Source organism: Ictidomys tridecemlineatus, chromosome 13 (assembly GCF_052094955.1).
Source record: "Ictidomys tridecemlineatus isolate mIctTri1 chromosome 13, mIctTri1.hap1, whole genome shotgun sequence".
NCBI classification, from domain to species: domain Eukaryota; kingdom Metazoa; phylum Chordata; class Mammalia; order Rodentia; family Sciuridae; genus Ictidomys; species Ictidomys tridecemlineatus.
The window spans coordinates 979,639-1,049,765 of record NC_135489.1 but is presented as its reverse complement, the minus strand read 5'-3'; the positions used below and the strand labels follow the sequence as shown (position 1 = coordinate 1,049,765).

The following is a 70,127-nucleotide window of genomic DNA, read 5'->3' as shown; positions in this document are numbered from 1 at the left end:
ACTTCAGGAGCTATCCCAAGCCTCCCAGGGCCCTGCTGTGGCTGGGAACTGAACATAGGTCAGCCTCCTTCTTGATGGCTATTTGTAGTGGCAATGATGGATATTTGATCAGAACTTATTTAAAAGTCAATACAACTATGTTTCCAGAGCAACCCCAGAATTTTAAACGATAACCAAAAAACAAAGAATATGCTGGCCATAAAAAGTGTCTTCCTGTGCATCCAGTGGTGTCCATCACGGGTGTCTGGGGTCTTCACCAGTGATGGACAGCCACGCTGCCCTCTTTGAATCCCTCCTACCCACACACTTGCCGGGAGCTCAGGGGTTGGGGATGCTCTCCTGTGCCATGGGGACCTTAGACACTGTCTGCCACCCTGCCTCCTGCGACAGTGGAATGTCACTGAAACGTTTGTACAAGATATTTCCCTGAGCACTGGACCGTGGGAAGCCGTGGTGGAGAACTCGACCCCAGCTTGAAGAGAGGAGAGAGGACAAGAAGGCCACCTCTCCTGGGCAGTTCTGACACGCCTTGCCCTTCCTCTCCCTCCCTGCAGGGCACACAGTGGGGACCTTGCCGGCCAGGCTCCCCCGTGTGGGTCTCTGGAGGCCCAGGTGGCCACAGACAAGATGCTGCCTGAGCACCAGGTCCTCTCTGCCTGCCCCCTGGGGTCGTTCCTGGCTCTTTCCATCTTCCCTGTGGCTGTCCCCTCCAAGGACCCTGGCTCCTCAGGACACAGCTGACTGGACAGGGCCCATTTCCTGCTTGCCTGCAGCTGGGGACAGGGAAGGTGCATGAAAGTGCCCCTTGAGCAAAGGGGTCTGGGGCCTGGACTCTCAGCCCCGCCACAGGGCGAGAGGATCCCCCAAGAGCTGCAACCCAGCAGACTGCACCAGTAGCCAGGGCCTGGCAAGCCCCAGGCAGGAGCCACCACCCCTGGCGGCCTGCCCCCACCCCCCGCCACCTGAGGCTGTGCGTCTGGCTTCAGGAAGCGCTCTGCTTGGGCCTTGCTGTTGCATTGGCCTGGCTGGGGACAGGGTGCTGGGGCCCCTTGGCTGCTACAGTGGAGGGTCCAGGTTTCGCCCTAGACCCTCCTGGCTCTGCCCTGCCCCCAAGCACTTCCTGTGGAGTTAGGCTGCAGACCCAAGGGCTGGGGCCACCAAAGGCCAGCTCACAGATGTTTAGATGGCCGCTGAGTCGTGTCTGGCAGGCAATGCTGCCTGGACCAGGGTTGGGAGCTCCTGTCCCTCTGTGCCTGAGGGGTCCTGCCCAGATGCGCTGACAATGCTCACTCCTGCCTCACAGCATCCGGGGAAGAGGCCATCTAGTGCATGAAGCACCCCAGGGTGCTCCCTGGGAAGGACTCGGGAGGGTCACCTAGGCACTTGCGGGCATCTGCCGTGCAGCCGGCCCTCCCTCCCCCTGGCCCCGCCGTGGGCCTAGCAGGATGGAGCCTGTGGCTTGCTTCCCTCTCCCGCCCTTGTCCGCCCTGCTCAGCGCTGTGGCCTTGGTTCAGCTCTGACCTCCAGACCCTGAGACGCTTTCCCGGTGGGCTCCCATGGCTGCCCTGCACCCTCATACATCTTCCCACTCTTGGCCAGACCCACGGACCTGGCGTTGGAGACATTTGGAGGCACCCCTTCCCCAGGGTGCTGGCCTGACAAGGCCATGCGCAGCCCCCAGCTCAGTGGCCCTAGCACCCCGAGGCAGAAAGCCCACCCCCCTGTCCAGCACACAGTCCCTGTGCAGACCCAGGCGCTGCTACAGAGCTACTCCCCCAGGCAGAGCCTGGGACACCTGCCTTGCATCTGGGACTCTTCTGAGCAGGGTACGCCTGCCTCTGTGGCCCCAGGACCCAGAGGGACACCCGAGAGACACAGGCAGACAGCCTGGAACTGACTCCTGGGTGCCCAAGAACATCCCCAAACCACACACAAACACTCACCATCATGACACTGGACACATTGTTAGGTCAACATCTGCTTCCTTCATCTTAAGTTCAAATAGCTGTGGAGACATGACCTCCATGTGTTGGTTTGCACATTGATCTTTCCATTTAAACTCCTACATACCTCTAGTGTGTCATATGGACTCTAAATACCACAGCAACTTGACGTGTACTACAGTGAGGTTTCATATCGTGTCTTTTTCCCATGAACTTATATTTCTGTCTCTGCCCCACAGGAATTCACCCCAAGGTCATGTGAATGTTACACTGAAGTTTTTATCCATTATTTTATCATAGTTCTCTGTAATAAAAACATGATATACTCATCACCTTAGGTACACATATGAGGACACTGAATTGGTGTGTCTATTTTGTGTAGAAGCAGAGAAATGAAAAATCATGCTTCATTTGTGTGCTATGGATGGAAATGAGTAACCAATTAGAACAAATAAATAAATTATTTTTAAAATAACATTTATGAATGAGATGGACAGTTTTCTGCCCTTAGTTATATATTTGTGTATAACCCTTACTCATTGCTAGAATGTGTTAGTTCCCAAATCTCAAGTCTCATCCTGTTTTCTGTTTTTATTAATGTAAATACAGAGAAACTTAACGTAAGTGAGCAGACATGGAGGAACCTTGTTGTATTGACGGCATTCGATAATTCACACTCCTGAGTTGTGTGCCCGTAATCTCAGGGTAAGCTATCACCAAACGCCGCTATCATAAGCGTGAGCGCCTGTTAACCATAAGAGTTGGAGGGTCTCACCTGACCCTCCTGTGCCTAATGAGGTCAGGCCCACCAGGGCCCTCCCCTACCTCCTGCCCACTCCTTCCTTTGTGACAGCTGCTCTTCTACTTTCAGGTCATCTTCTCTTCTGGTTGGTTTCCAGATACGAGAGAAAACGTGATACTTGCCTTTCTGTGTCCTGCTTATTTCTCTTCCCATGACGTCCAGTTCCGCCCATTTCCCTGAAAACGGCAGGACCTGGTTCCTCTTGGTGACTGAGCAAAGCCCCCTGGGGCCCAGAGGCCTGTTCTCCTGTCCTAGGTCAGAACGCCCAGGCCAGAGTCCCAGTGGTGTGTCCCCTGCCACCTCAGCCCTAAATGGAAAAAACAGGCAGGCGGGAGGCCCTGAAGACCCTCCCCTGTCACGAAGGAAAGGCTGAAGGTGCAGTTCCACCAAGACACCCCTTCCTGCCCTCCCTTCCTCCTCCGTTCTTTACTCCAAAACAATCCATCCCGGGACCGTGCGTCTGCAGAGCCTGGGGCTCAATGACAGCCCACAGCTCCGTCCTCCAGCTTCCACACCCAGTGACAGAGACGAGTGCAGACCCTGCCACAGTGGTCAGGATGGGTGATGACCGTGGCCGGCAGCACCCCAGCCCTGCAGAGGGAGGCCCCACACTTCCTGGAAGGGGCGCTCTGGGGGGAGCTGTGGAGGACCCAGTGGGGAGGCTGGAGATGGGAGGGAGTGCCGTGGCCCACAGGCAAGCAGCAGTACCGAGGGGTGGGTGCAAGGCCAAGGCCAAGGCAGGCAGGGGCCTAGATAGGACCGGAGGGTGGACACCAGGCCTGTGCTGGGCTAAGCGGCCTGAGCTCACCCTGAAATCACGGAGAGCCCTGGAGGATGTGGAGAAGTGACAAGAGGACATGTCTGACCAGCTGAGGCAGGGGCAGATGAGACCACTGTGGTGGGAGCCTTTGGTCAGGAGGCAGAGGCTGAGGCCACCAAGGGAGACAGAGGTGAGATCTGGGAGTCAGCATCAGCAGGGCATCCCCTACAAATCCTGGTGATGTCAGGAATCCAGAGTGGTCAAGAGCGACTCTGGCACTGAAGTGGGTGACCCCTTCAAGAGATTATGGGACAGGATGGCACCCTGAGGGGGGTCTACGTTTTCCCACCATCCGGCAGCAGGCAGGCGTCTGTCAAGAGGCCCATGTAGATTTGAGAAGTGCCAGTTACTGGGCAGCAGTGGGAGCCCAGGAGGCTGAGGTCAGAGGCGAGAGCATTACACAGGGGGTTCCCCCCAGTGTTGATCCAAGAGCGGAGGTCGGGTCGGAAGGGGGCCACACAGAGGGAGGGCACCAAGAGGCAGTGGGTGCAGAGCTGGCAGGACAAGTAGCTCTGGCGGGAGCAGAGTCCAGAGAGCAAGGGCAGGAAGTGGGACCCTGAAGGTGACGCCTGTCGGGTCACCGGACAGGGCCTGAGAGTCAGGAGGAGGGGGCTCAGGACCCCCACCGCAGAGAGGGGGCTTAGACGTGTGAACGAGGGGAGGAGACAGAGAGGAAAGTGGCGTCCAGACGCGAGGCCGGTGGGCAGGGCCAGACAGCCTGCGGTGGGATTCTGGGGCAGGCAGGGGGTGGGCTGGGAGGGCAGAGAGCCTGGGGCTGCTGGAGGCAGGGCAAGTGCACACTGGGTCCGGCGGGTGTGGTGAGGATGGTGGCGCTCGTGAGTGGAAATGCAGCAGTTTAAATGGTCACAAAAATGAACTAAGAAGCCCATTTGCCCTCACCAGGGCCCTTCCCCGGCTTGTCCCCGAGGGCGCGTGCGTGGAGGGCGCGTGCGTGGAGGGCGCGTGCGTGGAGGGCGCGTGCGTGGAGGGCGCGTGCGTGGAGGGCGCGTGCGTGGAGGGCGCGTGCGTGGAGGGCGCGTGCGTGGAGGGCGCGTGCGTGGAGGGCGCGTGCGTGGAGGGCGCGTGCGTGGAGGGCGCGTGCGTGGAGGGCGCGTGCGTGGAGGGCGCGTGCGTGGAGGGCGCGTGCGTGGAGGGCGCGTGCGTGGAGGGCGCGTGCGTGGAGGGCGCGTGCGTGGAGGGCGCGTGCGTGGGACCTTTGCATGAATTCAGCTTAAATGTGTTCTCCTGAAACTTGCAGGGCGAGGCGGGGGCCTGCTTGCCTTCCACTGTGGGCTTCGGCATGACCTCTGAAGAGCACAGGTGTCCTTCAGGGCAGAGCACCGTGAAGGTGGCCGGGACACACAGGCGGGTGCTCTCTGCCGACGGAGGCTGCACTCCAACAGAACTCAACAGATCTGCGTTCAGAAATAACACTAGAGACGTCCCCGGAGGGTGCCCTAGTCATTGTCTCCTCCCTACTTTCCTTTTCCCTCCACCATTTGGAGTGGGGGCTTCGGCCTCACTCCCTTCCAGTGCAGCCTCGGGCTCCCATCTGGGCCTGGTGGGCCGCGCTGGGCCCTTCTTCCCCAGCTGCGGCTGACTGCCCTCCAGGACCGCCCTGCAGCACCAGCTCACTTCCTGGAGACAGCCTCCAGCCTGGCAGGGTTCTGACGAGAACCTATGACTCATGTTGCATGAAAGGAACTCTGATCAAATCAAACCCTTCTCTGGGATTTGGAAATGGTTTCATTTATAAATAATATAATAACAACATATTTGCACACAGTCTCGGGAGATGTTTGAGAGGTCAGATTTTAAGGTCAGATTTTGGTTTCATTCCCAGGGTGTGTGTTTTCAGCCACGCGGGGTTGCAGTAGATGAAGAATTGGGTTTGACGTGAACAAACTGAACACTCCTCAACTCATCTGTGGGGCAGTCGTCCAACCTTCCTGCATTCCCCAGGCGCCAACCTACAGTTCCCCATCCCGCGGGCTCAGCAAGAGGCAGGGCAGTCCTGCCCAAGGACCGATAGCCACTGAGGGGCATCCTCCAGGGAGTCCAGGCCCCCTTCTTCAGAAACAAACTTTGCATTTTATTTAATTATTCAAGAAGTATTGTGTTGTGCACTTCTGATGGAAAATTTCCTATGGTAGATTTTAAATTTCCCTGCCTTTTAAAATGATAATTATGAGGCTAGCTGGCACTTTTATGAGACTTTTGGCTTCCTTCAGGGTGTGTGCTGGCCAGTAGCAGGTGACCAGCGGCTGTCCACAGCCTGTTGAGCTAGACCATTCTGCTCTTGTGGAGCTCATGTGTGGGGCCTGCAACTGCCAGCCCTCTGCTGGCTCTCTTCTGCAGTGGACTGGAGATGCACCAGCCTGCACTGCAAGTGTTCAGGGGAGTCGGGAGCCAAGAGGACGCATTCAGTTCTGAGCCATTGCAACTTCCACTTTATAGAAGCCAAAAATGAAAACAGCAGGGATGTACTTAGACTCAAGGTGGCATTAAATGACACAGAAGTCTTATCAGAAGGCTAATGAGCAATGTATGTAAATGTTTAGGATGAGAACAAACCAGATTAGAATGAGAGTGGTGCCCCTCTGTCGCTTACCTATCAACAGGTTATCTATCATGTATCAATCTGTATCATTTTTCCATTCATCTGTCCAATTATCATCTATCATCTCTCAATCAAACATCTTTCATTTATCCATCCATCTATCCGTCTACACCTATCATCTATCCATCTATCATTTATCAATCATCTATCATGTATCTATCATCTATCCATCTATCGTCTATCAATCATCTATCAATCATCTATCATCTACCCATCATCTATCAATCATCTATCAATCATCTATCATCTACCCATCATCTATCAATCATCTATCAATCATCTATCATCTATCACCTACCCATCATCTATCAATCATCTATCATCTACCCATCATCTATCTATCATCTATCCATCTATCATCTATCAATCATCTATCATCTACCCATCATCTATCAATCATCTATCATCTATCTATCATCTATCCATCTATCATCTATCAATCATCTATCATCTATCAATCATCTATCATCTATCCATCATCTATCAATCATCTATCATCTATTCATCATCAATCATCTACCTATCATCTATCCATCCATCCATCCATGACCCATCATCCACCCCATCCATCATCTGTCTACAGTGACCTGTGTCTTAACCGACATGTTCTGCTAACCTACCAGCTCCACCATAATTTCCAGCTTTGACTTGATTTCAACAGGCTGAGTTTGCACAGAAATAGCAAATGGAAAATATAAAGAGCATTGAATTCAAGCATACCTGGGTTCGAATGTGGACCTTCTCACTGATCTAATGCAGTTACACCTGTGTTTCCTCATCTAGAAATCAGAGATTCCTAGGTCAGGTGCACAGGCCTATGATCCCAGTGACTCAGGAGGCTGAGGCAGAAAGATCACAAGTCTGAGGCCATCCTCAGCAATTTAGTGAGACCCTGGTTGGGGGAGCTAGGTGTGTGGCTCAGTGGGTAAGCACTCCTGGGTTCAATCCTTAGTACCAACAAAAAAGAAAAAAGTCCTGTTTTGCTGTGTTTTTTTTAATTTGTATAAATGTCCACTCACACATGCTAAATAAACCACAAAATGGCATTATGATGATTGGAGTCACTGTCCTCTGATTCAGGTGGTCTGTCACCACGGTGGCATCTGGAAGCTTGGGAAAGAAGTGAGGATGTCACCATGGAGAACCTGCTGAAGAGTGCAGGGAGCAGACAGAGGTGCCCCAGGGCACTTACACATGGCTTCAGGGGCAGCAGGAGGTCCCAGCACTCCATGGCTTCATGTGAGCTCCTTGACCTGGAATTTGCAGCTCAGGCTCAGCACTCAAACCTCCCAGACACACAGCCTTTGTGACAGCCATGGACTCCGGTCTCCCCGGGCTGCCTGCTGCTGGGACTGGTGTGCATTGGCCCTGAGGGCCTGCACCGCCAGCTCTGGGTGTGTCCAGGTGGAGGGGAATCCTTTGTCCTGAAGCTCATTTGCTTGTAGGCTGGCACCGGGAGATGCTTGGGTGTTCCGGGGGATGGTGTGTAGGGTGTCTGTACAGCAGCCCTCAGCTCAAGGAGCATTCCACCCCCAGCCCCAGTCCAACCTCTCATGCAAAATGCATGCGTTTCTTGCTTATCTTTCTCCCCTGTGTCTGTGAAATACACATTCTGACTTCTCTTACCACATTTTGAAATGGAGCATGTACAGGAAGAAGCAGAAGCTGCCAGTGGGGAGGAGGCAGGTGAGTCAGCCTGGTGACCCCAAGGACAGGTAGAGCCGGCCGCACAGAGAGGCCACGGGGAGCCAGCACACCCTTCAAGACTCGTCGGCACAATGCCTTTATTTTACTTTTAGATAAAAATTTACTCTCAGTAAAAGAATAAAATTGACACCCACATTTCTAGTTTATTCCTTTAGCCATAAGCTAAAAGCTTAAAACTGCTAACCTGGTTCATTACCTCTAACTTTGTTTCAACTTATTCCTGATAATTCTCTGGGTAGAATAATGGTTCGCCGACTCCCTTCTCAAAAGAGCAGGTGTGACCACTTAGACTATGCTGGAAAGTCGTCCCCTGTAGTGACAGTGTCCAGGAAAGCAGCAACTGGGAGGAAGAACACTCCGTCCCCACAGAAGGTAGACGTGGCCTGACACTCGGAAGGAAGGTGTGGGGACGCAGAGTCCAGAGAGGCCCCCGGGAGCAGAGCTCAGAGAGCCATCCTGGTGGAAGTGCATCTTCCCTGTTGCACAGAGAGGTCAGGGATAGGTGTGCGAGCTGGTGGACAGGGGCACAGGTACAGACACAGACGAGGCGCGGGCGTGACAGCCTGCCAAGCCTCAGTCCTGCTAGTGTTCGAATGTTAGCGCGTTCCTTCCTTCTTCCTTGATTCTTGAGTGTGTTCACTCAGGAACTGCCCCCCACGCTCACCAAAAGTCTCAAAAATTACCCAATGCAATTAAGAGGAACAAGTAAAGATGGCGGAGCGTCACACCTGCCGCCACCGGTGAGTTATGGGCTCTCAGGCGTCTATCACCCACCCCGCCAGCGATGTCCTTTATTTACCCTTAAGGCACTTGGCAGCTGCTAAACGGCTGTCTATGGCAGTTTGGTGGAAACAATAATAATACATTATAAATCAATGGAAATGAAGTTTTTGCTGTGATAATCTGATATGGATTTGCCAGCGTTTGTATGAAATTCAATTCTGTCTGATTGCAACAACATATGCTCCTCAGAACACTTCCCGCGCTATTGATCGTGAAGGTTCTCATCCATATGTCTAAATTATTTCTATTACATCTTTGCATTACTGTTTAGAAATAACCTGGGCAAACTGAAGCCATTTATTCCGTTTTCAGTGGCATTTTCTTCTGGTTAAATGCTCAGGTTGTACTTGAATGGAAAGAAATGCCTTTCGTAAAAGTCTCCCTCCTTTAACAACAGCTAATGCCAAGCTATAATCGTGATGTGCCTATTTCCATTTTTAACATTTATTGTTGTCATCATTGTTATTATTTTCATTGTTATCATTTTCTGAGCACATCTGACTTACGTGGGGTCAGATTTCCAAACAGCACTTTAAATGATTCCAGAATCTACAACTACATATTAATCTTCTCCTTTAAAATAGCGTTGATGGTACATCTTACGGAGGCCCAATTAGTACGTGAAGATGCTGAATTTCCATCAGAGGGTCAAAAAAGAAAGAAAGCCCAGGGGAAACCCTGGCCTCTCTGTGGAGTGCCTCACGGTCCTCAAGCTCTGCAGCAGGCCTGCGCTGGCCGGCCGGGGAGCTCTGTGAAAACCCCGCTGCCCCTGGGTGACGTGGCCACTCAGCCAGCACACCGGCTTCCCTGCCTTGGGAGAGTCTTCTTCACATCACCTCATGTGGTGGGAACATGTGTGGAAAGGGAAAGCTAATACATTCACTTAATGAGGCTTTTCTGCTTTAAAATGGAATTGATTTCTAAATAAGTGCACCAAGGAGTTAGCCTACCATATGGCCCTAAAATACTTCTGAGTCTTCCATTTTTTCAGGTTGCATGATGATTACTTGCCCAAATAGTGACACTTTTTGCTCCAATTCAACCTGCCACCCTGTACCGTGTAGGTAAAGCAATCATTCCTCTGTGACAACAGTCCTTCCTGACAGCAAATCAGCACCCTGCATAGCCCAGCCACCTGCCACCCTCGGGGACCAGCAGCCCTCCGCCGCCGGATCACGCCTGCAATCCCGGTCACATCTTAAATGTGTTTCTACACAAGACCAAAGCACTGACGCACTCCACAGACCAACTCACAACGCATTTTTTCCCTCTGAGATACACAGCCTGCGAGGAGAGAGCACCCGTGGCCATTTAAACCAGTCACAGAACAAAACGTCCACTGGATCTCCTCTGACTGCACCCTCACTCTTCTCACTGTGGCCTTCAGCTTTAAATAAGGACTCTTACAGGGAAAACCACAATCGCTGTTGCTAGAAGTGGACCTGTGTCCTCCTGAGTGTGCCGTGTGAGACACACTCCGAGCCCCAGCCCTCCCGGGAACCCTGGATGAAAACAGAGAAGGAACAATGAGGCACCCTGGAGAGGCCAGTCCAGCTCGGCCTCCCAGTAACTGGGCCAGGACAGTGCCGGACAGACGGCTCTCTTCTGCTCCTAGTCTCCAGGACAGGCCTCCAAGGAGCTCCCCTGGGAGTGCTCCTGATGGGAGGGCCTTCCCACGGGTCTCCCCAGCTCCAGAGGCAGGGGTGTCCCCGGACGGAGGTCCCTCTGGACCCCTCAGGAGAGCTTCCAGGAGAGCTGAGGTGGGGCTTCCTTTCACCTCACTGGACAGTAAATAAATAGAAATGGCAAACCTCACCGTAAGTCATGCGTCTTCTCCATCCACTGGAACACCCCCGTGGCTTCAGGCGCGATGCTCATCCATGTGCCTTTGGGGTCTTCTCACCAGGAACTGCCTGCCCATACAGATCCCCGAGTCGACCTTGATACAAGATTGTGTTTGAAGACTGAAGACGCATTATTTTTTTAACAGTCAGAGCATCAATCAAATAATTAAAATTTTAAATGTTTGTTGATAACATCATGAACAACTATATTGACTTGGTATTTAAATGTCAGCCTGAGATTTTGACCTAAATCCTAATTTAAAGTCTAATTTATGACACTTTCTGATTCACATTCAAACTTTACCAAGCTCTTTTCTAAGGAATCTCACATTACAATTTCACACACAACTGTGCTCAATTCATTCGTGCAAAGACGGTGTGCCAAGAAGCAGCCCCGGGACTCTCCAGACGTGTGACCTGGCACTGCGCAGCCCAGCTCCGCGTGGCACAGCCACCTCCTCTCTGTGACGGACAGGCTGAGGCACAACCTGGGCCTCTCAGGAGGACGTCCACGTGATCTAAGGCCAGAGCTTCAGAGCCAGAAAGTAAACAAGTGGCAAAGGTCAGGCTCCCAGGGACCCTCTGTTGTCCTGCACACACGACCGAGGGCCCCTGCTCCCCGGTGACGGGCACAAACTTACGCCCTGAAATCAAACCTGGCCCTGGGTCACGCACGGATGAGGGCATCTTTGGTGGCATTCACATGCAGAGGGGCTGGGGTTTCCTGAAGAAAGACGCACACACGTCAGCAGCCCCGGCTTTCAACAGGGATTGGGATCCACAGGAATTGGGATCACTCTCAAAAAACATGTAGGTGTGCGAGCCGTGGGGGGGGGAGTCATCACACCCACAGGAGTGAGAGTCGTGTGTGAGTGTGTAAAGGCCATCACACCCACAGGAGTGAGAGTCGTGTGTAAGTGTGTAAAGGCCATCACACCCACAGGAGTGAGAGTCGTGTGTGAGTGTGTAAAGGCCATCATACCCACAGGAGTGAGAGTCGTGTGTGAGTGTATAAAGGCCATCACACCCACAGGAGTGAGAGTCGTGTGTGAGTGTGTAAAGGCCATCACACCCACAGGAGTGAGAGTCGTGTGTAAGTGTGTAAAGGCCATCACACCCACAGGAGTGAGAGTCGTGTGTGTGAGTGTGTAAAGGCCATCACACCCACAGGAGTGAGAGTCGTGTGTAAGTGTGTAAAGGCCATCATACCCACAGGAGTGAGAGTCGTGTGTAAGTGTGTAAAGGCCATCACACCCACAGGAGTGACAGTCGTGTGTGAGTGTGTAAAGGCCATCACACCCACAGGAGTGAGAGTCTGTGTGTGAGTGTGTGTGTGTGTGTGTGTGTGTAAAGGCCATCACACCCACAGGAGTGAGAGTCTGTGTGTGTGCGGGTGTGAGTGTGGAAGGCCATCACACCCACAGGAGTGAGAGTCTGTGTGTGTGTGCGTGTGAGTGTGGAAGGCCATCACACCCACAGGAGTGAGAGTCTGTGTGTGTGCGGGTGTGAGTGTGGAAGGCCATCACACCCATTCTGGAAGCCTCGGCCTGCCCCTGGGCCTGCCCCTCAGCAGCAGCCGGGGAGCCCTGGATGGTCACTGCCCCCTGTTCTGCACCCTCCCGGCCCAGGGCCTTTGTCTGCGTGCTGTGCTGTGCTTGTCCCCTCTGGCAAGGTGTCCTGAAGCCTCTTCTGAGGCGGTGAGTCCAGGAGTAGCCCAGACACTGGGTCCTCTTGGTCTACTCTTGACGGGTTAGCAAGCAGCCCCTCTGCTCCCCAGGCCCCCTGGGGGGCTCGGAGGGCCTTTCCCTGGGTGTCTACATGGAGGGGGGACAGCACGTCCAGCCTCGGTGCACCTCTGGGTGCCCAGCAGCCCACGTGGGCACACTGGACAGGGAGGGCAACAGTGCAGAGCTGGCAGTCCTGCCTCAGCATGCTTCTGGACGCCTGCAGCAGAGGGTCCCCTGGCAAAGCTCCCCACAGGGCCAGGACCAGTGTGTCCCTGTCTGAGGCCCACAGAGTGGTCGCGGGATCCACCTGAGACGTCCACCAAGCAGATCAACGAGGCAGGTACAGAGCAGCAAGGGCAGAGGCCAGCCGACACCCAGTCTGCTTCCCACAAACGGGAGACCCGAACGAGCACCCACAGGCCGCTGGTGCCCATCCAGCTCCGTCACACTCAGGGAAGCCTGCGGTCAAAGGGTTTCCAGAACCGGGGAGCGCCAGGACCCTGCACCCCCCAGCCCAGCCGGGAAGGGCCCATCCTTGCTCCCCAGGAGGCTGGGCCGGCCCACCGCAGACAGGAAGCTCCGCGGCGCAGTGTGGTCTGTGGTAAGGGTGGGCTCTGGGTGGGCTCCGGCCGGCCTCAGGGCAGGAGGATAACACAAAGGCTCTGGCGCTCTGCTGGGCAGCTGCCTGGGCCGGGAGGTGCGGGGTCGCCCCCCCAGCACCCCCAACCACAGCTTTTCCCTTTCTCACGTGCACTTTCCTGCCCCGTGCTCCTCCTCCTCCTTTTCAATCTTTCTCATCTCGCCCTTCCATTGTTACTTGCCCTGTTTATTGCTTCAAGCAACCCTGACATACTGGACATCATCTGAAACCACAAACGACAGGATGCAATAAGGCAGAGAATAGCCGCAATCCGAGGAAAGTTCTTCATTCACTCTTGCTCCTAACTCTCTGTCTTCTTATCCTACATAGAAAATAAAAAAATCAATACCGCCTCACAGGCTTGATAAAAGCGCCAGCCGAGTACAGCGGGCATGCTGGATATAGTAAATTAAAGTGATCAAAATTTTCCAGTCGACTCTGCCTGTAGCCTACATAAACTAACAGCCTGTCTGCCCGGTGTCCATCAACTGGAAGCTCTGTTTCACCTGGGCCTCTGATTGTCTGGGAATGAACACACACCTGCCCGGCCGGGAGCCGCGGTCCACGGGTGAATTAGTGTGGCCGTGCAGGGGTCGAATGGGGAGTGGGGAAGGGGAGCCGCCGCTTTTGTGGAGGAGGGTGAGGCGTTCTAGGAAACTGTGGCAGGGACACCTGCAGGGCTGAGCTCCCAGTGTGGGCCAGAACGGCCACAGGATGTGTGTGGGCAGCGGGTGGGCTCGCCAGGCAGCCCCCAGCTCCACCCCTTCTTCTCCATGAAGCCCTCACCCACAGAACAGCAGTAATGGCTAGTCACAGAAGGAGGGATGCTGCTGGACACAGAGGTGGGAAGCTCAGAGGAGCATCTACAGTGCACTCTTGGACATTCGCACACATCTGCCTTTCCCCTCGTGAGCAGGCAGACCACACAGACTCCCCACAGGAGACTGAAACACTGCCAGCCTCTCATCTCAGCAGGAGACCACGTCCATCTAGGTAAACAGACTCTCAGGGCACACGCCCGCCAACAGACCAAGATGTGAGGAAGTGTCAATAGCAGCACCCTGCCTGGTTCACTAACAGAACAAGCACTTTGCTTAGTCACAGCACAATTCACAAGGGCTGCCCTCAGGAGAAGGCAGAATCTCTGCTGTCCACAAAGACTGAGAAATCAGTGGCACGCTGCCACTGGCCAGGTTCCACGTCACCCCTGACGGGTGCCAGGGGACTAACACTGGTCTAGCACTACACATGAACTGGCACCTCCTCCGGCCACCAGAGAGACAAAGGAGCCCAGAGCACACCAGGCCAGCCGCAGAGAAGTCACGGGGTGCAGCAGATGGTGAGGGACACAGGCACAGGCCACGGGCAAACCCACCCCTGAAACACAGCCCACTTCAGCCCAGACCACCTGGGACACAAGAGCTAAGCTCCATGCACATCAGCAGCCCGGCCCCGACGGACTCCATTCCACTGAGTCTTGAGCACAGCTGTGGCCAGGGTCAGTGGACTGCAGCATGTGTGCAGGGAGCAGTGGGGGCCACCACGCCTGAGGAAGGGGCAGCAAGGTCAGGGCAGCCCCCAGAAGGCTGTGCTGCACTTGTAAGGATGCCCTCTGGGCCTCATGTGGTTCTTCATAAAATCAGGGTGACAAAACTGACCTCAGAGCTGTCCAGGAGACGGAGTGAGGGTGTGCAGAGCCCTGGTGGCACTGGACTCCCGGAGGCCGGCTCAGCACAGTCTGACGTGGCCCACTTGGGGCCCACACAGCCCTTCTGCCCAGCCAGTCTGCTGAAGAGGCTGCAGATGAGGAGGGCAAGATAGAGAGGCTGAGAGGGTGAACCTCCCCAACGCACCTTCTCGGGCAGCACGGATGCACCCACGGCAACCCGCAGAGCCACAGGGACAGGGTGACCTGGAGCAGATGCCCAGGCTTGAGCCAGTGTCTCTGTGGAAAATAGCCAACCTTCCAGAAAATCAACATCTTGAGAATATTTTTCAAACATGCATAAAGCTGGGCCAATCAGCTCCGGCACCACGAACCAGCACCACCCGCCTTGAGCTGGCAGCGCCACACACCTAGGCTGGCAGCACCTGTTCCTCTCTGGTCCCCGTTCCCACCCCATTGTACTGTTCTAAAGCAGATCTCTGATGACCTATTTCATCTGCAAAAACCTCTCCTTTTTTAACACAACCATATCATGATTATACTGCAAATACTTAATAATTTTTCATGTTATCAAATATCCCTGATTGTCTAATAAATATCCTCCTATAGTTGGCTTATCTGAACTGTTGCTGCCCTGTTCAAAAGACAAAACCTGGGACATACACCAGCACCGAGCCTGATTTCCAAGTGGAAGAGGTGGCAGTTCATGCGTGGCCTGGGCTGTGCTCCAAGGGCTCATCCATCACCAGAACGTGTCTTCCTGCAGCCTGCGGGGAGACCGCTCTCCTCCCTGAGCTTTCCTCCAAGCCGGCCCCCCATTCCCAGGACGCCCCGACCTTGTCCCGGCTACTGCAGCCTGGGCTTCAGAACTGAAGTCGCCAGGCGGGGTGGGGGCCTTCCCTGCCTATGATGTTCCTTCAAATTCATTTTCCTGTGAAGAGTTTGCTTTCCCAGTGGAAGGTAAGTCCGAGGAGGCTCCCCTAGCAGCCCACACCCCCAGAACACCTGGACAGAGACCACCGTGCGAGGGGGCTCTCCTCCCTTTGCCCCCGGAGGAGCTGGCCCAGTGCAGTTCTGCCCCATTCAAGGCTGTCCTGCCGGGGTCTCCCTCCTGAGGCTGGGAAATATCCCCCTTTCCTTCACCACCTGCAGCCCTGGGCTCCTGTCCTTCCTTCAATCTTCCCCAAATCTGGCCATCCACAGCGTGTCCCTGTCAGTCACATCCTAGAAGGTGAGGACAGAAACCAGTCTCTGCCACTGTCCATCTTCATGGCCCTCGAACGCCAGAGGGCCCAGGCCCACCTAGTTCCTGCCCAGAACATCTGGAGAGTCCAGACCTGGGGCCGTGTGGTCCCTGCCTGCTCGGGGCCACTCCTGTGCCATCCAGGGCAGAGGCTCTTCCTCAGAAAGACTCTGAAAGTCAGGGTGTGAGGAATTTGCTAATACTTCAGGCAAGTCTCCTCTTTTTGTCTAACATCCAGTTTCAGGAAGAATTCTACATTTCACCAGGAACCTGAGTCCAAAGGTGGCATGAAGCGTGTATTTGGCCGTGTGGCTTCGTGGCGGCTCGAGTCCCGTTGGCAGAGACGCCTGCCCAGGTGCCGGCGACCTTGGCCCTGCCACAGGACAGCTGCTGGGCCCCCACCTCGTGGAGCAGCCGACAGACTCCGGTCAGCCCAGGGAAACGTCCCTGGGTGACACGTGCCGGGAAGGCCTTCTCCCAGCCTCTGTGGTCACAGGGCAGCGGAGAGGGAACAAAGAAAAGGTTGGAAACATTTCCCCAGGCGGCCCCCGAGGGAAGGCCCAGCCACCTGTTCCCCAGATTCATGTGGATTTGCCTCACAACTGGAGCAGGGAGGAGCGGTCTGTGTGGACCTTGTCTTCTCTCCCTCCCAGGTGACTCTCGGTCACCAACGCAGCTTTGCCACAGAGGCACTGTGACCCAAGCAGCTGAATTCACCAAGGGCCTCCGTGTCACGTGCTGGGCCACTGGGAATCCCCATCGCGGGACGTTGGGAATCTTGTCGGAACCTAAGACCCCAGAGGCCAGCAGCCTCATTTCCCGTTCTCGAGTGCCCACTGCCAGGAGCCCGTTTCACCCCCTCCTCCGCAAAGCCCCGCACAGGGACAGAGTGGCAGGACCAAGGTTGAGGAGAAGGGGCTCCCGTTCCGCAGAATCCAGGTCTCGGCATGGGTGGACATCACAGCCCTGTCCTCCATGGGGACCGCTGGCTTGGGCCTTTTCCAGACATCTTTGTTGCTCTGCCCTGGAAAGGTGAGATCTCATTCTCTCTACATGAGCATGATTTTAACCTGATGATTGCAAAATAATAAAGTGAACTCTCCTCTGGAGCAAGAAGTGTCCCTTCCTTCCATGCCAGCACTCCAGGTGCCCCGGAACTCTGCTTCACCACGTCTGCAGCCCTTAGAAAGCCCATTCAAGACAGTATCTACCTCTACTTCATGGTCTGACCAAAGGCGAGTCTCACCACCTTTAATCCTCTAAAGGAGAAACGTATCAAACTCCCCCTGGAAACCCTTTGGGTTCATGGGACTGTTGGGCAAAATGCATAACTCTAGAAATTTCTGTCTAATGATGTGTAGGACTAAAGGAAACCCTACAGATCTCAGGGAGGAAGGCATTACATGGTGACCATGTGACACCAATAAGAGCACGTGTAGGACTCAAGTGGCCCGAGAGGCTGTCGCACACCCTGCACAAGTGGAGCGAGACCAACCCAGGCTCTGCTCTCTGGGCCTCGCCTGACTCCCAGCCTGATCCCAACCACGGGAAAGCACGGAATTCCACTGTGGGGCTCAGAGACAGCAGGGAACCCACCCCCACCCGCAGGAAGCACTTTCCTTCCTACTTTAAAACATCGGAACAAATCCAAAGAGCACGTGGGTGAAGGGTCTCCATGTTTCAGGTGTTCTCGCGCCTTCACCTGTGTGGGAGCTGAGGGAAGCTTTGCCGGTGTAGCTCTCCAAGCAGGATCACCCTCCACAGCTGCAGGCCCCCTGCAGGCCAAGGCCTCCCTCCACTGCCCCGTGAGCTGCCCTAGGGCCAGGAGGGCTTCTGCTGCTGCCTTACTGCCAGGAAAGTCTCTGTGCATAAAACTTGTGCTCGGCTGATTTGTTCCTTAGCACGGAGCCCTGGAGGAGGGAACACAGGCCAACTCTGGGAAGCCTTCGGCCTCAGATGCCGTGAGACCTAACACGAGGCCCAGCCAGCGCCCTGGTGCCTCAGGGCCCTGGCATGGCTCGGCTCCCCAGCACCCATGTTCCACTGGAAACCGCCCAGGTGAGGAAGCCTGAGGGTCTGGAGCCGTGGGCCACCCTGATGCACGTCACACCTCCTCCAAAAAGTGTGATTCACTGTCACCTTTCACAGCTGTGGACCACAACCCAGGGCCTCTCTGGAATTCCCAAGGGGAGGCCAATGGTCAGGAGAGACTTGAAACCAGGCAGAGATCCGGTTCCCCCAGAGCCGCAAGATCCCTATGCTCTCTGCTACATCTGCTTTCCAATGTGCACCCCAACACTGGCACCTGCTCCAGAGAAACTGCCCTACACCCAGGAGAACAAGTCACACAGCTGACGAGCGCCCATCCTGCGTGCAGTCACCTGCATCCTGTGACCAGAACCCATCAATGGTCCCTGTCCTCCTGTATCCCCTTCAAGGCCACATTCTGGAGCACATCTTCTGCTCTTGGTCAGTGCAGCCGTACGTCAGGACGAGGGGCTGTGCCCAGTGTTCCTCTCAGGTGGCCCCCAGGCACTGAGGACTGAAAGAGGACCCAACCCAGCAACCAGCAGGCATTCGCAGACACCCAGGGACATGAGGCAGCATGCTGTTCCCCCAAGGGCCACGAGCCCTGGCTCCAGAGACCCCAAAACAAGAGAGCTCCCAGCCAGGGCCACACGTGGCTCCGTGAGCAAGGGAGGAGGCCCTGGTGGGAAGCACCCAGGGGAGGCAGGAGGAGGAGGTGAGGGCTGAGGAAGGGAGAAGCCGCGGGACGCAAGTTATCTTCCTCTGTTCTGCCCAGATGTCCCTCTTCCCTGCTGCCCTTGACTGCCTCAGGTGGACTCAACATTCTCCGCATGATGAGGCGCCTAGCAGATGTCACAGGTCACCCAGAGAGCAGTCGTTTCTTTGCAGTTTGTTTCTGTGGCCTGGTGGCCCACGTGGCAGCTGTGGGAGGTCCGGGGGCTGCTATCACCCCTCACTGAGGACCCAGACGCAAGGAGGATGCAAGCAGCAGACCTCTCCTGTGCAGGGGCTTGGAGCGAAAGCTCCATCCACCGTTCAGAATTTCGGTTTTAACAGCCCATGTCACTCGTGGATGCTGATCCAGCCACCAAGAGCTCCCTCCACAGTCCCCAGGCCTGACGTCCATGTCCACACCTGGACCCAAGGCCAGCAGGCTGCAGCTCCGTTCTCGCTCCTAGGCAGGCAGCCCCCACATCCTCTCCCAGGTGCCATCTGTCTCCCCCTCTTGTCTGATGTCTTCAAGGGCTTTAATCACAACTCCACGGACTGATCAATGACAGATATGAGCAACAACTTTTGCATGCTAACGGTGCCGGATTTTTTATCTGAGAAAATATTTCTCTCCTAAAAAGCCTCTGCATGGCTATGTATTAATTAAAATCTAAATACTAAATATTGATTGATGCGTTATCAGGCCATAGCAGTTGGGCCCTGCCACATTGATTTTTTGCTGTGATTTATTATCATATTTAAGAAAAATCATTTTGTGTGATTATACGAGGAAATGGACTTTAGTGAGGGTGTAATTCTTTTGTATCACTTTTGTTGTGTGGAGGACGGGCCAATTCCTCAATTGTGGCTGAGATTGCTGATATCCTTCATCGCCTCCTCTCTGTGGCCTCGGCCAGCTAATGCGTTAAGCCTGCTTGGTCTTGTCATTAGGAATAATGGGCATTAGGATTACCTCCTTAATCACAACTAAGATTAACAGATGGATGAACCCCAGTGCTTAACATTATCTAGTTATTAACAAGTATTTCTTTTTATCACATTAATAACATTGTTGCAGAGGATTTTTTCCTTTAACCACTGGAATTGAAGCAAAAACCTTGGAACAATGTCCAGGCGGGCCTGATGTATGACCATTAGTCAATTACTCTTTTTCCTTCATGCGGAAGTCACTGTTGTGGTGGCAAAAACCTGGTCATGAGGATAAACAGAGAAATCCATGTGCATTCAAGAACACACCTGACCTTGTGCAACTAGTTTGTACATGAACGACACGTCCTCCTCTGGGAAAAGACTGGCTTAAGATGTAGATCATGGTCAGCACCCCCCAAAAACAGGGGGCGACCCTGAAAATATCTGCACCGACAAATTCCAGCTTGGAGTACTAGCAGGAACGCAGTCACTCTGAGTCATTTGAATCATTGAGTCTAACTACTCCTTACACTTTATTTTCTTCCCATTTATTTACATATTCATCTTGAGGTATTAAATGCATTTTATTTTGTGTTTTACTGACTGCTAAATGTCTTTTCCCCACTTACTATTTCTTACCAAAAATATATAAGGCACATTTCTGTCCTGCAAACAAATAAATGTAAAATAATTTACTGTCTTTCAAGCCACACTGTGTTTCACAGGCCCCAGTCCCTGAGGAGGTAGCCTGGCTTCCTGCAGGGAAATCGCCTTCTTGCTCCACCAGCAGCTCAGCAGCGCTCCAAGGACCCGAGTCCACGTCTCACTCTGTGCCCGTCACCGTGGCTGCTCTGTCACAGAAGCCAGCCAGCCAGGAAGTCCACAGGCCAGGTCCTTCCTGGCTGCCAAAGAGATCATGGTAAGAAACACTGAGGAACTTCAGAATCCAAACAGGGTTAAGAAGAGAAACACTTCTTAAAGAAAATAAATAAATTGAAGTGTTTAAAAAGCCTGTACTTTTTAATCTAACTGACTGAGAGCTTAGCTTTAAATGATAGATATACTTTAAGAAACAGACAGCAAGGTGGGGAACACACATCCAGCCTGCTCTCGTGCAGCGTGCTACCGCCCCTCTTACCGCCCCTCAGTCCACGGAGGCGTCCAGAGGGGCAGGGGAGGGACTGCTGCTCCCACACCCTTTTCCGCAGACAGGATGGTACTCGTGGCATGCCCAGCACAGGGACCGTCACCACCTCCTGCAGAGCACAGAGACCCAGGAATGAGCAGAGTCCCCCTCCTGAGGATGCCCGGAGCCCGGGAAGAGGTCGCACCCAGCACCCAGGGCCTGCAGTGGGGACAGCCCAGGCACCAGGCACCTGCCAGGAAAGAGCCCGAGATGGCGGGCATCACAGCTGTGCAGCAGGCAGGAGAGGCACCAAGAGAGGTGCCCGGAGGAGGGCAGCAGGCCTGCAGTCCCAGCAGCTCCCTTGACGGGAATAACACCAAGAGTTTCCTGGGGGTCATAGGAGTGTGCATTTTATGGATGTCCAAAAAAATTGAATTCCGAGTCAGGTCTCCTATATCAGACAGAGAGGGAGAGCCCGAAGCTAAATTTGTGGAAATTATTTTATAGGAAAAACACTAAACTCAGTCCTACCTATAAAAACCCTGTTTCTGTCTCTTGCTGCACAAGGTTGAATTATGAAAGGAAAGAGTCACACGAATGGTTCTTCCCTGTCCTTCACCCACAGGGCCCTGGTGACAGAGGTGCCAGGCAAGAGCACAGGACAGCCTGCTCCTTCAAACAGGTGCTGGACCACAGCACCCCAAAGTGAAGCAGGCCTCACTACTGCCCGACTCCCCCGGAGAGCACCCTCCAGAACGGAGCCGCTCCCAGTGCCGCAGTGGGCGCACACCGCTGCCCGCTCGCCTGTCCAGGAAAGACTCACGGTCGGGTCTCCTCAAGTTAAGTGTTTATCCCGACTTCCCACCTGGCACACAGTGAGGACAAGCAGCCTTCAGACTCCTGCGTAAGTTCAACCTATTCCCTGGCTGGAGACCCGAGAGTGAGGGATACAATGCCAGAATGGATTTGGGAGCTAGAGGAGAGCCGGGAGCAGCGGTGGGCCTGGCAGAGGGGCAAAGGCTGGACTGGCTCAGGACAGCACCAGGAGCAAGGCAGCCATGTCAGCAGGCCCGCCCCGTGGCTCTCCAGCTGCCAGGTCTCCTCTGGGCTCTCTTGGCTACGGGCACCTGTCGGTTTGGGTACAGACCTGCCCCAAGCAACAGCGGAACCCAGAGAGTCACAGCCATGTAATGGTCATACCGAAATTCCCTCTGATCTCACAATGAACTTCACAGGATGTGAGACCTTCCAAAAGACCTACCAGCACACAAGGGTTTCTTCTCCACACTCACGAAAGTATCCAACACGTTCACTTTAAATCCATACACCTAACCAGCCCCCTTGTTTTAAATCAGCTATGGAAAAATCAGCTCTGCAAAACCCTGAGTTTGTATCAATGTAACCTTGCCAAGGCGGGCGCCTCAGGCATCCGGAACACTCCCACTGTCACCCAATTCCTGCTTCACTGCTGGGTGCGCCACCCGGAATCCTTCACTGCACTAAAAGGGTAAGCAGCAGCCTCCACACCTCCTGGGCCACAGGACCCCAGCCTCCTGGGCCACAGCACCCCACATCTCAGGGCCCACAGCACTCCAGCCTCCTGGGCTACAGTACCTGGGCCTTCAGCAGATCTGCAGAACGCTCTTTGGCAATATGTTCTCCCCTTCCTGGGCCTATTTCCCACCTTCCTGACCAAGACTTCCCTGTTCTTTCTGTCTTGGGGAGTAACTGACCACCCTGTTCGTAGTCTGGCCTCCTGCTTTGTGCCAGAGCAGGCCAGAGTGGGTAGATGGCTGTTGCTTCCCAGATGAGAGGCGCTAATGTGTGTCCCCCGACATGCACGGGCTGATTCCTGCCCCCAAGGTGGTGGCATCCAGAGAGGAGAAGATACACAGGGAAAGGCCTTGGGAAGAGGTGGGCAAGTGTCAGGGGCCGCATCTTCAGGCCAGGAGGTACCACGGACTGCCGGCCAGCGCGCTACCTAGGCAAAGTGCCTACCCTACTGAGGGGGGCTCCCCAACCCCACAGGGACCTTCTGGGAAGGAATTTCTGGAGCAATAGCTGTCAAAGGCCACTCCGTGACCTCGAGCAAGCAATCTCTCCAAATGGCCTGTGGAGTGATAGATCCCGGGCCAGCCGCTGGCAGGTCCCTCGAGGTCTCCTGGTCCTTCGCAGTCCAGGGCACTGCAGGGTGGCAGCCCCGCAAAGGCTCCTGTGGAGCTTGGTCCCTGGGGCAGCAGTGCCCAGGTGGGAAGTGACTGGATCCCGGGCTCTGACCTCAAGGTGGATCAATTCACTGACGGCTGAAGGGACTCCGGGAGGTGAAGGGCGTGGCTAGAGGAAGCAGGCCCCTGGGGAGGGGCCTCAGGCCCAAAGCAACAGAGACGTGCACCCATGGACCCAGTCTCTGGGGTCATGGCCCCAAATCAGCTTTTCCTCATTCGTGTTCTCGTCTGGTGTTTGTCAGCCTCTGGAAGCTGACGGCACCGGCCCTGTGAGGCCCCTGAACGTGCCTGAGAGTCACATTCGTCCTTCCCTCCCTGCCCAGTCCCCATCCCGTGGTGGCAGCATGTGGCCTGGAAAGAGCACAGGGAGGAAGGAATGACCTCGTCAGCGGATTCCCCAGGACGCCCGCGCGTGCGAGGTTCCACCCGCTGCTGTCTTCAGGAGACACACGTCTGCGTGAGCCTCCCGCGTGGGCTGGAGCTGCAAGGGGACTTGCCTTTGCAGAGGTTCCCCATGTTTGCTAGATTTTTAAAAATCAGATGCAAAACGAAGATGAGACCCCATAATCACCGACCACGTTCCGATTCTGACACCTGCGTGGTAAGTGCTCCTTCCCCGATCCCTCCCCCAGCGCACTCAGGGTGGGACTCCCAGTCTCTGGCCACTGTCCATCCGGGGTGCAGGAAGCCCTCAGTCAGCAGAGGTGTGGGACGTTAGCGAGCCTGTGCTCATCAGCAAGGCTTCCGTCCCCTCCTTTGTTCCTCTGAGTCAAGACCTGACACAACTCATCTGACCTTCCTCTACGTTGATGTCCCGAGGCTCTGTCTACCGTCACACACTGAGGGCCTTAGGCCCACGTCACAGAACAGTCCCTTCTCCTGAGAGGTATCCTTCGCTGAACTGTCACGGCCTGAGCTAACACGGGGTTCTAGTTCTTTCTGTGCGTGCATGGCTTCCATGTGCCCATCTCCAGCTGTGGGCGTCCCCATGTGTCTGCCTGGTGATACCACACACATCCCAGCAGGCAGGAGGAAAGCACGTGGGTGACAGTCAGCGGGACCGTGGGGGACAAACAAAAGCCCCCCGCTCACGAGCCACTGCTGCTTCAGATGCTGCCTTCGCCAGCAGCCCTAAGCACTCGAGGCTCTCGGCATTCAAGAGACATGTCACCAAATTGTCCCGTCACATGCACATGTCCACAGCCACAGGGCAGAGACGCCTCTGCCCACTCGGTGGCCCTCCCCATGACTGCACAGCATGGCTGCAGAATTCTTTAGGACATCTAGTGGTCAAAGGTCACTGACCTTCCATGAAACCGGTCTTCATCTTAAGAACCTTCCTCCAAAATGCTAGTCCACTCCACACGTGAATAAAGGAAGCTGCTTCCATTGGTTTACTGAGATGCTGCCCAGGCCTGCCCCTGCCGGAAGCCCTGCTCAGAGGGAGATGGAAAGCCCCTCCAGGCAGACAGGCTCTGCAGGGGTCGCTCCTCCCACGGGCAGGCCCGGGCACACTGGCCTCAGCATCTGGCCCTGCGTCTACCGGGGGCTCACAATGACCCTACAGAGTTGGCCAGGTCCAGAGAAAGGAAAACTTGGGGCAGAGAAGGGCGTTTGGAGAGTCCTATGAGACGAGGGTCCACAGAGGGTCTTCCAGAAGCAGCTTCCTCGTGAGCAGGGAACAGGCTGATAGAAAGGCAGGAAAACTGCACCAGCATGAAAAGACTTAGAGCTACCGTCCCTTCAAACATCTCAACCCAGAGTCCACACTAGGCCCCGGAATGGGACGGGACGGTCTTTCCTTGCTGGTGACTGGCCCTCTCTCCTGCCCAGCTAAGTAGCCAGGATTCTTTCTCCTTGAGTCAGATTTTGTCAAATGCAGAGATGTGTCTGCTAACTTCTTCTGATGACAACAAAAGTAGTATGTTTGCTCTTCGAATCATCTCACAATGATCAAGAATAAGTGTGCTTGGATCTCCAAATAAAGGCATAGGAGAGAGGACAGAGAAGGTCTGTCCTGCTGTCCACACACAGATCATAATGTGCACCCAAAGCCACTTGGCTGCCATCTTCTTTGTGTGTGAGAGGACATTGGTCTCTGCCACTTGGCTCCAGCAGCCTCAACCACCTCAGGACACGCCCGACTTCCACATCTCAGGCCAGGACAGAGCCAGCGCCACAGCCAGCCTCCGTCGTCATGGATGGAAGTCAGGATGGAGAGTCAGGATGGAGAGCCAGTCTCCAGGACACCCCTAACGGCAGGCAAGCACCCCCAGGCGTGAACAGCACCTTCCTTTCATAGTGTAAACAGCTTCTCCCCCAAGAAAGGATACTGCGAGGTACAGGAGGAAGGAAAATGAGCCCGGGGCCCTTCAGCTCTGGGAGATTCCGCAGGCCAGAGGACCACGGGAAGAGCCCTCTGCCAATGACCCCTCAGCCGAGGTCCTCACAGTACAACCGGCAGGTCCCGGCTCTCAGGGCAAAGCGGGCGCGGCTAACGCGTCCGTGCTGGGACCCCACACCAGCGGGCTTGGGGGGACCAAGGAGCTGTCTCCAGAGCCCCCAGGGAGGCCAGGGCCCTGGTGATCCCCCTCACTCTACATATAGCAACGTGCACCAAAGCCACTGGCATCTGACCTTAAAATCACATAAAGACAGTTGATTAACATGCTAAAAATGGTACTGGAGACTGAGACGCCGGTGAGAAGAGAGAAAAACCAGGGGAAAGCTGTGTCAGCCATCCAGAACCAGGAGCAAAAGCCAAGGCTGCAGGATCTGGGAGCTGATTCTAAGAGCAAACACACTCAGAGTTCGGTGGGATTAAAACACACACACGTACACACACACCATGTGATATTATTTTAATTCTCTTTGAAATTGGTGCATTGTGACAAAATAATAGCAACTAAATTATCTCTCCACATTGAGGTACCTAAGATGTGTGTCTGACGCAGAATACGGGTAGTTAATATGTTTGTGTTTATAACGTCCTGGTAGAATCAAGTACCATGTGACTGGGAAGGAAACAATTCCAACTGATTCCAGTATGAATTATAATGACAGTCCTCAGCGAGGGGCGCACTGGGACGGCCCACGTGGCACGGAGAGTGCTCCTGGCAGGTGACGACGAAACGGCGATGTCTCCGAGGCCCAGCACAGGCCCCGCCATCCGTGATCCCCCAGTCATCTTTACGGTAATCGCCCACAGTGCCCGGTTTCTGTGGCAGCTCAGCTCTCAGGCTGCTGCTTCGTGAAGTGGACGTCACCTGGACCTCCAGGATCACTCTGCAACCAGATCTTTCATTCAAAGGCTGATTTTTAAAAAGCAAAACCACAGGATAAGCAAAAGGAAAGGATGAATCAGGCAATAAAGTGAGACTCTAGAAAAACGAACCTGCTCTTCTACCTTGCCAGCCGTGCCAGTGTCCAGCTGGCCTTCCCACGCGGGGGCACGGGTTAAGTGTTCGGAAGTCCATCTGTGACGTCACTCACGAAGCAAGGACTGGAGTGCAGGTCCACTGGGTGCAGGCCATCTAACAACCTCCATCTATCGGCCTCCTCTCCGTCTTCCTTGGGTAAAAGGTGACTACGTGCCTTGAAGTGAGTAACAGGGGTCTGTATCCTACAGAACATTTTCGTTAATGAAATCCACTCTTAAAACATCCCAAATTGGCCCTTTTACAGATTTCACTGCTGTAAAGAGCGGCTGGACCCGACCAACCCACTGTGAGCCAGTCAGACTTGTGGGCCTACTCGCGGTTACCTGTCTTCTGCTGACACACCAACACCCCACCAGGAGGTGAAGGCACTGCTTCTGCCCTGTGGCTGCTGGGACCACGCTGCAGCTCTGGCTCACGTCGACTGCTGCCGTGCTTTCAAAGGCCAATGACCACAGAACTGAGGTCAGGCTAAGTGAAAACCCTGTGCTTAGCCAGGAACCTTACTTTCCAAACAGAAACAAATGGGAAGACAGCTTAGCCTGACAAACAGGGCGTGGCTTCCCGTGTCAAGCCTTAATGTTTAAAATCCCAGGACGGGAAGGCCTCCTGCCAGTGCGGGGCCACAGCCAGGACTGCTGCGGCAGCAGCCCCCCCACACTCGCACGCTGCCTATCGAACGGTCGAAACGGCTGCTTTTCCAAATGCCAGTTGTCCACACGGCAGCCTGCAGCCTGTCTTGACTCTGGGCCGCCATTTCTTCCACACTCACAGGAAACACATGGTCGCCCACAGTGGCCGCAACTCAGAGCTCAGAGCACTTCAGCTCAGGCCTCCAAGGTGCCGTCAGCTGCCAGGTTCCGGCCACGCTCACGGGAGAGAAGTGGTTGTGCGGGGACAAGCAGCGGTCAGCAGAGGAAGACCGGCAGCCCCTGGTCTTCATGCAGGTGCGGGCAACAGACTCGGCGAGCAGACCCGAGGCACCCATCTAGTCCCCTCCCTCACAAGGGAAGGGCAAGAACCACAGGGGGCAGACTCCCCTCAGTGCAGCCCGCTCCCTCGTCGGCCACGGAAGCTCCACGGCAATAAAACAACTAAAGCCTTCAATTTTACCACATTCACCCAAAACTGAAGTTCCAGAGAAAATCTCTGCCAACATGGAGCAGGCTCGGTGTCACTGGAAGTCACCTCTAAGGAAGTGACGTTAGGGATGTGCGTCTGTGGACCCAGCTAAAGCCGTGTCAGCCCAGTTCAGTTCCCAGAACAGCTGCTTCTGAACACGTGCGCTCACTCAGGCTCTTCCCTGAGCCGCTTCTAACTGAGGGTTCACCCAGTGGACTCTGTCTTCAAGTCTTCAAGTCTTCACATTGGCCAGCACACACAGGGCCCGTGTGCTCACACAGGCGCACACACGTGCGCACACTCACACGCCTCTGCATCCCTGAGGCAAGGCCTTGCCGACTGGCTAGTTGAATCAGGTCGTCAGGCAGTTGCCTTCTGAAACAGAATCACTCACCTAATGGTCTCCTAGGAGTCTGAGCTAACCCTCCATCACCCCACAGCCGGAAAGGCGTCCAGAGAGGCGGAAAGCACGACTCGCGGCCATGCCGGCTGGTCTGCCCAGCGCCTGCTGCCTTAGTCTTCCCGAGACGGAGCCTGAAGCTGCATGGTTAAATGACAGCAGGCTTTCTTCATAAGCCATCCTCAGTCACTTTGAAGACCCTCACACATCATAACAAAAGTCTCAGGAAGCGGCGCCAGCCACCTGAGGCCCTACCCCCACCGCGTCCTCCCACTCTAGGGCCCTGCACCTGTCACCGGAGCACCCTCCTCCACTCACAGGAGGCAGCCACCTTGCACACAGCTCCTGGAACCACACAGACAGCGGTCCCCAGGGCCCGCTCCTGCCACCCTAAAGGGTGCTTGGTGCTCGGCTGCAATGGACTGGGTCCTTACGGGAGTCTCCCCCCCACCCCGTCTGGCTCCGCAGCACCACCTTCCACTCCTCCAAGGACAATGTGTCCCCTGTGGCAGGGGGAGGGGCAGAGGCCAGGCTGCCCCCAGGCCCGCCTCGGGCACCCCCAGGAGCAGCCCCCCAGCGCCCTCTGGGCGAAGGTCACACCCCCTGCCCAGGACAGGCTGTCCCCCACCCCTCCCCCAGAAAAGCCCCTCCCTCACTCCCTGACTCCTCCTGGTGCCGGCCAGCGGGTGCCCTTGGCCTGCCATCCCACGGGCAAGCTGCTGCTTCTCTTCCTCATGTCCAGCCACCCCTCACACCAAAGTGGCCCCCAGGGCAAGGACACCACCCCGCCCCAGCTCCAGGGTGCCCTCAGTGGCAGAGACAGACGCCCTGCACAGACACCACCCTGAGCAGCCATTGCCCCCAGAGTCCGCAGCTCCCAGAAATCTGCTCGCAGGCTCTGTTGGACCTGCCTGGGGATGGCTCCCAGCAGGAGTCTGCAGGGAGGTAGGGTTTCTGCAGACCAGTGCCAGGGTGCTTCCCACTGTCCCAGAGGAGAAGACTCCACACCAGGTCCCCCGCCACGGTCAAGCAGCTGAGCTCTTCTGGTACAATTGTGGGTCACCTGTGAGTTTTCCTTACAGCCAACATCTTTGGAAAATGCTACATAAAGGAACCATCGGAGTCTTCACCCTGGGAGACTTGGGCTTCTGATGTTTGACAGACAGGTGCCAGTCAAGGAGCGCCCTGTGTTCCTGAACCTGCAGCAGATCCCCATGGTGACGTGACCACCGCATCCTGCTCTCAGGACACTCATCCTGTTTGAAGTTTCACTGTGAAGGGTTTGTCTCAGCAATTTCCTCAAAAATACGACCATAGAGATAAAGACCACCTGAACAGTCAGGCCCTACATTACAGGTGGCCAAAATCTGGAGGATTTCCCTCCAGAATCAGAGTCTACACACGAGGAAACGTGGGGACATGCTAATAACCCTGGATCACAACCCTTCCCGTGTGGACAGAGGCTCCCCTGGGCCCACTGACACCAAGGCTGACAGCAGGGTCACGCTGGCCCAGAGGCAACCCCCGATCGCTTCCCGTGGCCCTGGACTGAGTCCGTCCTTCAGGGACGTCACCAAGGGTGTATCTAGCTAAGCCACACCAAGGAGCCAGTTCCACCCCAAGTCGGCCAAGCTGGTTACTCGAGACCTTCCTGTAAAAGTCACTGCTTGGGCCTGTGGGTGACCCTGCAGTGCCAACTCTTCAAGAGCCGGAGCAGGAGGGGTGCTGAGCCATCAGCGAAACCCAACCTCAAAACAAGAACGGTCATAGAGATTCTAGAAAGCCGGGTTGAGACAGGCAGAATGTTTTGGAACTGGATTGAGAGGGTAGTCACCTAAGAAGTTAGATGTAGGGAACGCCAGCGTATTCTCGATGGTGAGGCTGAGTCTTGTTTTCTGAATTTCACCTCAGGAAAGAAGAGAAGGAAAGGTGGCGTTTTCCACGTCCGCGACTATTCCTCTACAATGATGCTGAAACAGGAGGCTGCCTCCAGCTCCCTGGGACTGAACAGAGACTGACACAGCAAAGGCAGGGACCTGTGTTTTTTATGTTTGGTAGCAGGGATGAACCCAGGGGTGGTTTACCACTGAACTACAACCCCAGCCCCTTTTATGTATGTACGTATGGATGGATGGATGATTTTAAATTTTGAGACAGGGTCTCACTATGTTGCTGAGAGCCTCACTAAGTTCTTGAGGCTGATTTTGAACTTTCGATCCTCCTGTCTCAGCCTCCCAAATTGCAGGGATTATAGGCATGCGCCACTGCACCTGGCAAAGAGTGTGACCTTTGACCAAGTGTCTCAAATGTTCTCTCAGCATTCTCCCAGTACAACATTATTTTCCTAATGCTGCTACATCTGCCATGACGTGTTTCTTCTTGGATGAAGAAATTCCACTATTTCAGAAAATGTGGTCAAGAGATACTAGTACTCCTGCTTCCTGCAACCTGCAAGTGCATTAATGAAACTATACTCTGCAGCCACACAAATCCACAACTGGATGACTACCTCAGAGCATTAGTAAGCGGCTCCCATGTATATAACAATGCTTAAACATACAGAAGATGCCCTTTCCAAAAAGGAGTACACGGAAGGTAGTTCATAAAACTCCATGTGGTTCTGCACACACCAGTGTGGACAGTGTGGAGAAGACCCTACAGACCAAAGTGGCCGAGAGGTCCTTTTCCTGCAAGTCTACCCTCTTCCCACAGACGCAGAGGGGCTGACGAATTCACCGACTGTGGTCATCGCCGTGGCAGAGGCGCTGTTAGAACAGCAAACACACAACCCGGGACGCTGAAGCACATGTTGACAACCAGAAGCTGTGTGTACCCCCGTGTCTGCAGAGAGACACTCTGTCTTCCCTTCCCTGCCACAAAGCAGAAGGTCGATATGAGGGCTGCCGTGGTGTTCTACTCTGAGTGAAAGGGCTGTCGGGAGCCATTGGGGAAAAGCCAGCACGCGCACTCCAGGTCCCCCATGTCCACAGCACAGCGCGGGAAATGTCTAGCAGCGCACACTGCCTGTGTCCTGCCGCACGAGCGTCTGAAAACACAGGTGCATGAGGGGCCTGGGTGCCCACCTTCGCAGGAGCCCGCCAGAAAGGGAAGGTCCTTGCAAGCTCAGAGCGAGGCACAGGTCCTGTTGTGGGGAGCTCCCCAGGACGGTGCTGGCGGTGGCCTGTGCCCCTCACAGGCCGCCATGTTCCGGGTGGAGCTAATCAGCAGGCAGCCTGGCCATGGGATGGCTCACCTGCATCTGTGCCAGTCACTCACATCTTTGCTGAACACCTGGTCTCCCACCCATCTCCCCCTGTGGTTCTTCTGTAACTGAACGCTGTCCCAACATGGGACTGGGCCCAGGGTGTGGGTCAGAGTTTCCACGTGGCTCTGCCACATTCCAAAGCTCCACACACCATCCGCACCATCCTCTTCCCTCATTAGCCCAGAGAAGTAGAAGGGCTAGGGGTGTGATTTCGTGGTGAAGCTTGTGCTCGGTATGTGCAAGCCCTAGGTTCAATTCCAGCATGGAAGAAAAAAAAAAAAAAAGAAGAAGGAAAAGAAAGTGGAAAGAAAGTTGTAGACTGAATCAAAAATCAGCCAGGAAGTGAAAGCAGAGATTATCTCAGGTAGACCAGATGTTCAGAGAGAAGAGGTGTGAGGTGACCAGGGAGGGGGGCTCAGAGGGCACAGAGGGGCCAAAGCAACAAAGGCATGAAATGCAGCCATTCACAGATCTGTTTGTAGGGGAAACATCCTGTGCCCCAGGAATCCCGCCAAACAACAGCAACTGCATCAGGAAGGGCGAGGTCACCCTTCTCCTGCTTAGAGCTTCTAAAGAGAGCAATCAGATGCTGCAAGAAAAGCCAAAGGGAGCACTGGCCTGGGCACAGCTCACCCTCAGAGTGAGAGTCCTGACTCCACCAGCAAGTGGGCAAAGAGTCCAACCTCACTCTCCAGAAAAGACAAAGAGGGTCTGGCCAACAACTCTGATCACACTGAGTTTTGCAACTGAGAGACAGATGGGTAAGCCAAGCCCCTGCAGAAGTTGGAGACAGGAAGAACACAGGTAAAGGGCCTGATTTGATGCCACCTATGATAGGTGCTCAGTACACAGACCTGAGCATCCAGGGAACGAGAGGCCAAAGGTCCAGGAGCACCGTAGCAGTTGAGCGCACTGCCCTTGGCGTAGTCCAGGAACCTGAAGGGGCCAGCAGCCAGAATCTAACCTCAGGCACGTGTACCATGTGTATCTTTACAGGAATAGCTCAGGCCCCATGCCCAGCATCTGCTCAGCCCTGCACACAGTCGGTGCCTAAGGAAGTGTTTCTGAAACACCCTCCCAATGCTGAAGTCTGCAGAAGAGGTGCACATGTGTAAAGCCAGGTGTGTAAGGCCTGGCCTTGGGATGACTGATCCGAATCAGCAGCACCTCACAAGCAAAGGCCGCTGCAGAACTCTGGGAGCTACAGAGGTGTGTCGAGGAAGCCAGGGAGTGGACATGCTTGGACCACCTGAGCAAGGATATCACCTTGTCTCCAACTCGCCACAAGAGAAAAACCACTCCCACAGAATCAGTCACCAAATGCTACCCCTCAGCCTTTAACATGGTTCTGTTAGCCTGGGGTTTAACAGTGATGCTTAAGCTCAGCCGTCAGAGGTGACCTGAAGTTGGAACTGAGATGGAGAGAGCCAGCCATGGGAAGATGGGTGCAGAGAGTGGCCAATGGTAGAGTAGAGCCAGAGCCACTGCTGGAGGGGTGCTGGCCTCACACCAGGTAGACAGTGCAGACAGCAGAGACGCCCTGTCCTGTGTGTGGCTCACAGTAATGTGCTGCCTTCAAGTCCCCGCTTTCCCCAGTGGCCTGTGACTGCTGAGTCCCTAGGTTGGCCGCCTCCCCCTCTCCTCTCTTGGCATTCCTGACCCCCTTTCCCCAGCTCTCTCCAGGCTGTTACCCCTCTGCCAGGCTATTTCCCATCATGATGACTCCAATCAGGAAGCATTTCCTCTTTGGCCCTGACTGTCATCGACACTGTTGCAATCACTTGTATCCTCACATCTCAGCCTCTGAGGATGCCTTTCCTTACCTGTGCTGTCATGAGGCCTCACTGCTTGCCCAGGTCACTCAGCCAGCAGCGCAGAGTGGAACTGTCCCTGGCAAGATGACTGTAACAAAATCATAGCCTTTCAGTGGCTCACTGAGGACACGGAAGACCTTGGCACTTCTCAAGAACCATGCACAAGTATCCATCAGAAATGTGGGTGAGCCTGGTTTTATGAAATTGCTAGCCCACTTTACAATGCTGGCTTTACCACACACTGCAGAACTGGCCACTTAAATTTTCATCTTCGTGACAGCAGGTGCAAGCTCTTGAGTTCTGAAATTGTCCTTCTTGTTGAACCTGGTTCCTCTAGGTCGAGAGAAATGCCTCATTGCTTGCAGTCCCCTCTGCATAGACAAGCACAATCATTAGCAAGTCCTCACATGGGGACATACTGCTCATTCATTTAGCAAATCAAATCATATTGCCGAGTTCCAGATGTTTCTTCTGCCATCTTGATGTCCTGGGAATTGTAAACAGATTCTCATGTATCTGACTTTGGTCCTCCTCTCCTATTGCCTGGCCTTCCAGGATGGTGAACAGGGTCTGTCCCCTCAGAACCCAGCCCATTATGTCACAGTGAAAAAACTCACCCTTGAGTGAGCGCAGGACCCCCAACCCACTTGACCTCACCATCCCCCTTCTGGCACTCAGTGACCTGAGAGCAAGTTCCTCTTCACCAACCCAGCTCTCTGCAGAATTTCATCTCTACGCTCAGGCAAGGCTTGGAGCCAAAGCAATGGCATTTGTGACAAGGAGAAAGCCCAAATGCTGCACACAAAGTCACATCAGAGTTTTGCCTGCTTTCTAAAACTTGTTTGGACACTCTGTGAAGAGTGGTAGTTCTTGGTCCTGGGCCACAGTGCAGTGGGCAGAACTCCCCAGGGTCTGTGCCAGGGACACAGACTTGGGGAGCCAAGGCCTAGGTGCAAGGAGCTTCCTGCCTTCACCCCACTGGCACACCTCCCACTGAGCCAGGCAGGCCCTAGGGCCTCCACTTGACCTTGGTGTCCCCAAGGTCCTTGGATCACCCCCATGCCATTGCTGGGCTCTGGAAGAGCCTGGGCAGGGCCCAAGATATGAAATCCGCCCTGGGATTCCATTCCAGGCTTCCCCTGCTGCCGTAGCCAAGTGACCCCCACATAGTCGATGACCGTGGCACTAGATGGCCTCTGATGAACTGGAGCCCAGCCCAAGGGAGCCAGTCCATGACCAAATGAGATGGGGGAGGAGGGAGATGCCACACGTGGCCTCCAACCGGAAGCCCAAGGTCCCCACCCTCCCCCTGGTGCCGCCCACACAGGGGTGCCAGAGACAATGCCCCACGTCCCCGGGGACCTGCTCTGAAGACGCTCCAGGAGTGAAAATGACACGGAAGCGGGGTAGAAGGTCCTCCCTGTTCAAGCAGAATCCAGGCGAAAGAGGGGAGCCCTAGGGTAGTCCCCAATCCGCTAACAGCAAATGCGGGAGGGGGCAGGGTATGCAAGGTTTGGCCCTTGCGGCCTCCCACCACGTTTTTTGTATGTTGGTATCCACCCTCCATTTGCTGAGTGACCTCTGAGGACTGCGGGAGAGAAGGCCCTAGGGCCAGGACAGTGTTCCGTGGAGGGGCCTCTAAAGACAGCTGCCGGCGGAGCACCGAACCCAGGAGCCTCAAGGAGGGAGGAGTCGGGATCCTTCTGGTGACCCCCAGCCCCATTCCCCCCCCCCCCGCGAACCGCACCCGCAATTCTGCCTCTGCCGGCCCTCGCGGTCTCCGCGGGGCAACCCCCCGCGCCCGGGCCCCGGCAGGCGCCCACGCGCGGACACACGCGCACTCAAGCACGCTCCGGAGCAAACGGCCTCCCTGCGCGGAGCCCCAGCTGGCGCGGGGGGCGGGGCGGGCGGAGAGGCCGAGGGGGCAGGAAACGCCGCTAATTGAGGGAAATGCACGCGGATTGCGCGGGCGGCCTTTGAAGTGCGCCTGGGGCGGCCAGCCCCTCCGCGCCGGAGCCCACCCGGCGAGCGCCCCGCTCCGGCCGGAGCACCGAGGACGCCCCGCACAGATTCCCACCGCGGAGGCGGTGGGCTCCTTCGGACTGCCGCGCGAGACCGCCGCAGGGGCCCTTTTTGTCTCCCCGTCCCTGGACCCCCGGCCGGACCCAGAGGCCGGACGCTGCGCGCCTGACCCCGCGGGCTGCGTTTTCTCCCCGAGAGGCCGTCGCGTCTCGACCTGATATATGTACACGTATAAATACAATGTTCGTCCAAGTGACATTCCACCCCCTCCCTTTTTCTTTTCATCATCAGCAAATAAAGATTAGCTGGGAAGATTATAGAAAGCATTTTCGGGCTGCAGCTGATCTTTATTCCAGAGGCTTTGTGATGATATTGATGATGATGATGGTCAAGTGGACAGTTTGATTTTTGTGTTTGGAGCTAGTTATAAAGAATCAATATTATATCAAGGGGTAACTTTCGTGATAAAGGACTTTAACCACTCTGGCTATTCATCATAAGTCTGTAGCAAGCAGATAGGTCAAAAGAAATTATATTGCACTAAAGAGTGAGTCTTCTTATCTCTCCCATACCAGGGGAATAAGGGACAAGCCGATCGATACAGTAGCTGCTGTATACTTCTTGCAATTATCAATAGCTGATTTCGCCTTTTGAGGCCTGCATCTATTAATGCAAGCTAATAATAATCGTTTGAGTCTCCCTGTAGGCAAGGGAGTCAAAGTTGTAACTCCCCAGCATTATTTTATATGATTATACTTGCTGAAGCGCCCCTCCCTGGCCACATGCAGCTGCGATAAAAAGTCCAATCATTAGGCGAGAAGTACTTCAACAACGTTTGCACCCCTCGGTGTGAAGAGGATAGCCATGTGTGGTTTCCCGTGTATGCCATAAAAAGCTGTGGGATGCTTGCCTGCCCGTGCCTCCAGTGAACTGGCCCAGTGTCCTGTGAAGAACACACAGGAAGCTTCAGAGCACTCGGACCAAGGTGGATTTATATGCTCTGCACACAGCTCCCACCTATTAAAGACACGTGGACACATTTATCTCAATGGATTTGCACACAGAGAAGGCAGGGTCTTCCTAGCAGTGTGAGCAGGGCAGTTATCTTGTACCGGATTATTTAGTTAGATCCTTTTATTTTTCTGGGGAAAGTTAACTTCAACTTGGTGAACAGAAGCTTGTATAAAACATTTTCAAAAAAACACAAATCTATTTTTTTGCTACATTTTCTAGCGCCCCCCCCCATGTAATGGAAAAGCAACATCTTTATAATTGGCACTTGACATGCTGTTTGCGTTGGGCTGTGGTACACCAAGCACAGATTTCCTGTTGATGGAAACATTTATCATCGTGATTGCCCCAGAGTGGCAGGTGGTGTTATCAATTACCTCTTCTTACCAATAATAATATTAGTATGGTAATATCTTTGCTCAAGTGAGAACCAATTAGCGGTCACTTGTCACAGCATTAAAGACACAAAATCATGCTGAATTTAACCCTGAGGACCTAGAACAAAAGTTGGGGGTGGGGAAGGAACTGAAGCGAAGGAGATGCCCAGTGAGTAGAAAAAAAGGAACTTTGGAAGGAAAAGAGAATACAAAGCGACCCCCACCCCCTAAAATGAAACCCCTAACATGTGAATGCCCAGTTTGTATTAAGTTTGGGGAAATAAACATATTAAACAAAATGTCAAATGCACCTCATGAAAACCTGTCTTTTGTGCATTTGGGGCCAGGTAGCTTCCATGAACTGTGACTGTAACGTTAAATTAGGACTATTCAACCTCCCCTTGTCAAATCAACCTTAGATAGGCTTTCTGTTTTATCTCAATAAATGATACAAATTAAATCAAACACCTAATTATATGTTTCACTAATGTAAAATATACAGTATTAATTTGTAAATAATATTATTAAGCAGACAAAATAATAACATGTCACCTCTTAAGATGAAAACAACATGGCAAGAGGAACAAGACAATTAACAAATTAGATTTAATTATAGGAAAGAAAAGCAACTTTTGTTTTTGCAATAGTGTTTAGGTATTGCAATATTTTAATAGACAGTGGTCATGTGATGATAAGCATGCATGTGCCTGGTGCTAACTGAGTCAGTGTCTGCACCTCTGCTCTACATTTCTGTATATCAATCTGTACACAACCAGAGCAAGCATGCTGCCTCTAATCTGTGAAAATACCTCATTGACACTTTGCAATAAATATATTATTGCCACTAAGGCTTAAAATACAAATGCTTTCATTAAAACTTGCCACACTGAATGAGAACTGAATAAAGGTTTCTGATCTGAGTGTGGGGAGGCGAGAAACAGAAAGGAACAGGTAAGTCAGGAAGTTGTGTGCCTTTTCGGCTTTCTATCCTCGACCATCATCAGAAGGGTGTCCCTTTGGTCCACTCCAGCGCAGTACTTGGGCTAGTGCGGTATTTAGAGGGGATTTGTGCGGTTACCGTTGCACACAGCTTTCTGGCCCTTTCTTCCAAGTCTCTGCTCCATCTTCTCAACGAAATTCCAGGGCAGCCTGTGCAGAGTGCGATGTGGAGCCTACCTTCATCCAGGCTGCGGGCGGGCCCTGTGCTGCCCTGACCCTGGACAGCAGCCCACCCCAGGCCGGTCCAAAGTGAGAACTCCACACCCTGCCCCGAAACCAGCTCTTTTCCACAATGACCACTCAAGCCCGAGCCCCGCCTGCTTCACCTTTCCACTTAGGACTCGCTGAGTACCTCTGAAATCTGAAGGCTTGCTTCCTAACACCTGAAGAACTGGGCTCAGATTCGCCTTCCCTGGAGGTACTTAAAAGATGGCCGGTGACCATACCTCATAGAAAATGCCAAGTCCATGAAATTAGACAGCTGCATTTGGAAGCACCAGAAAGACGTGGGAAAATCATTCCCATCATTGTTTTGGAGAGACTGATGAATGGAGGTGGGAGTATGAGAGGACCTCAACCACAAAATGGTGGAGAGGGACAGGTGATGTGACCCAATGAGGAGCCGGTGCCAAGGGCCAGGAAGCTGTGGAGGGAGCGGGATCAGATCTTCCCTGAAAGTATTCAGACGCGGTGGGAACCTGCATTTGCTTCTTCTTCCCAAGTGTGTCGATTACAAGAGAAAGTGAAAAGAGAGGGGATTCATCAGGTCATAGAAGACAGCAACTCATGAAGGTTCTTTGATTTCTCTTCTAGAAAGAAATGGCAATGTCTGCCTTCCTGCCGAGGCGCTGCGACTTCCCAAACTCCTGCCGATCCTGTACATCTGAAAAATTCCCCACTCTACCCCCCACATCACACACACACACACACACACACACACACACAAAACACACTTTCATTTTTATCTTCCCACTCCTGAAACTTTCTCTGCCCTCTTTTCCCAGGAAGAATTCCTGCCCTCGCTCGCCCCAAATACCCGAGCTGCAAACTTTTCACCACCGAGAGCGCCTCTGCGCCACACGCAAGAGCAACCCCCAGATACTTGCAGCCTTCGCAAAACTTCACTGCGCGACTGATGTACAAAGACATTTCGCCTCAGAGCTTAACTATAAAAGCGCAACCGATGTATGTTTAAAAGGAAAATCTAGATTTCAAACATCTTTTATTTAATAGCCTTTCTTTTGGAAAAAAAATCACCTACGTGAATACGCTCTCCACTAAAAGGCAAAACAAAACCAACCTTAAGAATTTTTTTTTTCGTAAGTGGCTCTTGGGGCTGTTTGGAGACGACTCCAACCTGTAAGCTTTCTTCTTCTGCATGACTCTATGCGCTTTTCCCAGAGCCCGAAGCTGTGGCTTCGGGAACTTACACTACTAGAGGCGGGCGGGAAAACGCGGGCTGGGAATCGCAGTCTAGAACCGAAAAGCAGCGGGCGGAGAGCGGGACGTACGGCGCCCGGGCAGGGGATTCCACCAGACAGGAGCACGCCCACAGGAGCCCAGCCGGGAGCCAGGCGTCCGGACTGGCTAGTCACCGCCTGCTCCCCACCCCAGCCACAAACGACACTGGGGGAAGCGCTGGAAGGCCATCTGTGCCGAAGCTTCGTATAACACAGGACCGCTTGCAAGGACAAAAATAAGAAATTCAGTAAATTGAAAAAGACATACTAGGCGAGGGACACTGGTACAAGCGCGGCGGGGCCGAGGCCTGGGGCACATCCTGGCGGCCGCTCGGGGACGAAGGACACGCGCGGTCCTGCGCGCGTGCTCGGCTGCCGGTGAGAAAGCGCGGGTGCGAGGGCGCGTTCCTGTGACCACGGGCGGGGGTGGGAACCGGGAGCGCGTTGTGCCAGATGCCCCAGACGTGCGCGACCCCCTCACCTAGCCCCCCCCCACGTCACCCCAGAAATCTCGAGAACACGGTGGGCCGCGCACGGGACTTTGGTGGACTTGGAACTTTCAGTCGCGCTTTCTGCCCACTCCGCAGGCCCCCGGCAGTAGGCGCTGGGGCCACTGCGCCCATCGTGAAGGGGAACGGGGGCGGGGAGGGGACGGCGGAGTCCCCGCCGTCCCCTCCCTTCCCTGGACTTAAGAAGCCGCCGCGGCGGGGAGGCCCCTGCGGGCGGGCGTGGGGGCCGAGGAGGCCCTGGTGGCTGCGGCGGGCGGGGCGGGAGCTTCAGAGTCGGTGGGGCCCGGGGGGGGGGGGGGGGGGGGGGAGGCGGAGAGACTGGGGGGTAGCGGAGGGGAGGGGAACGCAAGGGAGGGGAGGAGCCGCGAGGCCCGCGCTGCTTCCGAACCGGAAAGTTGGTCTTGCCGAAGTCCCGCCACCCCGGCGTGCGCACTCCGCTCCGCTCCGGCCGCGAGCCCACGAGCCTGGCCGGCCGCCGAGGGAGCCCGTGGAGGGAACACGAGCCTGGAGAGAAGGTCCGGAGCGAGGGGGCACCTGAGCCGGAGCGGGCCCGGCGTGCCGAGTGGTGCCGCGACCCGCCGCGGAGGAAAGAAGGCGGCGGCTAGCTTGGAGCGCCCGGAGCGCAGGCGGCGCGGCGCCCGAGCGACCCGGCGAGACAAAGGCGCCGGGCCGGAGCCCTGCCTGCGGCCGCTCGCTCCGGGAGGGGCCGCCCGGCGGCGGCGGCGGGGGGGCGCGGCGCGGTGCGCGGGCGACGGCGCAGACACTCTATAAAGGGGCGAGCCCGGCACGCCGGCGGAGACGGCGCCGCGCGGACGCCTCCAAAGTTTGCTGCTTGCGCCCTGCCGAGGGGTAGCCGCCGCGGCCAGCGCCGCACCGGGGCCCTCCGGAGCCGCACCTGGGGCGGCTGAGGGGCGCGGCGCCAGAGCGCGGGCAGCAGAGCCCGCGATGTGAGCGGTGCCGGGCAGCGCGCGCCCAGGTCCGGAGGCGCCGCGGCCCCTCCTCGCCCGCGCGACCGCTAATTGCGAGCGCGGCCTCATTTGCATAGGCCGCCGGAGTCCGCTGGAGGCCGGCCAATCGGCGCGGCCCTCCGCTAATGGCCATGCATTATTCACCAGCCTAATTGCTCAGCCCCATGCGCGGCCCGCGCAGCCGCCGCCGCCGCCCCGCGCCCCGCGCCCCGCGCCCACCCGGCCGCCCCGCGCCCGCCCCGCACCGTCCCCGCCGGCCTCCCCGCTGATGCCGCTGCCCCGCGCGGAGCCCGAGCGCCGCTAGCAGCATGTCTCGGCGCAAGCAGGCCAAGCCCCAACACCTCAAGTCGGACGAGGAGCTGCCGCCGCAGGACGGGGCTCCTGAGCACGGTGAGGGCCGGGGACCTCAGGGTGGCCGGGGAATCCGGGACGTCCACCGGGCTGGGAAGTGTGAATGGCGGGAGCGGCTGCGCGCGTCTCGGAGTGGGAGAAAGTTCCCCCGTTCCCGCGAGCCAGTGTCCGAGCTGCTCCTGGTCCCTGGGCCAGGTGGACCGAGGGGATCTGGTCCCCCACCGGAACGCGCGCGGCCGCGAAAAGAGTTGTGGGCCAAGTAAACTTGGCTCGGTTCCTCGGAGTTGGGGACCTGCGCGCGGAGGGCGTTGTGGCCTGGCCGCTTGGGGACAGCTGGGAGCCAGTGCGACTGGAGACGGAGGCCGGTTCGCCTGGCGGGCGCGGGAGGGGTCAGTGTCGCTGCCTAGGCGCTGCCCACCCCCCACCCCCACCCCGCCACCGGTCTCTATGTGCTGGACTGTGGAGCCGGCCTTGGCGGCCACAGCGCCTCCAAAATACACCCAGACCCTGGCCTCGTTCGGGGCAGACCCCTGGGCAGGAGAACGCAACTGGGCCGACCTACCGCTGGACGCGGGCTGGGGAGGCCGCCGCCAGGCCAGCTTTGTTCGGCGCCGCGCGTCCGGGTGCCCGGGTGGTGCGCGCCCGGGGAGGCCAGGGGCCCGCGCGACCTCCCTGATCCCAGGCTGCGCTCCCAGTACCGCCGACAGGCCTCCTTGGGTGACCTCGGGCCTCGAAACCCGCGATGTCCCAACGCGTTAGCAAATCCAATGATCCCGTTCGGAAGCGAGTGGAAAGTAAAGGTCCCTTGGCCTTCCCTTAATGGCCGACTTGGGAATTAAGCTGGGGGTGAGCACAGTTGTGGAGTTTGGGGCTGGTCCTTGCCAGCGGTAGGACCCCAGCACGTTTTGGTGGGTTTCGAGTTTTTCCTCAGGCCTCTTCGTGGCTTTTATGGATGCACCGAAATCGGGTGCTGGAGGCACCTTTTCAGTTATTTCGCTGGTTGGAACTTCCTCCTCAAAACATCCAAAAGTGAAGGGCGGGCGCCGCGGAAGTCAGAGGCTGGCGAAGATTCGAATTTACCGTAGCTGAACTTTGGCACCACAATGTTTAAGGCGCCCCAAATCCGCTTCACCGCGTTGAAAACCCGGCCTCGGCTCCGGCGCACCCTGCGGGGTTCCCGGGGCGCAGGGCAGGAGGAGCGCGGAGGTGCGGCCGCGGCGACCCCTGATCCCTCAGCCACCGCGGTGTGAAATAATTTGTTCATTTTTTTAAAAAATGGCTGTCCCACTCTTGTGATGCATCTATTTCAGTTGTTCAGAGGCAGATAATAATCTTTTTTCTTTTTTTTTTTACTGTGAGAATTAGACCATCTGCGAAAAAATATTGAAGGAGTTTGAGAGTTTATCACACATGGTGCAAAGTTTGACAAAGCAGGCAGATATCCACGTCGGAAAGAGAAAGTGAGAAAACGCCCGGAACAGGCCAGGGAAGAAGTGGATTAAATAAAACTTAAGACTCTGAGGTCTTTTTGTTGCTGTGGAGGTGAGGGAGCTGTATCTGCATCCAAGTCAGCCGAGATGGGAACAGGCGATATGCTAAAAAGAAACGCTTGCATATGTTGGGTAGATTAAGGACAAAGAATCTTTTTGTCATGGAAATGGATTTTTTTTGTTTTGTTTACTTCTTCACATAGAATTTCTCACACTTGGTTTGTTTTGTATTGCCCTCAATGACTACATGATCAAATGAATGGATTTATTTCTGCCGAATGAGAAAGACAGTCTTTCCTTCAAAAGAACTACATTGCATCCCAGTGAGGAATTTTAAAGCTTTATTATTGTGGCTCCTGAATGGCTTAAAATCGGCTTTCACAGCCGCCCCAAAATGCAACAATGTAAATACTTCTCAGCTTTGTAGGGTCGTTATCAAAATGTGCAATGTCTCCTTTTATTAAAGCATATTTTAATTAATAGACTAAAACCTCTTGTATTTAACAATTAACAGGCAAGGCACCGCTGTTCATTTTTAATTTCACTTCAGAAATGTGAGCATGGTGAACTTAATAGTGTAAACATGTTGGAGGATATACAGCCTGCTCGCCGTTGAAAACCTCGGATGAAGCAATTATTTACAATTTCTATTTTGAATTCTCCTTGCTGGGCTTGTATTTATTTAGAGGTTTGCCACATCCAGATTTTCCACCATAGCAGGGCTGGAGATTTTGCCGGGCCTGTGTTTTCCAAGCTCTCCGGGTTCTGATCTGCGAGTTGCCACAGTTCCTGATCATATTTTGCAATAGGCCAAAAATAGCCTGTCTGGGTGAGCTGCAGTAAAGCAGCAGCTTCCCTGCCTGTTTGAAGGGTAGTTCAGGCAAACTATTACAGCAAGTTCTTTCTGACTTAATTGTTCTGAAGCAGATTGTTCATGAAGCATAAAAGATACTCTTGCCTGTGAAGTCAGGGAATACTCTTGTGTGTGTTACTCTAAGATAACCAAGTAAAGGGCTTTTTAAGAGATAAATGGTTGTACAAACCAAATCACTCCAATATGAATCAGATCTCAGAATTTTAATTTTGTTAAATGCAGTGAAAATAAACATGTTGTACATGAAGTTATAAGTGAGCTAAGTTACAATGTTTTAGAAGCAAAGTAAATAATTCCTTTGTATCACTTTAGGCATGACATATTAATTAAAGCAATAGGTCCATCTACCGTGCAGTAACATTGAAGCCTCTTGATAATGCCATGCAGATCAAATGCAATATGCAAAATTTTTTAGTATAATGGGGGCAAAAATGCATAATCACATTAACTTACAATAAAAAAATATTTTTTGTGACTTACGTTTCAGAATTTGTTTTTTAACCAAGCAATGAAAAATCACTATACAAACATAGTTTTGGTGCTGTGTCCCTGAAGGAATGAAATGATGATGGATCTAGAAAGAGAAAAAGTAAAGATGATTCGTGGAAAGGTCTAAAGTTATTTTTTTGTTAAAACCTATTTTACAGTTGTTGAGATTTACATTCCCAATAGAAACTGTCTTTTAAATTCTCTTGTTTTGCTAATTTATTCATTCTTATTTTAGAAATAAATGTGGTGCATTGGGGGGTTCAGTTAAATCCACTCTACCAATAATGACATCCTTTGAACCAGCTGAAGATTTTTGTTCTAAGAAAGACTCATTAAAACTTCAGTGACAGTGCAGCACTTAACTCCCACTAAGAACTTTAAAGGTGTAATATTGCTATTCTGTGTCCCATAAAATGCAATTTAAGGAAGATGCATATTACTGCCCCTAGAAAGTATTTAAGGAAGAACAAAAGAACATAACAGTTTGAAGTTTTCCATCCTGCATTTTGTCTGTTGGCACTTAACGCTTCCAAGTATCTGTGTTTTGCCAACCTACAGAAAATGGCTATCTTTAAAAATCCTTTCAAATGTGGTGAGTGTAGGACCTAAGAATTTACCAATGGAGTGGAATTCGCAGGGAAGGAAGGCCACCGTGATGGGTGAAGAGGTCCTTTTCTTTCATCTGTAGATGCGGGTCTGTCTTCATCCCCAGCACGCAAACACACACACACACACACACACACACACACACACACACACACACATTTACAATTCAGCATACCAAAGGGGACAATACTGAAGCCACTTTTTAACCTCCATAGGCAGACTGTTTTTATCTGAAACATGAAAGGTGGAAAGTAACCAAGGGAAGGAGGAAAGGAACTTCCAAACATTTCTTTTTTAAATAACATTTTTAAAACTGAACATATTTTTAAATGAATATTCCAGTGATCAACAGAAAGGATGCCAGAGAATTCTGTGTTACAGAGAGAGGTTATGGGACAGGGTCAGGCCATTCTTGCACACGATGCCGTGTGAATTTCTGCAGCATATGCACAATCTGGTATAGATATGTTGTGTGCCAGAAAAAGGAAAAGGTGTGGAATGACGGCAGGAATGACTTAGCAAGCGGATTGTTATTATTGTATTGTTTTTGTATACAAGGGGTGGGGACAGCAGGCAGAGTGGGTCAGATTTCACCTCCTGCTGCAGTCTCTGAGGAGCTCTGTGCTCCTGTCCAGGTAGCCTTGAGAACGTGCTGTTCTGGGGTGCAGGACAGGCACAGCCATGCTTTCCACTCTGTAGCCTGGCCATCAGAAGGAAGTTAGCATCCTTAGAGGTAAGCATGGGCATAGGCTTTTACTTAAGTGAATTAAAACCCTTTTTAACTGCTGCTGAGGTTATTCACCATCTCTTAATGCTGCAAGATAGTTTTAAGAAGCATAATTTCTGAATACTGTGATAACAGGGGTGTTGTTTGATTTTTTTGCTGTTTTATTGACTTTTTCTACATGATTTCTTGACTCATTGCCAGAATAAGACCAACATATCTTGGGTTCCTGAAGATGTAAGCTAATTCTGCTGCTGTGGGGCCACTCTGTAATTACTGCATATGTTAACTTGCTACATATTTCATATAAAATTAAGCTTAAGTAAAACCCATGTGAAAATCAAATGTTTTGATATTACTTTAAGTAAATAAAAAAAACCTTAATTTTTTTCTCTTATAATTTCAAGGTTATAATTTCAAGTGCAGTTAACTATGTGATTACCAGGCAAACAAATAAGGCAAGGCATGTTACAAAAAGTGTAAAATATTAATTTTAACAAAAAACATGGAATGTCTGTGTTGGACATTAAGATTGATTTGCTTCTTAATTAAAGGGAAACGTTTTGGGGGCTGAAGCAATGTCCGCAGAGGGGCCTCTGATGCCAGTGTGGGTCTAAACATTCCCTCTGTGGGCCTGTCTTTCTCATTCAGTCCCAGATTAGTTCTGCGGCTGTCGGGGACCCTGTCCCCTTTGCATTCTCTGTGAGTGTATCGGCCACGCGGTGAGCCATACAGGGCCTTTTGTGCACCGCCTGTGGAAAGGTGGGTGCGGAGAACTGGCAGCCCTGGGGCTCTCCCTGAAGGTGGGCAGTGAAGAGTGCTTCAGCAGGCCTTGCTGATCGGCCCTGGCCTGCTCTGCCCTGCCAGGGGTGGCCACTAGATGTCAAGCTCATAATGCAATTAGTGCATCTGTGCTGTTGACCTTGGCAGCAGGGCTCACCACTGTTCTGTTAAGTGTGAACATTGGATCTGAGTGTTAACTAGAGATCCCGAGAGCTCCTTCCGTGCAGCACAGCTTATCAAATGCCATCTAGTCCAGCACAAGTGTTTATAGTTCTTGGAAGAGGAGAAACTGGCTTTCTTTTGTGTAGCTGTTGCGTCTTGAACTGTTTAATTAACCCTGCAGGTGCCGCAGCACTTTGTCTTCCTTGATCCTCAGCGTGCCTGGTCCTCTTCTTGAGAGTGGCCTTAGCTGAGCTGTTTGATAATTCTATTGTGTGCTTTGTGTGTAGGCACAGTCACTGGCCTCAACCGCAGGGCAGGGCTTTTGAGCATGACTTTCTGCATATGTGCAAACTTCTCCATACGGACAGAAACAGTGGTGATCAGTGACGGAAGTGGCTTCCTCACCTGACTCCAGGTGCAGGCAGCCTAATGGTTACACCCAATTGCAGCCTTTTTCCTGGACACAGCAAAGCTGGTGCCCTCTAGGGCCGTTTAGATGCAGAGGTTCACATCTAACTGGTTTTTGCTGTTTATTTATTTCTGTGCACAGTGAATTTCAAAATGGCCAGTGTGTGGGTATCATGTGGGCACTTTCAAGGAGGCATATCATGGAACAGATGCTCAGTTTCACATATTTAAACCTTTTCACCTCAATCACAAGTGACTCGGCAAAGTCTTGCTTTCACTCCCTCACCAGATTGTGATTATAATTGTTCACCTGGGCCATGGTAGTTCAGGTGCTTCTGCTGGGCGCAGATGGTGGTGTGTGCAAGCTCTGTAAGGGTGAAGGAGAGGACCACTGTGCAGCCCTGACCTGTGGCAAACACCAGAAGGCCGTGTCAGGCAGCCGTGAGAGTGAAGCCCAGCTGTGCTGGTCCCCCGCCCCAGCCAGGAGGGAACTGCTTCTGTCCCTGGTGCTTCACCACGTAGACCAAAACTGCAAAGGTTTCCACAGAAGATGTCTGGAGCCTGTGCCACAGGTGGTCATGACTTAACAAATTTGAGACGTGGGCCACTGAGTGCGGGAGTGTTCGGGTCAGTGCGTGTTGAGCATAGCAAGAGTGCCCTCCACCGTTCACCTCCGTGAGCACATGCTTCGAGGTCTGGGGAAAAAGGACAGAAAATTTTTCTATTGCGCCTGGAATTTCTTCTACATTGTTAAACACAGTGGGGGTCTCTATTTGTCTCCTCCTGTGTCACAGCTTGGGCTCAGTATGTGATAATTCATCTTTCTTTATGGGATTCAAAGCTATCATAAGGAGTTAAAAAGAATTAATTTGCAAGAAAATAAGTGTCTCCTAACAATTTAGGAAAACTTTAAAAATGCCTGCTAGATTTTTAAGAGCTGGAAAGGCCAAGGAGAAAGTGTGGTTTCCTTTCCTGAGGATCCACGTGGCATTTTCAAGTTGCTAATTGAAGTGAAGAATTTCCCATGCCTTCTCCTGGACTAAGCAAGCTTTGCTTCTCTCTTTGCTAACTGTAGTAAATTTAAAATATGTAGCAAAAGTGTAGCAGAGAAAAGGTAAAAAAACGAAATTGTGAAACCCCTATTTTACTACTGCTTTGTACTTAGTGGCTTATTTACAAGGAACTGTACTCCTGAAAAGAGATTCTGCAAAACCTTGCTAAGAAGTGTAGTTAGAAATTAAAAAAAAAAAAAAAAAAAAAAAAAAAAAAAAAACGACCACATGCTCAGATAGTCCTACATACCACAACAGTGTTTTCCACTTGTGGCTTTATCACCATGGCTTAACCCTCTGCCTGTCTTCAGTGTGCTCTTCGGGGACTGCAGAAGCAAGAAGCCTGAGTATTCTGCCACAGACCAGGAGTCAGACCCGGGGCTGGGTGGGGCTCTTCCTCAGCCGGGGCACAGCCTCCGTTTTGTTGAGCATTCTCTCTGCGTCTTCAGCGTGTAAAAGAACATGTGTACTTTAAAACCACTGCCTTCCAAGCTGCCCTTTTGTTCAAGGTTTTCTTTGAAAGGCTGGCTCCCCCCACACAAGGAAGAAGCTGCTGATCACCCAAGAACACACGGATGGTGATGGAGTTAGAAACCCTGAAGATGTTAAGTATAAACAGCATCTGCTGGCTCACTGTAAACCAAGCCAGAGTGACTGCGTGCTCAGCCTGGGCAGCACAGGTGGCAGGTGGTGCCACTCCTGGTTCCCAGCCCTTCCACCAGCCATCCTCAGAGTAACCTTGACCAGCTGTTCCATCTGCCAAGAAAGAAAGAGTCTTGGCTGGGAGAAATACTCAGGAACTGGTCGGCATTTTTCTTGCCTTTCTAATATAACCCTTACGTACCATAAAATGCCCACTTAATCCTCTCCCTATTTATGGTTTCAAATCTCTTAGTTGTCGAACAATCAGTAGGCAAAAAATAAATTGCTTTGACACTAATGATGTTTACGATGACTATTTTTAAATCCCCCCTTACAGAAGGAGAGAAAGAAAATGAAAATTGTATTGGTGATGAGTTTCCCAGACTCCTCACTGTGGTCCTACTGTAGAGTCCCTCCCTGGCAAGGCTCTACTTTGAAATAAAAGTTTCAAGCCATATTAACTAATGGATGTAATAACTGCTATTTTTAGAGAATAGCAGCTAGTTCAAAATGTAAGTTTAATTAAAAGATGGTTAAATACATTTGAATCCAACATAATATTGGCTTTAATGATGTAGGATTAAAGGGCTTTAGCAGTTCCATGATAAAATAAATTGTAAACTGCATTCAGAGTCCTCCTCTCTGGGTTTTCTTATTATGGAATGCATTTAAAAATAAAGAAAGAATACCAGATTAGCACATATACATTATACACATATACATTTAAAAATAAAGAAACCAGATTAGCACATATTATAATTCACATTATAATGAGAAAAGCCATGGAAGCAAGTTATAAAACTTATTTCTCTCTCTTTTCAGAATGTACCACAGGTCAACACTTGTGCTCTGCACATCTGTAAAATGTCTGACTGCTTCTAAAGAGCTCTGTCCGTAGGAAAACGGACTCATTTTGAGTATTTCCTGCCAATCAATTGAAGTGCTTGTTGTTGTTTAATAACGATTCTTAAAATATGCAAACAAGATTTCTACCCCATGTGTGAAGGACTCGTTTTTATTTGTGTTCAGGACTATCTTAGGACTTTCCTGCTTCTCTGTACTTTCACGGAATGCTGCTCACTCCACACTTGGATCACACAATTGTAGCTTAGGCTGGAAGGAAGAACAGTTGAGATAATCCTGTTACTGGTACTCTACACAAACCCCAGCAGAAATCATAAGTGGTGATTCTAATTTCTTTGCCCAAAGTAAGAAATCTGAATTGTATCAAAACTCTTCTCCTTCCCAATTGTTGTTTTCCTGGTATCTTTTAGTCAGAAGTCACATTTCTCAGGAAGCTTTGCTGTCGACCAGCTTCCCACCTTCCTTGGGCTGTTAACAGGGCCACATGGTCAGAAAGCTGTTTCACAATTTTCTTCTTCGATGTTGAAGGAATGTAAGTGGAAGATTATTTTACTTTGACAAGAATATCTTCATTGCGTTAAGGTGACTGTCACTTAAAATTACATGAAACAAAATGACTTGTTACTTGACAGAAAGTGCTTAACTGTTCTGTGCCGCTGAAGCAACTGAGCAGCAGTTGTAATTTACCACCCTGCCAATGGTGGAGAAGGTGAGGTCACCTGCAGAAACACTTTCAAACTCCTGTGCATTTGGAAGTGAACCCCCAAAATATTTAACACATAAAAAAGCTAATGTGAATATAAAAATGCAAATCTATAAGGTAGATAGAGATTTATTTGAGTCTTGACTTTTGAGAAAAGCAAAACTAAGTGTTTCTCTGTGTTATATGCTATAGTTGGTTACCAAGAAAATGTGGGACATGTTCATTTGTAGAGAGATGCTTTAATGGTGTAAATTAATTCTTTCCACACTGAATTCACTTTAAATGATCCAGAAATCGACCTAATTCTTAAGCTTTTTCTCAGTAAACTGCCCCTAATATGTATGCCACAAAAAGAGAACATCATTTTAATGTAGTTTAATTTTGTAAAATTTAAATTTACATACCATGTAAATGTCTTTGTACATCATACAAGTTATACATTTTTTCTCTAAGGTGCTACTTGCAGAAACTATTTCAAGGAATTAGCACTTTTTAATTTGTTGGGATTTTCCTTTTTAAAAATGTTAATACTTTTTATATGATAACTTTAAAATATTGGAAAACTACTTTTTAAAAGTCTAGCCCTTGTTTAGTTCCTTCTAGATATATATTTGCTTAATGCAGATGAACTTTTAAAATGTTTGCTTCAGCAATTAATTTTTCAATATGGGGTCTGAAGAAGAACATTTCCACAATTAACTAAAAACAGATTTCAAGGCAGAAATCCTTGGCACTTTGTGAAAATGCTTAAAATCATCACTAGAATTTGAAGTGGTCCTCATTTCTTATCACTCATTAAGAAATTATTCACTTGAAGATCCTAGTTTTTGCCCTGCTCGTAACCTTAGCAGGCTTACAAAGAGTTCTGCGTGAATTCTGTGGGTGTTGATTCGGTTGCTGCGCTATCCGCAGCCTGAGTCGCGGAGCCTCATTACAGATACCTATTACATTCCTTCCTCGCTGTAATGAGGCTCCTTGCTGCAGCCCGGTCTTCCGCGCTGCGCATTCAGTTTGGAAGTCCAGCAGGCTTTATGAGCTGCCGGCTCTAACTTCTCTTCCCCTTCAAATGGCTTGGCCAGTTAAGAAAATGCTAATTGAATGCTGCTAATAATTTTTTAAAGGCATGTATAAATTACCTGGAAATAATGGCCTCGTGGAGCAGCAGACCAACCTCAAAATATATTTTTCCCTTTTTTTTTTCCAGGAGAGGAACAATGTTTTCTTATAGTATATTTTTTAAAAAATCATTCTGCTGAACTCTGTGCTGAATTATTTGTCCAAAAACCTAAAGGAAATGATTTTAGAGAGTTTTAGCAAATACCCATATGATGTTAGAACTGTGAATTATTTCCGGGGACAGACATGAGGGTGTTTTGTTCTCACAGTCAACTGTGCATCTTGAACAAAGAGCTGATTTGCAGCCGTCACTCCAAGTTGACAAAAAGCAGCTAGGAATCCGTGATACCCAGGCTGCCACACAGAACCATGCAGTGCCTGGGCATCACTACCCACTGAGACACCCAGAGGCAGCAGCCAGAGCGGGAGTGTGTCGATTCCCTCGGTCCTGAAAGGCCTTTATTTGATCAGGTGTGAATTAGAGTTGTTCATTAAATACGGTTGTTATTCGGCACAAGAGGGTAAGGGGAGACAGAGGAAGTAGCTGCCTACAACAGTAATTAAACATGTGTAACCAATTAGAGGGCTTTCCACCACCGCACAAGCATATAATTTGCTAAGTCTTTCTATGAGAATAGATGAAAATAGGTACAAAAAGTGTGTCTGACTACAGCATTCTCATGTTGAACATGTCAACGTAAATGAACTTTAAATACATAATTTCTAGTTTGTTAACAAATGGCTAAACTCTATTGGCTAATCACAATAACATGTAATTTTAGTTCATTTTGCCAAGAAATATTGCATCTGACAGCCAATTAATTGTATTAAACATGATTCATTTTAGGGCTAGCCTATATTGATATTCATTTGGCAAGTCCTAAAGTCTAGAAATGTGCCCCTTCTGTAAGGGAAGTACCAGGGACAGAAGATGCCAGTGGCCGGGCCGCTCCAGCTCTCGAGCCAGGAGAGACTGTTCTGAGCAGAAATGTAAGAAATGCTTATATTTTCTTTGTTACATTTACAAATGAAAGTATTTAGGTGACGTTTCCTACATGAAATAAATGCCTATTGATTCAAAAGGTTGTATAGAATCACATAAAGTCTGTGCGTCTCAGCCCTGTAGAAAGATAATAAATCCACACAGGGCCACCACACCAGCATGCCTGGCTCCGCCGTCCGGCTGATGTGCTGGAAAGGTTGCGGATGAGTCTAGCAGCATTAAGTGAACTGGCAAAGGCATCTCTAATTTTGCTGGAAATGAGGAAGCACGATGGTAAAGGGGAATCCTAATGAGCCCATCGAAAGCTGGCTTTGTACCAACAGACAGGGTAGCTGCGGATTGTATGAAAATATTGGAAATCAATGGCTTCTATGGAATTTCATTAAGAAGCAGTATCCACAATTGATAGAGCCTCATAATTTGATGGATTGTGCTAAGAAAATGATTAGCTAGCTAGAAAGAGTCATAGAACACACACGCTGGGCCGTCAGAAATGTTGAAGTGGGGTAATTTGTACAAAATAAAAATTATTGATTTTACTTGTCTGCAAAATTTTGAAATGGAGGGCTGTCCGGCGAGCCCGCTGATGTAATCTCTCGGTTTCCTAGGCGTCCCCGGGGAAGGCACCGACGACGTGGACAGCGGGACTGAGAGCAGGAGCGGCGGCGAGGAGGCCAGCGTGTGCCAGACCTGCTGCGCGGAGTTCTTCAAGTGGACAGACTTCCTGCAGCACCAGAAGAGCTGCACCAAGAACCCACCGGTGCTCATCGTGAGTGAGGATGAGCCGGCGCCGCCCTCTGAGGAGTTCCCAGAGCCTTCTCCCGCCAGCTCGCCCAGCGACCACACGGAGAGCGAGGCCACCGAGGAGGCCACCCCCGCGGAGGGCGGTGAGGGCGGCGAGGTGAAGGCCCCGGAGCCGGAGGACGAGCCCATGGATGTGGAGACACCCGGGGACAAGGGCCTGCAGGGCCCAGGCACACCCGCTGTGCCCCCAGTGCTGCCCCCAGGGTCCCCTGCTGCCTTCAGCATGCCCAGCACCAACGTGACGCTGGAGACTCTGCTGAGCACCAAGGTGGCTGTGGCTCAGTTCTCCCAGGGCGCGCGCGCAGCTGGCACAGCCGGAGGCAGTGTGGGCGCGGTCGCCATCCCCATGATCCTGGAGCAGCTCGTGGCTCTGCAGCAACAGCAGATCCACCAGCTGCAGCTCATCGAGCAGATCCGCAGCCAGGTGGCCCTGATGAGCCGCCAGCCCGCCAGGCCGCCACTGAACCCCACCACCCCTGGCACTCCTGCCCAGACCTCCGGCCAGCTCCAGGGCCTGGCCCCCCACCCGGCCCTACAACTCTCTGCTGGGCCGGCCCCTGTCCCTGCAGGCTCTGGCCAGGCAGCCCCACCTGCCTTCGAGGGCCCCCAGCACTTGTCACAGCCAGCGTCAGGTGCCAGCACTCCAGGTGGTACTGGGCCCATGGAGTCCGTGGTGTCTGCAGCCCCAAGCACAGCCCCTGCCCTGGGGTCCACGGTGCCCAGCACAGCGGGTAGCATGACACAGCCGCAGAATGCATCCACGCCCCCGGCCCTGGGCCCAGCCCCCCTCCTCAGCTCGGCCTCCAGCCTGCCAAACCCTCTGCTACCTCAGACCTCCTCCAGCAGCGTCATCTTCCCCAACCCGCTGGTCAGCATTGCTGCCACCGCCAACGCTCTGGACCCACTGTCCGCCCTCATGAAGCACCGCAAAGGCAAGCCCCCAAATGTGTCGGTGTTCGAGCCCAAGGCTAGCGCTGAGGACCCCTTCTTCAAGCACAAGTGCAGGTTCTGTGCCAAGGTCTTTGGCAGCGACAGTGCATTGCAGATACACCTGCGCTCTCACACTGGCGAGCGGCCCTTCAAGTGCAACATCTGCGGGAACCGCTTCTCCACCAAAGGCAACCTGAAGGTGCACTTCCAGAGGCATAAGGAGAAGTACCCCCACATCCAGATGAACCCCTATCCAGTTCCAGAGTACCTCGACAATGTGCCCACTTGCTCGGGGATTCCCTATGGCATGTCACTACCCCCAGAGAAGCCAGTAACCACCTGGCTCGATAGCAAGCCAGTGCTGCCCACAGTGCCCACATCAGTGGGGCTGCAGCTGCCCCCCACAGTCCCCAGTGCTCATAGCTACACCGATTCCCCCAGCGTCACCCCCGTCAGCCGCTCCCCGCAGAGGCCCTCTCCCGCATCCAGCGAATGCACCTCCTTGTCCCCGGGCCTCAACAATGCAGAGTCCAGCATCCCAGTGACATCTGAGTCTCCACAACCACTCCTCAGCGGCTCTTCTCTGACTAAAACCGAGCCTGTCAACCTGCCGTGCACAAATGCAAGGACAGGGGACACCCCAGTTGGTGGGCAGGCGGGTGCAGGGCCCACCTCAGCGGCCACGGCGGTCACAGACAGCGCCTCCACGAGCCTCAGCAGTCCTGGTCTCCCAGCAGTCTCTGACCAGTTCAAGGCCCAGTTTCCCTTTGGGGGACTGCTTGACTCTATGCAAACGTCAGAAACCTCGAAGCTGCAGCAGTTGGTGGAGAACATCGATAAGAAGATGACAGACCCAAATCAGTGTGTCATCTGCCACCGCGTGCTGAGCTGCCAGAGTGCCCTGAAGATGCACTACAGAACGCACACGGGGGAGCGGCCCTTCAAGTGCAAGATCTGCGGGCGGGCCTTCACCACCAAGGGCAACCTCAAGACTCACTTTGGGGTGCACCGGGCGAAGCCACCCCTGCGGGTGCAGCACTCCTGCCCCATCTGTCAGAAGAAGTTCACAAACGCAGTGGTGCTCCAGCAGCACATCCGCATGCACATGGGAGGACAGATCCCCAACACGCCACTGCCGGAGGGCTTCCAGGACGCCCTGGACGCAGAGCTGCCCTTTGAGGAGAAGACCGCGGAGACCCTGAGCAGCTATGACGATGACATCGATGACAACTCCATGGAGGAAGACGCGGAGCTGAAGGACTCAGCCAGCGACTCGAAGCCGCTCCTGGCCTACGCGGGGTCCTGCCCTCCCTCGCCACCCTCCGTCATCTCCAGCATCGCTGCCTTGGAGAACCAGATGAAGATGATGGACTCTGTCATGAACTGTCCGCAGCTCACTGGCTTGAAGTCCGTGGAAAACGGGTCTGGGGAGAGTGACCGCCTGAGCAACGACTCGTCCTCCGCTGTGGGCGACCTGGAGAGCCGCAGTGCAGGCAGCCCTGCTCTGTCCTCCTCCTCCTCCTCCCAGGCACTGTCACCCACCCCTAGCCATGGGGAGAGCTTCCGTTCCAAGTCTCCGGGCCTCAGCCACCAGGAGGACCCACAGGAGATCCCGCTAAAGACCGAGAGGCCAGACAGCCCACCCCCCGGCCCAGGAAATGGAGGCGCCCTAGACCTGACTGCCGGCCACCCCAGTCGGCCGGTCATCAAGGAGGAGGCTCCCTTCAGCCTGCTGTTCCTGAGCAGGGAGCGGGGTAAGTGTGCCAGCACTTGTACAAGCACTGTGTGTGGTGTCTGTGGCAAGCCCTTTGCTTGCAAGAGCGCGTTGGAAATCCACCACCGCAGCCATACCAAGGAGCGGCCCTTTGTCTGCACCGTCTGCAGGCGGGGCTGCTCCACCCTGGGTAATTTAAAACAGCACTTACTGACCCACGAATTGAGAGGGCTGCCTTCTCAGGCGTTTGACCCCAACTTTGCTCTAGGTCCCAGCCACAGCTCTCCTCGCCTGGCCTCCAGCCCTGCACCCACCATGATCAAAATGGAAGTGAACGGTCACAGCAAAGCCATCGCACTGGGCGAGGGCCCGCCGCTGCCAGCTGGGGTCCCGGTCCCCACTGGGCCACAGACAGTGATGAGCCCAGGCCTGGCGCCCCTGCTGGCACCCCCGCCACGCCGGACACCTAAGCAGCACAACTGCCAGTCCTGCGGGAAGACCTTCTCCTCAGCCAGTGCCCTGCAGATCCACGAGCGCACCCACACTGGGGAGAAGCCCTTTGGCTGCACCATCTGCGGCAGGGCCTTCACCACCAAGGGCAACCTCAAGGTAAGAGGGCCACAGGCTGGAGGCTCGCAGGACCATGAGGGAACCGGGCAGCTCCCGGCACCACCGACCCTGGCGTGATGGCAGAGATTCTCCCGGCCTTGGCCCTGGGGATGCGGTGCCAGGGCTGTGTGGGTGTGGTACGTGCGTGTGTGGGGTGGGGGGGGTGCGTGTGTCCACATGCACACACAGGTGCACATCCTGCCAGCTACTCGGGGACCAACAGGAGCCTGGGTCCGTCCAGCGGCGTGTGCACCTGCCTCTGAGGCTCAGCCTGCTCTGGGGCCTAGGAGGATGGTGTGCGCTTGGCAACCCAGAGGGCAGGGCCAGAGCTTGAGGCGCTCTTGAATTGGATAACAAAATAAACTGAATTTTAAGCTCTGGTGCATCAGGGATAAAACACATGAGATTTGCTGTGCAACTTGTAGAAGGGTCTGTGTCCCTGTGACTGCAAGGGCCTGTGGGAGGGGTGCTGGGTGAGCAGGCTTCCAGCACGTGCGAGCCATTGTGTGTCCCTACTGAAGACTGCAGTAGCCAGGTGTGGGGGGCACATCCTTTTAACCCCAGCAACTCATGAGGATAAGGCAGGAGGATCACAAGTTCAGGCCCTCCTGGGCAACATAGTGACACCTGTCTGAAAAGGAAAAGGCAGCAGTGCTGGAGATACAGCTCAGTAAAGTGCCCCTGGGCTCGATCCTCAGTGCCCACCCCCCCAAAAAAAAACCAAACCTACAGTCACATGCATCTCCTTCGGGAGACGGCTGTGGACCATGTGCTGCCGGTTCCCAGGCCCGACTCTGTGCCAGCTCAGGCTTCCATTTGTAAGGTGTGTCTACGGAGACTGGGTCTATCTCCTCAGACAGTCAGAGGCCAGCAGGTGTGGCCTCTACACTGGGCAAGCGTTGACAGGCAAGAGCCCCCCAGAACGGGTGGCACTAGGAGGTTTTAGAATCCATGCCTCCTTGTTCGAGAGGAGAGAGGCACAAAGGAAGGGTTCAAGTACAAGGCGGTTTGAGTAGCGGTGGGTGGGACCTTTTATCCTACAGCTCTGGAACGCTCTCTGTGGCCTGTGGGTTCACGTGGGGGGAGAGATGTCTGTCGGGTTTGTTAGCTAAAGAACACGTCCTCATGCTGTGGTTCTGTTTTCTCACTGCAACCTGATACTTGGAAGCCCCTGTAAGGTGGTCAGGAAAGCTGACCTGCTTTGCCGTCCCTGGCTGATGTGTGGGACGGGCATTGTGTGGAGCAGTGGAGGCAGGACACACCTGCTCGCCACCCGGGTCGAGCTCACTGTGCTTGTCTCTCCATGTCCCACGCAGGTACACATGGGGACCCACATGTGGAACAACGCTCCCGCGAGGCGTGGCCGCCGCCTGTCAGTGGAAAACCCCATGGCTCTGCTCGGGGGCGATGCCCTGAAGTTCTCTGAAATGTTCCAGAAGGACCTGGCAGCCCGAGCCATGAATGTGGACCCCAGCTTTTGGAACCAGTATGCTGCAGCCATCACAAACGGGCTGGCCATGAAGAACAACGAGATTTCTGTCATCCAGAACGGAGGCATCCCCCAGCTCCCCGTAAGTCTAGGTGGAAGTGCTCTTCCACCTTTGGGCACCATGACCGGTGGCATGGACAAAGCACGCACTGGCAGCAGCCCACCCAGCGTCAGTTTGGACAAAGCAAGCTCTGAGACCGGCGCCAGCCGCCCGTTCACCAGGTTCATTGAGGACAACAAGGAAATTGGTATAAACTAGCTGCGGGCATCGATGGCCAGCTGTCCTTCCACGCCCACGTTCTGCAGTGTGAGCATCAGTCTTCGGACCCTTCTAGGTCCTCATTAAGTCATGCCGGTGGCAGAACGTACTTTGCCCATGTGGCTGCCAGAAGGTGGTCTGGTAAGCGCTGCCTAGTCCTCCCTCCGCAGTGGGTTCGACGGTTCTTAAGAATTCTGCAACCTTTTGAATAAATTTCTAAATTCAGTGGAAAAACAGAAGTGCTTGGAAAACCACCTTAGAAACAGAAAGAGCTCAGACCATATCCATTTGTTTCTCTTGAAACCTAATAACCCTGGAAGGGAGAATGGGGTCCCCTGCATTATTCCAGTGAACCCCATGCGATGGTTTTGTTCGAATTAACAGAAACTTGAACTGTTTCAGGAGCTCTTTGTCTTGCAGAGGTGGTTCTGTATTCCCAATGCCGTGTATGATGACAGTATCTTTGTCCGTAGTATTTATAATGTTAAGATTATGCGGGTAACAGACAATAAAATAGCCCCAACCTTAAATGAAGCTTTTGTACTGCAGAATACATCTGGCTGTGTGATTTTTTTTTTTTAAGCAAAATTTGTTTCACTATAAATAAGTGGATTACTTCAATGCAGGCAAACTCGTGGCGTCCTCTTGGGAAAGATAGCATGCTTTTTGTGTGCAAGTACCTGTTGGTAACAAGCCCCCCACCTTTTTGTTTTTTTTAATTTAAATGTTTGTAGCTGCTATGTGGACAGTTGTTCTCTAGTGTGGTCTGTAGCCCAGTGGTTGATCGGGGAACAATTTACAGACAAACATCACCATAAATTATTATTCACAACATTATAAATAGTTGTGAGTAAATATTTTACGTTATCAAAGCTGTACAATAAAAAGGTAATGTTTGTATAATGTGGTTGCAAACTCTTAATTTATACAATTGCACTTTTAGTATTTTGTATTAGGGAGGTTTGTCTATAATTCGAAAATTTAAAAAGATGTAAAGTATTTTATAAATAGTTCTACAGTTGAGGAAAAATGAAAACAGTGGCTGTGGTTTCTCATTTTGTCTCAAGGTCCAGCAGCGTGAGAAACCTGCGCTCGTAAGCAGGACCTCACCAGGACCTTGCACACCTCAGTAACCCAGGCCTGCCGTTTCCTACATCCACCAGGTTCATTTCACTTCTCTGCCAAGCCCTCGTCAGAGCTGTGACACCTTAAAGAAGCTGGCGAGGTAGTCTCAGGCCTGTGGCGTCCGCCCAGGAGATGAGCGGGAGAGCATTGCACCCTGTGGCTCTGCTGTGAGCCCCTGTCCCTCTCTGGTTCCTTGACTGCCTGGTGGCACTGGCTGTCGCATAGGGTGATCAAGAGATGGCAAGTCTCTGGCAGTGTTGGCAAGCAGGACTGAGATTTTCTGAGCTCCTGATTTGTTCATTCTCTGAGTTCCTCTGTAGACTCAGGATGCAGCCTGAAGCTGGTCACCATCTGGGCTGTGCCCAGTGAGAGAGGGCGGCGGTTCTAGCCCAAGCGCCCGTGTTGTGTGACTACCTCATTTCTGTGCGTGGCCTGCATGCTGGGACCTGACTCAATGACTGCCGAGGACACGAGTGCTCAGGAGGTCTGAGGGTGGCTGGGGCACGGTGCAAGGAATTGTCTGCCCCCGAGGAACTAACCAGACAGTGAGGCTTCTCAGTTGAACAGGAAAAATAGAAAAGCCTGACACCTGCGTCTCGCAGCAGAAGGCTTCTCCGCCGTCCGTCACGCGGCACCGTGCTGCACACAGGCCATGAGCTGTCCCTGTGTCTGGAAGGGAGCGTTGGGCTCTAGGAGAGCTTCCCACAGGGCGAGGTGTGGCCGTGTCTGGGCGTGGGGAAGGCTTGGTGCGGCTGCTTCTGCAGTCGGGGGTTCTGAGTTCATGTGTCCTTCCAGTCGATTTGGTACCATGTCCGTATCCTTCCCTCCAAAAAGATGTGTATATATCTTAAGAGAAACGTCAGCGTGCATGGCTTGTCAGGGAGCCATGGCCTGACCCCCGCGCCCGGCGGGCTGACCCTAGCTGGTGCAGAGACCCTATTTTTATATTGCAGCACCGTTAGGGCCAAGGCCCCCGGGACCAGCTGGGACAATGACCTAGATCTGATATTTTTTATGATTAAATCTTGTGGCTTGAACATCTCCTGATTGAAATGGATGTCTTAGTCTAGGTTACTATTTTTGTCATATGGAACTGAATAAAATGCAGGATGTAACATTATTTCTGAATTGCGTTCCTTGATTCTTCTCATGAAAAAGTGGTGTTTGAGGTGACGATCGCTCACGGTGTTTCCCTGGTGTTTCTAAGAGGAAAGTCAGCAAGGGTTGATGGCTTAGATGAAAGTGATAGCTGAGCATATTTCGACTGGTTTAGATTTTGTTTCATTTTCCAAAATAAAAGTGTGTTCTCCTAACTGGATCTTTGTTCAAATCTACCGTGGAAGAAGACGTAGCAGAAACGGGACAACCTGTTAGGTCTCGGCACTGCTCGTAGCGAATGCGCTGGAATTGCCTCCTGCCACAGCATTTGCGAAACACCAGCCGGGTCGCCTGACCCAGCAGGTGCCCCTCAGAGCACACGACAGGAGGTGTGTGAGCAGGGCCAGGGCAGCGCCTGGGGCGGCCGTAGCCGGGAGTCCTCTGGCCCGGCCCTACGTCATCTTGCTCCAAGTCCTTTATTTTAAAGTAAGCTTTGTTCTCCCAGATAATAGTCGGTCAGACTCACAGCCTTAAATAATTTAAAAGATCCTGGGTTTTATGGTATGTGATCCATTTTTCCTTTAAAAAAATTTTTTTAAATAAATGACGACTCATAGCTGGAAGCCACAGTGCTTTCTGCCTGGGGTGTGCTGGGTGGTTCTTTTAGGAATGAAAACAGTACCAACTGCTGAGTTAGCTGACCCAGACCCATCTTCGGCAGACTTAATACGCCTTAGAAATTAACCCATGTTGATTTTCAATGCAGGACTAGAAATTATCAACGTAAACTAACTAAATCAGATAGTAACTAAATTTTTAAAATAAGGAAATAGCAAAGATTCTATAGCCGTTTAGAATAATTAAAATACAGTAAAATGCAGGAGAAAGGGGGTTTACTTCTTGTATTTAAAAATATCCTCAGAGGTGTGTGGGTTTAGCACAACTGGGGACCCGTTTCCAATGCCAACTCTAGTCACTTAAACTCTGGTCAAATAATCATAAATGGCCACAAACCATAAAAATTGTCTATATTCCTAAGTTCACTACAGAGACTTCTAAAACGAGGTCAACAGCAGCGTCAGAGGGCTGATCAGCAACTGCATGTAGACTCTGGACCATGGAGCTCCCGCCACGGGAGCCTGGCGGCAAGCGTGCCCCACCTGCCCTCTGCACGTGGTGGGGCCATCTGTTTCACAAAGCGGCGGCAGACGTCGGGCATTGCTTTCTCACTGGGTTGCGTGTGTGTCTGCAGCCAGCCACCCCAGCTCATCACACGCATCCTGGCACACACAGCAGAGCTGATGCTTGCACCATGACCCTTCTCGGTCCTGTCCCCATCACACACCCTGACCTGGAGCCTGTGCTGGCGCTCATCCTGGCCCTCAGATCCCCAGCGAGCATCCATTGGCCCTCTGGAAGGCCTCCCAGCCCAGAGCTTCCTAGAGAGCAGGGTGTGTCGGAGGGTCAGGTTGCTCATGATGGGCAGTGTTAGCCGTGATCCACAGGATGACCTACTGATAGTAGGAAAACATTCTTTCACTTTTCACTTAAAAGGGAAATATGGGATATTCTTAACATTCTTTACAAATGGTAGACTTTAAAACAAGATCTCAGCAGAGGTGTTTCCCAGTGTTTCATGCCAGGTGGGCGGCGCGGGTGGACCTGGCCTCCCTGCGTTGCCAGCTCCACGGCCAGCTCCACAGATGCCTTGCAGGGCACTGGGGTGGCGGCACCATCCCACGCTGCTTCCCTAGCTAACAAGATGGCACAGTTTGAGGATTCTCAAGTCTTTTCCACTTCGAAAATCCCTGTTTCTAAAAAATAACTACACTAATGTCCACCTTTTTCCCTAAAAAATACTCTAGACAGAATAATGGCAGTATTTATATAGAGAGAGTAAATATGGTTACCTAAGAATATTATTCCATAAAATGAAAAGTCTATTATAAAAACTGCTCTATAAACTACATGGAATCATTTTGGGACCATGAAAAATGTGTTTGTATCTTTGATTTTTAAAAAATTGGACTTTACTGATTTTTTCAAGTGCCGTTGCACTGAAGGTAAAATAAAACTGAACTCTGTGAACATTATGCTTGCTGCATTTTTATTAGAATGAATTAGAAATTTTTATTAGAAAATGGTGTGGGTTTTTTCCTTGCACTGCATACACGCACACACCCAGCTTCTGGTCAGGATCGTGACCATCTTCAGAGTGCCCGGCCACAGTGACGGTCGTTGCTTCTGTGGCTTGGCAGCCTCGGCATTTCGGGTGTCAGGTGCTGGCCTACAGCCCGCACGCCTGGCCTGCTGCTCTGCGGGGTCTCAGCTTGCACTGCAGGCCAGCGCCTCTGACGCACCCCTGGGCCTCACGGGGCAGTCAGTGGGCACAGGAGCAAACTGGTGGGAAATGAGGACATTGGTGCGACAGGAAGAAGAGGTGCCGGTGTCTGTGTTTGTCACCAAGGATGGAACTGGACAGCTCACAGGTCGTGCCTGTGGAATGAGAGGTGGAGAACCCATTCCTACTGAGTTAATTGCTGTATATGATTAAATGTGGAAATAAACGTTTAATTCCAGTAGTCCCAAATGTGATGATTTGTGAACGTAGAAATTCTGTCACCCACACACATTCCTGAATTCTAGAATGATCTATAAATGAGGATTCTTAGGGAGAAGCATGAGTCACGGCTTCACTTCTCCTTCGTGGCCTTTCTACTCACTGATTCCACTTGTGCTCTTTCTAGCTTGACTTAAAGGAACCTGACTTTTAATGCCAACAGCCTGGCTCACGTGGGGATAAAGATATCTAAGAGACAAAGGTCACCACAGTGTTGAGAACTGGCAGGTCTTTTGCCATCAGGTAAGACGCAGAACGTGTCTGCATTTGGGGTGTCAGGGGCAGCTCGCATTGTGACCTTGACTACCAGGAGAAAGGGTCCTGCCCTCCCCTGCTCTGTGGGGGGAGGAGGAGAGACCAGGAAAGACATTTCCCCTTCAGAGGGCGGAACTCACACCTGCGCTGTAAGAAAGGAGACTCCCCACTCAGGCGCACGTCAGGAAGAGCCGTTTGACGTGACCCTCCTGTGCCCCTGCTGCTCCTGCTCCTGAGTGTGTCCTGTGAGGGAGGTCACCTTCTCTCAACGCACCTTCAGAGCTCTTGGCAGCATGAGGTCTGGGATCCGCGTGAGACGTCACACGTTTGGGAGTTTAAAAGCTCTACTTGTGATTGAGAAGCAGTAGGTACCAGTGAGTGTTCTCTTATTGGACATCCGTGCAGGACCCCAAGTTCCAGCCTCTAGTTCACCCAAGAAACCCCCAGACTCTGTTCCTTAGTGAGAAGTGAGCCCACCAGCCTCACGGTGCTCAGGTATGGATGCAGGGAGTCTGGGGAAATGATGTGCCGGTATTGGTGGGTTTTCCTGAGCAACATTCCAACCCTATTTTGCTATTCTGCATCCTGTCACAGGACTTGAAATCGTCCAGCAGGCTCAAGGGCCCTCCGCCTTCCCACGCAGCTCCTCCCTGTGGGTGTCCCCCTGCCCACCCAGAGGTCTTCTCCTGGCCCGTCTTTCTGTGTCCACCTGAGCCTTGCTGGTCTTTGTCAGCTGTTTGCTGCAGAACGCAGGAGACCAGTTGGAAATCGCAGGAGCAATCTGGCCACTTTCCCGATGGTCCTGAGGCAGAGCTCTGATCCGTCACCTTTTCCTCCTCCTCGCCTGAATTAGATCTCAGTTTAGAAACATACTCGGTGGTCTTAGGAGAAATTAAAACTGTGTCTGGCCTCGGTATTTGATGGAAGATAAGCTCAAGCTTTTGTTTTAAGCCCTGAAAAGGAGAACTCTGAGACTCATGTGCAGACGGTCCCTGCTAGACCCCGGCCAAGGTGCAGACAGGCCCAGCACACTCAGTGTCGCCTCACCTGTGTGTGTGGGAGAAGGGCCGTGGCAGAGTGAACTGGCTCCTGCCTGGAGATCCAGGATGGTCCAGGACTGGCCAAGTCGAAGCCCAATTTGCCTGTAGTGTACGGTTGATGGAGTTAAAGTTGATTGGCTTTGAGCGCACCAAATGAGTAATTATAGGCTAGTAAAATAAAATACATTCCGGCTGGGCCTGGGGCTCAGTGGTAGAGGGCTTGCCTAGCATGTGGGAGGCACTGTGTTTGATCCTCAGCACCTCATAAGAAAATAAGTAAAAAATGTTATTAAAAGATAAATAAGATGCATTCAAGTATACATGTGATCGAAAGAAGAAAAGGGTCACCATTCTCAAATGTGTTCAGGAAAGAAGTACAGAGGGAACATAAGTGCAAGTGCAGTAAATAGCACTTTTACCAAAATGGCCTTTGGAAAAATTACACTTTTAAAAATATTTCTTTTAAAATATTATTTAGGTTGTTGATGGGCCTTTATTTAATCAATTTATTTTTTATAATTTTTTTTGTAGTTGTAGATGGACAACTACAAGTTATTTGCTTATTTTTATGTGGCGCTGAGGATTGAACCCAGTGCCTTACACATGGTAGGCAAGCGCTCTGCCTCTGAGCTAAGCCCCAGCCCTAATTAATTTATCTATATGCAGTGCCGAGACTCTAACACAGTGCTTCACATATGCTAGGCAAGTGCTCTACCACTGAACCACAACTCCAGCCCCATTTTAAAAATCTTAAACTCAAGTCCTCATCTTGTAATTTTATGGTGAAGAACTAGTTTAAATTGTCTCAGCCTGTATTTCAGTGTTTAGTAGGAATCTCCATATTCCACGTGGATCAACTTTCTAAGCAGAAGAGTTCTGATTCAGGCAGTACCTGTCTATCCAGAAAGCAAGTTAAACTGTTTGCAGAGGAAATAATGCTGAGCTTAGTTATTCTATTAAGGCATGCTCCGTGACAAAAGAAGACGCTGGCTCCTCTGGGCCCTGGGGACAGGTACAACGGGGGCCTGTGTTCCCAGGGCTGGCTTCATCGGTTCGTTGGAAGATATTTGATATTTCACAAATAACTCGTGTTTGCTGTTCACTGTATTTTCCATGCTTTTGCCGTTTAGGAGGCTGAGCTTGTCCTACCCTGTGCTGGAAGCCCATGTGCAGAAGCTTGCATGGGGCCAGGGGCTGGCCAGCCACGTGGCCCTCTGGGTGCAGACATCTGGGCAGCGTGGGCCACACGCCAGGATCCAGCTCTCCTGCCACAGCCTCCCAGTGCCGTTTGAGTTTCAAACTAGCATTAGCTTCATTAGAAACATGAAATCAAATGTCAGATGTTTCAGAAGTTCTCAGTACTTTCCAAAACTAAAGATAAAATGTGGAAGAACCAAGTCCTCTGGCAACACAAACAGGAGGACTCCCCACTCCAGGTTCTGAAGCCGCAGGCAAGGAGCAGAAGTCCCTGTGGACTTGAGGCTCCTGCTCCAGCCCTGAGGCCTGCACAGGGCCTGGGGTCCACCCTAGGCCCTGTGCAGGCTGGGGGCCCAGATGGGAGTGGCTTCTGTCAGGACCTGTGTTGCTTCTCCCAGTTGCTCCTGCCTAAGGTCACAGCTGCATGCACCTGAGGCAGGGGGACCAGGAGACACACACACTCCTGGGTCCTAGCCCTGGACCTTGGGTGTCCTTCAGTGAGGGGCCCAGCATCCCACCCCATGCACAGAGCCCTGCAGCCTGGACCCATGGAGCTGGGTGCCACTCAGCCAGTGGAGGCAAGTTCTGGGGACCAGCTCACCAACCCTGGGGTCAAAACAGCTGGGTGCAGAGGGTATTAGGGGCTTTGGATGTAGCTGAGCCACATGGGGCTGTGGCCCTGGGTGCCCAATCCCTCCTGAGCAGACAGTGCCACAGCCATGCTTTTCACCCAAGGTCCTCAGCTTCACCAGCTCTGGGAAATGACACCAACCTGAGCAGCGCAGGCCAGAGTGGACACTGCAGCCCTCCACAGTGCAGGCCAGAGTGGACACTGTGCAGCCCTCCACAGTACAGGCCAGAGTGGACACTGCAGCCCTCCGCACCTCCAGGCTCCTAGGGGGGCCAGGCCGGCAGCTGAGTATACAGGTGTGCTGAGTATAGCAGGACGCTGGGCCCAGGGTCTGCCCTGGCACCAGGAAGGCCTGCAACCTTGCAACGGCCTCCGCCTGCTCAGGTCGCCCCGGGCAGTGTGGCCAGCACTCACTTGGGAGAGCGGGCTCCAGGCAGGTCCTGCTCTAGGACTGGGCACGACCGGAAGAGGGCAGAGTTGCTGCCCTGGGAGGGAGGTCCCTTCCTGCCCAGGAGTCCTTGTCCTGTGACCCTGGGGAGGTGCTGTGCAAGAAAGGTCTCTGTCCCCGGCAGGAGTGTCCCTGGGGCTGTCCCAGTGGCTCTTCCCTGGCTCTGAAGGCAACTTACTGAAAGCCCCCTGCTGTGCCCCCTCAGGACAGCTGGTGGTGGCAGTGTCTGGGGCTGCAGGATCCCAGGTGGGGTCCCAGCTCCCCACTCCATCCGCAGGGCAGGTCCAGCTCACAGGAACAGGTCATTCCTCCTGCAGGCCACGGCCACCCACTTTCTGGGCTGTCATTCTGTGATGTGAGCATCCGTGAGGTTCCCTGTTTAGCTACAAGCGTTGACAGGTAGCGCCCACTGTTGCATCTTAATGGCACTTCTGCCTCCGCTGCCTGGGCTTGGAGAGGCCCCACAGCCACAGTCATGCTGGGCTGCTGACCCTGGCCCCCGCCTTCCTTCAGGATCCGCACCCAGCAGTCTGCTGAGCCCTGGTAACCCGAGCAGCACCACGAAGGAAGAGGGGCTCTGAAGGGGAGGGCCCAGGGCCAGACAGGTCAGCGCTTAGTCCAGGGGTGACCCGTGAACTCGGGGTGCTCCTCCTTGCTGTGTGGAAAGAGGAGCCGACAAGAGAGGCCTGCCGCTGAGACGTCAGAGGACAAGAGGGGACCAAGGGTATTTATTGAGTCCGTCTGCCCCCTCCCCGACTATCCAACCGGTGGCGGTAGAGGCTGGAGCAATGGATTGATATTGATGGGCAGCTCCTGCCTGCTCTCTGTTTAGTGCTACTGGAGCGGGAGGGGACCATGAGTTCAGTGTCTGCCCTCAAGCAAGTCACACTGGCTGGGAGACTGGGCGTGCAAGACGGCGGTGGGTGCCCAGGAACTTCTGCCCTGTGACTTGCACTAGCCGCCCTCTTTCCACCTGTGAGTGTCCTCCTGAGTGGGCATGAGCGTCACGTGGGGCTAAAGCCACAGGTTCCATTCACCACCCCAGAAGCCAGAACAGCACGTCCTGGGTGGCATGAGGAGCGCCTCTGTGGCCTTGGCCAGGCTGACTGATTCCTGGCAGAGCGGCTCCGCACCCTGAGCACTGCTCACAATCACCGCGGTGCTTCCCTCTCCAGGTGATGGACCCGAGGGTCCAGGGCACAGCCACTCTGGATCAGCTGGCAGCCAGGGCTCTGGGAGACCGCAGCTTCTGGACAGACCCCCCAGAGGGCTCTCGCAGCACAGTCTGGGTCGTGGGTCCTGCCTCTCAGGAGCCTGGGGTGCTGCTGTTGCTGGTCTGCGCACCACAGCAGGCAGAGGCAGACAGAAGACAGAACTGGGCCTCACTGTGGGAGGTTGGCAGGCTCGGCTTCTCCTCTACAAGCCCAGCGCCTCGTGTCTTTTCCCAAAGCTCTTGTTAGAGTAAGATAGATCAGGCAGGCACAATGGCACACACCTGTAATTCCAGCAGCTCAGGAGGCTGAGGCAGGAGGACCGCAAGTTCAAAGCCAGCCTCAGCCAAAGCAAAGTACTAAGCAACTCAGTGAGACCCTCCCTGTCTCTAAATAAAATACAAAATAGGACTGGGATGTGGCTCAGTGGTCAAGTGTCCCTGAGTACAATCCCTGGTACAACCTCCCCCAAAAAGAATAAAATAGATCAGTAAGTTTGCTTTTGGCTGCAGTAACAGAAACCCCGTTTGACAGGTTCAGCAGGAGTTTGTTTTTCTTGTATACCCAAAGCACAGAGCTCTGAAGTGCTGGGAATTAATCAGTGGCTTGCCTATGCCACCAGAGGCAATAATGGGTTGGTTTGTCCTCCATCTATTCCCTCATGACAACAAAATGGCTGCTGCATTCCCAGGTATTGTGTTGGTGTTCCACTCAGGACAAAGAATGAAGGGAAGGAGTACAAAGCTGGATATAACCCCCAGTTTTTGAAATAAAAGTGAAAGCTTTTTCAGACTTCTGTGGGTTTCTTAGACCAGTACTGTCACATGGCTAACCCTAGCTAGAGACAAGGGAGAATAGACATGAGTGAGGAAAGAGTCAGCCAGCCAATAGTGCCTTGCCCAGCCCTCAGCCTGCTGCCTAGGCCCCTCAAGTACCTGGCCAGCAGGATCTCTGGCCAGCTCCCCTCTGCCTGAGGCCAAGCAGGGAAGTTAGCCACACTAATCCCTGGCCCCTGGGAACTTTCTGACCAGAAAGAGGTCAATGTGAATTCCAGCTCTCACGCTGTCCCTGCTAGCCACAGGCCAGCGCTGGTGCTGCCTGAAGCTGACATGTGTAAGGACCCAGGGTGCCTTGCCCATCTACAAGCAGAACGGGACGGGATCCGATTGGCAGTCTGGGAGTGCAGCCCCGTAACCTGGGGAAGCCTTGGCAGGAACCAGTCAGCAGTGGTTCTCCGGGGCTTCCAGCTGGGCAAGCCCAGAGTGGGGTGGCGGGAGGGAGGGGACAGGCACAGCAAGCAGGGGGTGAGATTCAGCCTCACAGGGACAGGGAACACTGGAGTCGGGTTACATTGAAGAATTAAGCGTGGAGTGAAGGGCACACCCCTGGCTCCCACGGGAAGTAAAAGCACATAAAATCAGGCCACTTGCTGACCAGAGCCCTGGTGCCTCCCTCCCAGGGAGGGAAGAGGAGGGGCATGCAGCTGCCCATGGAGCTGCCCAGGCAGCGGCCCTGCCACACCTACCCTCCTGCTCCCTGGAGCCTTGGAGCCCGGGGCTAAATTCTCAGAGGACCCTGGACACTTGACACGCAGGTGGACATGGCCTAGGATTCCGCCAGCATCCCCAAGAGCATGGTGGTTAAGACTTGCACGATACTTGGACCAGGGCCTGCAGGTGGTGGGCCGGTGCAGTCCTCCACAGTGGTGTCCACGGACATGATGGGCGGGCTGAAATCAGCCTGGTGCGTGCAGAAATATTCTCCGAACGCTAGAGAAGTCTGGGGAACCGCCAGGGAGACCAGTCTCCCCGGGGAGCCCTGCCTGAATGGCTTCTGTGTGCTCACACCCCTGTGTTCAGCTGGATGATCTGGGAACTGCAGGTGGAGGTGAGGATAACTTGGAAAGAAAAGGGCATTATTGGTAAGCGCACTCGAGGCCTGGCAAATGTGGGAGGCTAAATTGGAATTTTACAGGACTAATGAGTTTTTGAAAACTGTTAGCCAGGCTTGTCCAAATCATTCTCTCCCTATTTAAGATTTTCTAAATTAGAAACTCAGAAATTTCAGCGGCTGTTTTGGTCCTAGAATGAATAAGCAGCCCCTCGCCGGCGGTGGGGTTCATGATTCAACTCCACCCATCTTTCTCCCACAGCGGCCCCTCTCCTGCTCAGAACACGTGGTAGGATCTAGACACCCTGTGACCAAAAGAATCCAGCTCTAGACCTCTGCACTTGGCCTCGTGCCCTGCAGGGTCCCCCAGCACGCCCTACAGACCCACCGCTGAGTCCTGAAGTAAGTGCCTGTGTTCTGAAGCCGTCCTCGGGTGCGTTCACAGCCGCCATTCTGGGTGTACGCCTCAGTGTTGGGCCTGAACTTCACGCCTGTCAGGATGACAGCCGCGTGGGAAATGCGCAAAATGAACTTCACACACTTGGAGCTGCACAAGTGACCTTTTATTTTCATCATCCACCACATCATACGCCACTGTGTGTCAGTGACGTAGGAAACAGCCGTGGTGAAGACATGAGCCTGGTAGTCCCGTTCCTCAGGAGAGCACTGGGTGACAGAGGCGGGCTGGTCTTTGCTGCAGGACTTCTCAGATCCTTAAATGTGTTAATGGACATTGCAGATCTCCAAGACGGGAGTCTAGGGAACAAGTTCCCCTGGTGTGCTGGCCACAGGGACAAGACCGGGAGCCCTGAACTCCAATCAGACAATGCTTTGGCGACCACCAGTGTTGATCGAATGCCCACCACCATCCCCCAGCCTCACCCTCAGCAGCAGAGGAGGCCTGGTCACGCCTGCCTGTCCTCCCAGGGCTCCCTCCACATACCCGGGTCTGTGTGCCCTTCCCTGAGCAGCCTGGAGGAGCGGCCACACTGGGGGCTGAGCACACAAGTCCCCCCTTCAGCCCAGAGGCCGGAGTGCTGGTCATGGCCTCCAGCTGGGCTCCTCTGAGGCCTCCACCCACCCCCAGGCTTCCTCGTGTCTGCCATAACCCTCACAGGGCCATCTTCTCCCAGTGTGTCTGCCATGGTGTCCTGCCACTGACGAGGGCCCTGGCCCAGCGTGGCCTCACCTTGGCTAAGTACACCCACCGGACACTCTCTCTCCACCAGGTCGCATCCGTGAGTGCTGGAGGTCAGCACTGGAACTTGTATTTGGGGGAAAGTCCAACCCACAGCAAGCCCCTCCTTCAGGGGCTCACAGCTGGACTGGATGAAAGGACTG

At 53.0% G+C, this 70,127-nt stretch overlaps 1 protein-coding gene and 2 long non-coding RNA genes across 8 annotated transcripts; 2 read left to right on the top strand and 1 right to left on the bottom strand.

Moving 5' to 3' along the window:
* Positions 1 to 25,661: 25,661 nt before the first annotated feature.
* On the bottom strand, positions 25,662 to 28,356 carry LOC120885236 (uncharacterized). Of its 2 annotated transcripts, none has more exons than XR_005727719.2 (2): positions 26,210 to 28,356; positions 25,662 to 26,126 (listed from the first exon to the last, which is right to left on the bottom strand). It is a non-coding gene; the product is annotated as an uncharacterized LOC120885236 (long non-coding RNA). The 2 variants fall into 2 exon arrangements; XR_013429448.1 differs by having other exon boundaries at positions 26,222 to 28,356.
* An 11,636-nt stretch (positions 28,357 to 39,992) lies between these two features.
* Positions 39,993 to 59,516, top strand: Sall3 (spalt like transcription factor 3). Of its 5 annotated transcripts, none has more exons than XM_078029856.1 (4): positions 39,998 to 40,589; positions 52,075 to 54,954; positions 55,183 to 55,523; positions 56,840 to 59,516. In XM_078029856.1, exons 1-4 carry the CDS (start codon positions 40,508 to 40,510, stop codon positions 57,269 to 57,271), a joined length of 3,735 nt encoding a protein of 1,244 aa, XP_077885982.1. In that variant the 5' UTR covers positions 39,998 to 40,507; the 3' UTR covers positions 57,272 to 59,516. The 5 variants fall into 5 exon arrangements, with proteins under 5 accessions (XP_005334430.2, XP_077885982.1, XP_040127737.2 ...); XM_040271803.2 differs by adding an exon at positions 49,055 to 49,176 and having other exon boundaries at positions 40,454 to 40,589; positions 52,075 to 55,523; XM_078029855.1 differs by lacking the exon at positions 39,998 to 40,589 and adding an exon at positions 50,182 to 51,453.
* An 8,715-nt stretch (positions 59,517 to 68,231) lies between these two features.
* On the top strand, positions 68,232 to 69,313 carry LOC144369739 (uncharacterized). Its single transcript, XR_013429446.1, has 2 exons — positions 68,232 to 68,783; positions 69,049 to 69,313. It is a non-coding gene; the product is annotated as an uncharacterized LOC144369739 (long non-coding RNA).
* Positions 69,314 to 70,127: the final 814 nt, after the last annotated feature.

Bases quoted from the DNA above. Each gene is read 5' to 3' on its own strand.
- Sall3 (XM_078029854.1), top strand. From the start codon at position 51,357: ATGTGCCCCTTCTGTAAGGGAAGTACCAGGGACAGAAGATGCCAGTGG. The intron at 51,454-52,074 runs GTAAGAAATGCT...TCGGTTTCCTAG, and splicing joins AGACTGTTCTGAGCAGAAAT to GCGTCCCCGGGGAAGGCACC. The intron at 55,524-56,839 runs GTAAGAGGGCCA...TGTCCCACGCAG, and splicing joins CCACCAAGGGCAACCTCAAG to GTACACATGGGGACCCACAT.